At 41.2% G+C, this 72089-nt stretch overlaps 1 protein-coding gene across 1 annotated transcript; it reads left to right on the forward strand.

The window, feature by feature from the left end:
* Window positions 1-31667: 31667 nt before the first annotated feature.
* Window positions 31668-45753, forward strand: LOC114260398 (laccase-15). Its single transcript, XM_028200490.2, has 7 exons — window positions 31668-31870; window positions 33510-33661; window positions 36223-36467; window positions 36704-36829; window positions 37252-37843; window positions 38769-39136; window positions 45290-45753. The coding sequence occupies exons 1-7, from the start codon at window positions 31778-31780 to the stop codon at window positions 45532-45534; spliced, it is 1821 nt and encodes a 606-aa protein (XP_028056291.2). The 5' UTR covers window positions 31668-31777; the 3' UTR covers window positions 45535-45753.
* Window positions 45754-72089: the final 26336 nt, after the last annotated feature.

A 72089-nucleotide genomic window follows, 5' to 3' on the forward strand; every position in this document is an offset into this window, starting at 1 on the left:
GGTCATTTTGCCCATTTCAGGGCCCGGTTCCCGGTTTTCTGAGCCGTCAGGCCGTGTGCCTCGGTTCGGGACCGCTTAACCATCTCCATTTGCTTTGATTTTTGGCATACATCTTATTTTCTCCCTTTCAAGGGACACTGGGGTCTGAGAAACCCACTTCGTGGCCGAATGCCACTTTCGGTGCTTAACAGCCCATTTTCGGGACCCCGAACTGCGCGTTTTGGCCCCCGAACATTCGTTTTGTAACGGTTTTCGTTCATTTTTGGCAGGTACCTCTGTTTTATTACTGGGAAGGCCGTAGAAGGGTGGGAGGCCAGTAATTGTTGCAGCAACCAGTTATATATCCTCCGACGCCCTTCGATGCCCTTTTTCACACTTCCGGGCTAATGTTGAACACCTTGGGGCCACTTTCTTGAACTTTGAACCACATATCTGTGATGTACACACTTGGGAGGATCCTAAAAGTTGGTGGCCGGCCAGTAATGTTGCCTGACCCTTTTGAACCCCTCCTTCCGGGCTAATGTTGAACAACCTGGGCCCACTTTCTTGAACTTTGAACCACATATCTGTGATGTACACACATGGGAGGACCTTAAAAAGTGGTGGCCGGCCACTATTTCAACTTGACCGTTTTGACCCCTAGCCGGCCGGCTAGGTGGGGTGGCCGGCCGGCCACCTGGAGCTCCAAAAAGGGGCCGGCCATGTTCCTCTCAACATCCACTTTACAGCTGTATAGCTGTTTCCCCCAGAAAATATCCCAATCCGGGGGATATTTTGTGGGGGAAAACTTGCCTAATTTTCCCCCACCTTTGCCCCTTCTTTACTCCCTCTTTTTTGTCCTTATAACCAGCAGGTGATATCACATTTAGGGGTTAGAAAAAATTGCTTCAAGCCTTGATACACTTATCTCACTCCATCTCTCTCATTTTCCTTGAAAATTCCTAAGCTACACCTCATTTTCTTCATCACCACCAAGTTCTACCACCACCACTCCATTCCAGCAGCAAGGGGAGGAATTCCAGCAGCTAAGAGGCAACAAATTTGGTCCAAGAAGCAACAAAAGTATTGATCTTCAAGGGTGAGTCCATTTTCCCTCTTTTCTAGTTCATTTTTGCACTATTCCTCTAGCCATCATGCTTACTGTTTTGAGCTCCGACCAAAACTGAAAAGGTCATTTTTTTGAGCTCATTTTCATGTCTCATTAAGGGCTCAACCCTGTTTGAGCCCTCCATCTTGCACTTGCTTCAATACCCTCTTTGTATGTCAATATTTTGCATGCTTTTTCTAACCTACGTGTGATCTATTTTGGAGTTTCTCATGAACTGTAAGTAGGCTTATTTTGAGCCCCTCTTCAACATTGAAGAAGGGCTCATCTTTGTTTGGGACCTCCATGTACCACTTGTCTTTATATCCATCTTTGGTCCCCTATTCTTGTATGACTTGGCAGCCTATCTTGGTTCCATTTTTGGTCATTTTACAGAGCTAGAAAAGTTCTTATTTTGGCCCATTCTTCATGTTTCATTAAGGGCCTTTCATGGTTTGAGGCATATTTTATACACTTCATGTTATATCTCTCTTTTAATCCCCATTTTTGCATGATTTGTTAGCCTATCTTGCTTCTGTTTTTGGACATTTTACAGAACTGTAAATAGTCTTATTTTGGCCCATTCTTCATGTTTCATTAAGGGTCTTTGGCTGTTTGATGAATGTTTTGTATACTTTGTGTTTTAATCTCTTTTGGCCCCTATATTGCATGGCATTTTGAGCATGTTTATATACTATTTTGGGTCCGGCCATAAACTGTAAATGTGCATAGTTTTAGTCCCTCATCAGTGTTGTAGAAGAGTCTTTTTATGTTTGGGCTTTGCATCTACTACTTCCTTCTTTGGCCACCTTTTGGCCCTTTTCTTGCATAGGAGTGCAGCCATACCTGTGTTTGTTTTTGGGGTTTTTATAGTTCTGGAAAACATCATATTTTGGGCCCCTCTTCAACTTTGTTGAAGGGCCCTAACCTGTTTGAGGACAGCAGCTGTGAGTTGCTTCTTAATCCCATGTTTAGGGCCACTTCTTGCATGCTAGTTTTGCACTGTTTTTGCTTGCTATTTGGCCATGTTTTGAACTGGAAAAATGCTTATCTTTGGATCGCCTTGCTTCTGTATTTTCATTGCATGTCCATATTGTGCATGTTTGGTATAGCTATAGGCCATTTCGGGTGCCAAAATTCATATTTCGGGACTATTCCATGCATCGGGTGTGTTTTCGCCTCGTTTCGGGGCTGTTTTCCCCCACATTTCATTGCTGAAAATCCATTAACATGTTTATATGCCATTTCCATGCCATTGCATTGCGTATGCCATCGCCTCGGTTTGCGTGCCCGTGTGCACGCACTTCGAGGCACTTCATTTTTATCTATCGGCCTCTTATGTGAGTGTGGCTGAGGCTCTCTCATGTTAGTATAAGTCCATGTTGCATTCTATATGCCATTTTTGCCATTTGCATTGCATATACCATTGTCTTGATTTGCGTGCCCGTGTGCACGCATTTCGAGGCGCTTCATTTTCACCCATCGGCCTCTTATGTGAGTGTGGCTGAGGCTCTCTCATGTTAGTGTAAGCCCATATCACATTTCCATGTCATTTGCATTGCGTATGTCATTTCCTCGGTTTGCGTGCCCGTGTGCACGCATTTCGAGACATCTCATTTTCATAGCATTATGCATGCCAGGCTGTATCTTAGTTGCATTTCATGCATGCCATGCATATTGCATCATGTTCGGAATAGGAGTTAGCCCAGGCACGGGAAACGAGGTGCATTCCGTACTCCGAGTGACGAAATGTATCTCAATTCCCTAGTCACCGACACTCCGGATTATCCATGATGGAGTTAGGTTTTAGCTTTGTTTTCATGTGCATTCATCTTATATTAAATTGTGCATTTCGACTCCTCGGCCATCATGCCTCGGTATGCGTGATTGGTGACACGAGGATCGAGGCATGCATATATTTGTGAAAATACATTGCTATGCCCCTTTCCTGCTCTCTGTTGCAGCAAATGAAGAATCAGCAAACTTCCGGAGTTTGGCGCGCTTTCCAAGAATAACTGCTAAACAGAGGCTAATTGGGGCATCCCGGTGGATTTCCGCGCAAGACAACCCGGACATGCATCATCCATCAGAAGCAAGGCAGTCCCTGGCTTGCATGCCAGTTTATTTATTTTCTTAGTTAATTTGTTAATTAATTAGGAATTTGTATATTATTCGGACTGTAATATTTGGACTGTAATATTCTTTTATTCGGGACTGTATATTTATTCGGACCCTCTGCGCGAGGGCACAACTGTAATAAGTGTGCGTGTGTGTGTTGTATGCCTTCCAACCCCACGTCTTTCTCCCTTTTATTTACCTGCTTATGATGGTTAGATTAGGGCATATTTCAATTAGCATACAGTATGATAGCATGTTTGCATTCATTCATCTGTTTTGCATACACCGGGCTCGGCGCATCATACTAACTGCATTGTACTTTCAATTCCAAATTGAATACATGTTAGTTGTAGCATTTCATATACCATGTTTAGAATAGCCGAGCCTGCTATAGTTTGCATTTTTGCATGTGTTGCATTAGGCATTTCTGTATATTTAGGATCATGCATGATTTCTAATGTAGTCTCTGTTTTTGGCTTGGAGTACTCGGTAAGTTTTATGCTTTAGCATCCTTGCATGCGTGTGAGTGACTGCCATGAATAGCATGCTTACCATGAGGCTATTTGCTTATGTGATATATCTGCCTGAATGCCTGTGGGTGAAGGTTGGGTTATTTGGATTGGAACAAATCATTGACTGTGAGTTTTAAGCCCACTAGATAGTGGCAAAACCATCTTTTCCAAGCCCACCTGCGGGTGGCAAAATCTGCATTTTAAGCCTACTTGCGAGTAGCAAACCATCTTTCAAATAAACAAGCATGAAATGTTTTGTTCCAATTCGGGTGACCCAGTCTATACTTATATGCTGTGTGCATCACATAGTAACCTAGGCTAATAACCAGAATAAGAACACACAAAGTTTTCAAAAATAGATATCACGGTTAGTAGAGGCCGATCTTTGATCGGGCGAGCGGGGGTGCTCACGAAGTGACCTTCCCCAATTGTACCCAAGTTCCTGAGCCGAGGCAACTTTGGTGATGACGGACACGTGGCCTTTGGCACCGAGTCAGGGTTTCCTAAATTTCCCCAAAATAAAATATTTAGGTGGCGACTCTGTATCTGGCAAAGCAATCCATGTTTGGCACTTCTTTTCAAAAATCTATTTCTCAAAACGATTTGCCGGATTTGGACTCTTTGGTTCAGACTTAGAACCGTGACAAATTTGAGAGTCCTGAGCTGTAGTGACCCCAAAATGAACGGAACGGGAGCTCGTTCCTCCCGGGGCATTCGGGGACGTCTACACCCATTAGCTGAGGTTGAGCAGAGTAAGAAAGTGGAGTCTGAGGACGCCAAAAGTGAAATAGGGGTAGCGCTGGCATGTTTACTTTCAGATCCTCCGATCGAATAGAAGTGCTTGAGGGTTAACTTCTCGATATGCGTGATCGGGAATGGAATGGCTGCAGGCCTACCAGCAAACATTTTGGATGCATCTATCGCACCCTCTCTCATTTGGCAGTATGAAGAGGGATTTTTTTCAAGCAGCACCGGGTCAGGTAGTGAGCCGGAATCTAATTCCTCTGAATCTGTTGAGTCGAAATCAGGTTCCAGCTCGACTGAGTCTGAGTCCAGTATTCTTGGGGTTGATAACCCGGATACCACAGTCCTGTCCAGGTCGTCTTTTTTCTTTCTCTTTTGAGTCTGTTGTAACCGAAGAATCGGACGATTTGGATGTGCTGAATGAGAATGATATGGCTGTGGTTTCTGAGTACTTTTCTGTGCCCTTGATTTATTGCATTAACTCAGACTTTCAAAATTTTGATAAAAACGACGAGGAAGAAATTCCTCCAGTTTTGCAACGCTTAATTGAACAAGAGCAGGAAAGATTTGTTAAACCCTTAATAGATGAAATCACTACTGTGAATATTAGTACTGAGGAGGACCCGAGGCTGGTCCAGATCGGGTCCACGTTGTCTTCGGAGGAACACGAGCACTTAGTCGCTTTATTAAAAGATTTCAAAGACGTTTTCGCGTGGTCCTACGAAGACATGCCTGGAATCGATCCTGAGATCGTACAACACTGGATCCCTCTTGACCCCCAGGCCCGACCCGTTAAACAAAAACTCAGAAGGATCCGCCCGGACTGGGTCCTCAAGATTAAGGAAGAAGTCACCAAGCAAATTGACGCAGGTTTCCTACTGGTATCCGAATACCCGACTTGGTTGGCCAACATTGTTCCAGTGCCGAAGAAGGATAGCAGGATCTGAGTATGCGTGGATTTCAGGGACTTGAACAGAGCCAGTCCGAAGGACGACTTTCCCTTGCCCCATATTGATGAGTTGGTGGACTTCACAGCGGGGCATGCATTGCTTTCGTTCATGGATGGCTTCTCAGGCTATAATCAGATAGTGATGGCACCTGAAGACCGGGAAAAGACTGCATTCACCACCCCGTGGGGGACCTACTGCTACAGAGTGATGCCATTTGGGCTAAAGAATGCTGGAGCTACATATCAGCGGGCTGCGACCACAATATTGCACGACATGATCCACAAAGAGGTTGAGGTGTATGTGGACGACATGATTGTCAAGTCCAAAGAAAGGAAGGGCCACTACATCGCCTTGCAAAAGTTCTTTCAAAGGGTCAGAGAATTCCAGTTGCGGTTGAATCCTCAAAAGTGTACGTTTGGTGTTACAGTAGGGAAAATGCTAGGGTTTTTGATTACACAGAGAGGTATCGAAGTCGGCCCTTCCAAAATCAAGGCCATCTTAGAAATGCCACCACCAAGGACCGAAAAGGAGGTGCGAGGCTTTCTGGGTAAAGTACAATTCATAAGACAGTTTATCTCAAAATTAACCTTGACTTGTGAACCACTTTTTGGTCTCCTGAAAAAAGGAAAGAAATTCCAGTGAGATGGCCAATGCCAAGCTGCTTTTGAACAGATCAAGGAATATTTACAAAACCCACCCATGTTGTCACCGCCAGAGCCGGGGAGACCGTTGATATTGTACCTTTCAGTAACTGAGACCACAATGGGCTGCATGCTCGCGCAGGAATCAGAGGACAAAGTGGAGAGGGCCATCTACTATCTGAGCAAGAAGATGCTAGAGTATGAGACCCGCTACACACCATTGGAGAAGGCTTGCTTAGCCTTGGTATGGGCTACCAGGAAGCTGCGGCACTACCTGTTAGCTCACTCCGTAATGTTGGTTTCACGTCTAGATCCCATCAAATATCTCTTCGAGAAACCGGCACTTACAGGTAGGCTAGCTCGTTAGTTGCTGTTGCTTTCCGAATTCGATCTGAAATATGTGACGCGCAAGTCAGTCAAGGGAAGAGCAGTAGCAGAATTCTTAGCCGATCATCCAGTGGAAGGGGGTGAAGCAGTTGAGTACTTATTCCCAGATAAGGCCATTTTGCATATCGACGACGAGTTTTGGATGATGTATTTCGACGGAGCGTCCAACCAGTACGGGTATGGGATAGGAGTATTGCTGATAGCACCCGACAATTCCCGTATCCCTGTAGCCTTCAAACTCCGGTTCAAAGTCTCGAACAACGAAGTAGAATATGAGGTATGCATTGTCGGTCTAGAAGCAGCTCTGGAACTAGGGGCAAAACGGTTGGACATCATTGAGGACTCGAATCTTGTTGTGTCTCAAGCAAAAGGAGACTAGAAAGTCAAAGAAAAAAAGATGATAATGTATCACCAAACCTTGGTCCTGCTGATTCCTCGGTTTGAGAAGTTAAACTTCACTCATCTACTAAGAGAAAACAACAGGTTCGCAGATTCACTAGCAACTCTATCTTCCATGATAGACATCCCGTTTGGAGTCTGGATGCGTCCAGTCATTATCGACCAGAAATTTGTGCCGGCTTACGAGTCAATTGCTGCTATAGATGAGGTTCAGGATGAGAACCCCTGGTATTATGATATTTGGAATTTCTTGGAGAAGGAAGCATATACCAGGGGTAAATGCCAAGGATAAAAGGGCAATCAGAAGAATGGCCGTTCAGTTCATCATCTGTGGAGGTAAATTGTATAGCAGAGGTCATCTGGGAATGCATAAGTTGTGCGCTGAAATTGAAGAATCAAAACGCCTGATGGAGGCCATCCATGGAGGGAAATGCGGTGCACATATGAACGGGGTAATGCTGGCACGGAAAATCCTCAGACAGAGTTACTACTAGTCCACCATGGAGGAGGATTGTATAGGCTTTGTTCGGCGATGCCACAAATGTCAGATCCATGCAAACCACATGAACATCCCGCCGTCGAAGTTGTACAATATGACTTCGCCATGGCCATTTTCAGTTTGGAAAATCGATGTGATCAGGGCTGTTACCCCGAAGGGGTCTAATGGGCATGAGTTCATCCTTGTCGCGATAGATTATTTCACGAAGTGGGTTGAGGCCCAATCCTATGCGGTGTTGAAGGCATCACATGTTGCAAAATTCATCAGAAACAACATCATCTGTCGTTATGGGGTCCCAAACGAGGTCATTTCAAATAATGGTTCCCACTTCAAGAAGGAAGTGATTGACTTGTTAGAAAAATACAACGTGGCTTTTCATAAGTCATCCACATACCGGCCGCAAACCAATGGAGCGGTTGAGGCCGCCAACAAGAATATCAAACACATATTGCAAAAGATGGTGGAAACCTACCGGGATTGGCCAGACAAGCTGTCGTTTGCTCTGTGGGGGTACCGAACTTCAATTAGAGCTTCTACTGGGGCGACTCTGTATTCATTAGTTTATGGGATGGAGGCCGTTCTACCTATTGAAATTGAGGTTCCGTCTTTGCGAGTGCTAGCTGAGTGCCAGATAGCCGAGGCAGATTGGCAACAGAGCAGATTTGAAGAACTCATGCTTTTTGACGAGCGCAGACTGAAAGCACTGTACCATGTTCAAGGTTATCAACGCAGAATTGCCCAGGCTTTCAACAAGAAAGTTAAGTCCAGGAATCTAAAAGAAGGAGATTTGGTGCTCAAGGACAACCGAGCTCCCATCCACGACCCAAGGGGCAAGTTCAGACCTAATTGGACTGGTCCCTACATTATTAAGTCTATCTGGTTAGGTGGAGCTGTGGTTCTAATGGACCTAGATGGCCTAGAGTTCTCGCAACCGATCAACATGGACAAGTTGAAGAAATATTACCCCTGAGAGGCTCGCTAGGCCGAAAACCCGAAAGGGCGACCTAGGCAAAAGCCAGAGCACAAAAAAATTTGAAATTATAAAACTGAGCTCGCAAGGTTGAAAACCCACAAAGGGCGGCCTTGGCAAAAGTTAGAGCGTAAAAGGAGAGCAAAAATACTCGAGCGAACCTGAGCTTGAACTACGTAAGGCTTGATTCCCATCTTTGGGATACGTAGGCAACTTCATCCTGTAGTTCAGCCATGAACTTTTTCCTGATCAACTTTGTCCATTTGATCATCTCGGCCATTTTTGTCTATTCGGCATTCAAGAGTTCAGTTATGATTTTCGGTGCAGTGCTCTTCAGACTAGGGGTAACTTTCCGTTGCTGCGCAGTGCTGCTGTACTATTCAGACTAGGGGCAACTTTCTAGTTGCTGGGATCCGGGGTTGTGCATCTCAGTGATAGATTTCAGGCGTGTCCAGTTCTGATCTATATCGAAAATGATTTTGAAAAGTTTTAATAAAAGTTGACTTTGTTCAAAATTAATCTTTTTACAACTTAGACCTTTTTTAGACCAAAGCAAAAAAATTTCAGTACCCACAACCTTCAATTTCATTGATTTCAATACAGAGTTCTCCTGCTCTTGCATACAAATTGAAGTTGCTTTTATTACAATCATAAAGAAAACTTGAAAGTACGAATAAAGCAATAAATCCGGGGCATAGCTAAGTCAGGTATTCCTACGCCCCCTTCCAGAGCTGATTGAAGCCTCTGATACCAAAGTGGGCCCTTCCTGTGCCTCTTCATTGAGCCAATCTAAGCACTCATGAGACAAAGTGCAACTGAAAGTGGGAGCGGAGGCCAGGAGTTCTCGCGTCCTCCATGCTGTGGCATACCGGGCAAGCTGTGCACCTTGAACCAGGAATGCTGTAGGATACTCTATCCCCTCTGGCGGGCAAGTCTGATCGTGTCTGAATTGGTGCTGGAACCGGAACGAAAAATAGAAGACACTGTGTGTCATGCCAATCAATTGAATCCCAGGTTGACGGGTCATGTTATAACTCATTGCCGGCAGATTGAGCCAATGGCAGCGCCAAGTGATGCGGTTTGCAAACAAACTGCACATCCAGTTGTACCACCACCCCTCATCAAGGGCATCGACCAGGCGTTGTCGGAAAAAGTAGTCGCGAGCTGAGTATGCGGGGCAAGACTCCACAATCTGTAACTTGTCCATCAACCACACCTAGGGAGGGATTGAAAAATGAGAGAATAAAGAATAGAGAGGTGTACGATGAGAGAAAAGTAAGAAAAGGGCTTTGCGAGAAAAACCGAGCATGAGGGCCGAGTGATGTGAGCAATAAATATGTGAAATTGGGTGGGAAACATTACCTACAATAGTAGTGGGCTCCCCACAAGCCTAGCCGTCTCCCGGCGATGAAAAGCGTCTAAGCCCATCAATGTCTCAGCCAATGTCATAGAAATGCAACTCTTGCCCTACTTCAAACCTTGGGCAACCTCGATCAACCAGACACTAGATCTTTCGGAACCTGAGGCAAGTAAGAAATGAGATAGCAAGCATAGGCAAAGCACGTGTTACCGATAGCCCTGCCAATGATGGTCGCCGCGGTCACCAGCATCAGAAAACCGACAAACCAAGCTTGGGATGTCCAACTCCCCATCATGCAAAGTGAGGCCGCACATTTGTCCTAAGGCTTGGACGTGGCCGAATCGGAATTGAGGCAAGATTTCCTCGTTGCGCTCGGATTCCATCAAAACTTGGAAATCCTCGAAAGTAGGACACATCTCTTGCCCACTAAAGCTAAAGACTTGTGTTACCGGATTCCAAAACCTTGCCGCGGCATAGAAGAAAGGAAGATGCAGCGAAGTACGGCCCAGCGTGAATAGTGCGTTCAAGCCGAAGCCCTGGCAGTTCAACTTTTTCGAGCCGTCTAGAGAAGCAATCCAAGCTGTGAGATTTTGGGTGAAGAACACCTCCATTTTGATGCAAAACTAAGATGAAATAAAAGAGCCACGAAGCTGGAGCTTTTAAAGAGGATAAGACACTGTTCGGGGGACACGTGTCGAAAATTTGGTGGCTGCCAAGCTAGGTGGTCGGCCGGCCACCTTTTCTGGCAGGCCGACCACCCCTCTCCCCTCCAATGCAAAAAGCTGGTCGGCCAGCTCCCTTGGGTGGTCGGCCATAGAGAGGAAGGTGGCTTTGGTCTTGTTCTAGCTTCTAGAAGAAAGTTCCTAGCATTTCCATGCATTGGGGGTGTTGAAGGTGCGCGTTTCCCTCTGTTTCGGATGCGTTCCGTCACCCAGATCGCCCGAAATGCATTTGTTTATCGAGTTGTTGTTAAATCCTTCTTATCGAGTTGTTATTTTGCATATTGAGTTGTTGTTTTGTTTATAGAGTTATTTAGTTTATCGAGTTATTAAGTTTTGTCGAGCCGTTGAGTCTTGTATATTGAGTTGTTACTCTTTGTTTAATCAACATTATTGTGTTTCGCTTATCGAGTTGTAAACTTGCTAAGGTTCTATTCTTTCTTAGTAAGTTTAGTTGCTTTGTTTGTTGCGTCGGTTCACTACCTAACTTGGCAATTTTCAAATGCACAATTCCATTCAATCTCATTTTGTGCAAAATGATGCGATGCGATGCAAGAACATAAAATGCAACACTTTTTGAACAAAAGCTGTTTCATTCCATCATGCTTCCTTTGTTACAACATTTTACAACAAGGGTACAAGTTTTACAGAAAATAAAACTACCTAATAAATGTACAATGTGCTACAACTACTAGTAAAAAAAGGCAAATAAAGCAGGGAACAACTGCATCAATGCTATCAAGCACAGGAGTAAGAGGCCCTCTTCGTTCTCTTCTGCGGAACAACCTCAGCACCATCATCGTCATCTGAGTCAGAGCTGTCATCCTTGGGATCCACTTCGGCCTCATCTCCACTACCGGAACCGGAACCGGAACCACCCTCTCTGTCAGCAGATGTCTTTGACTGGGGATGTGCAGGCTCCTCCTCCTCGCTGGACCCCTCCTCTATGACATGCCCTCTGCGTCCGGCTCGTCTGCGAGACGACTCACCTCTCCCAGCTCCTCGGGAAGGCCCAGATGGCTCGGCCTGTGGTCCGGTATGTAGCGGAGGCATCTGAAAAGAAAGAATGTAATACATCAGCCAAAGTATGTATATCAGATGCAGATGCAAGAAAACTACGTGAAGTGGTGCAGGCAGATACAGTACATGAATGTAGTGTGTGTCAGATGTGCTCTACACATATAATCAATCAATGCAGTAAGATGTTCAAGTTCAACATATCATCAGAAGTATGATAAATGCGAGAAAATTAAAGAGTATCTGGAAACCAAGGATGGACAGCTGCGCCTCTCTCCGCAAGACCATGCCCTCGAGTGAGGCCACCAATCCGAGCATCCCGTCCATGTACTCTCTGGGTGGCTGCAAATACAAGCTCAGATCATCAGTGACTGAATGAATGCCTAAGTATCTGGGTGACAAATGAAAAGCAGTGAAGCATACCGGTGGTGAGTCAGGGTCACTGACGTATCGGTGATCAGGCATAGGAGGCTCTATCGGAATCGGGTAGGAAGTCCCGTAACGCCATCCCGTCAACTTAGTTGGGATATCTGGCCATCCAGCGTGATGATAAGTCGGAGGAATCGGGGGGACCAGCCCAGCCCCATCTCTTGACGTACCGGCTCTGCTAGTAGAAGGAGCACCTGTAGCCCGAGCTCGACTCGAAGATGGTATGTTAGCGGACCTCCTTGTGGGAGTACGAACACCTGTCAACGAGGGCATCAAGTATGTGTGACGGTAGGTCGCGTACTCCCTCTCCTCCAAATGTAGCAATACGTCAGTACCCAGCATGGCACTAGTAACCTCCTGGGGAGTGAGCCTCTCGGTAGTCCGCATATCGACCGGAGGTGCTGAGGGGATATCCTGATGAGAGTAGCCCATCGTCTGGCACATGAAGCGTTCCCCCAGGAACCAGGCCCTACTAACCGGCCCCTCAAACAAGATCCTGTACCGAGAGGTGGCCCATCCTCCGGCAAGCTAAAATCGGAGGTCCCCACCCAAAGGCACCCAAGCCTGCCAAGTGATCTGCAGATAACCAATGCATAAGCTGATTAGAAATCGTAGATGTGCAAAATAAATCAAAGATGAAAACGTGGAGGACGGAGAGTTCTGAATTACCTCTGTCGGCCGTACTGTGTCGAAAAACTGCCGTAGGTAGGGGAAAGTCTCTCGGGCCCACGGCCGGTACTGGCCCTCGAAAACGAGCGAGTAGGGGGTCATGAGGGGTGCCTTCACCTCGAGCTCTGGGGCTAGTATCGGGAAGTACGCAAAAACCCATAACTGTGGAAAACAGGGCAAAAGCCATCGGAATACAGAATGCTGAGTGTAGAATTAGAATACAAAATGCTGAGTGCAGAATGTGAGTACAGAATGTAAAGTGTGCCGTGCGTGCATTGTACAGATAATGAAAAGCAGAAATGTAAATCAAGAGGGCAGAAGGTACCTCCGAGGCTCTCCAGTAGCCGCCAACTATGTTCCCCCGTCTGCGGGAGGTCGCGCTCATGTAGCAATAGAGGGTAGCCAAGCCGGCGCCACCCTAGTCATACTAACTAACCTGCGAGAGGTCTACCAGGGCACTCAGCAGATATAGCCCAACGGTGTTCCCCCTATCGGCGAACAGAGTGGTCCCGAAGAGGAACATCAAAAACCCTCGGGTGTACTGTGCTATCTCCTCGGGAGTCTCGGGCTCCCTCTGTCTGAAATATGAAGAAAACCAGGTATACCGGACTCGGCCCGAGGATCGGTCGACCGGTGGGCGAGCTCCCAATAGATAAATCCAGGCGGCCTCCCACTCGCCCATGTCCTCATCGTAAGGGATCTCCCAGCCTCCCACGTCGAGGCCTGTCAACACAGCAAAGTCGAATGGGGTCATAGTCATATCCCCAGCAACTGAGAAATGAAAAGAATTGGTGGTGTCCCACCACCTCTCCACAAGGGCGTCCATCAACGTCCTGCTGGCGGGTAGCGAGATATCCTAGTACAGAAAGGCCCGAACCTTGCCTGATCAACCCAATCACGGACGGCCTCTGGGAGCTCTGCATACCACTCCCTCGCAGCAATGGAGCCATATCCCCGTGTAACACGGGAGGACACCTGCATTCACAATGAACACGTTTATTTCAGTTTTAGAATGAAATGAATAAGCTGCGTGCAAGTGAAATGCATGAGTTGTGTGCAAATCAAATCAAATACAATGCTGTGAACTGCGTGTTCAGTATGAGCTCTGTGTTCAGAATTGAAATGTGTGCTGCGTGTTCACAAACAAAGTTTGGGCTGAGTGTTCAACTTTTAACAAATTTGGGTTGTGTGTTCAGATTTCAAAAATGGCGTGTGCTGCGTGTTCACCATCAAATATGGGCTGCGTGTTCAGAAATTCAAAGTTTGGGCTACGTGTTCAACTTTCAACAAATGTGTGCTGCGTGTTCACAAACAAAGTTTGGACTGAGTGTTCAACTTTCAACAAATTTGGGCTGTGTGTTCAGATTTCAGAAATAGTGTGTGTTGCGTGTTCACCATCAAATATGAGCTGCGTGTTCAGAAATTCAAAGTTTAGGCTGAATGTTTAACTTTCAACAAATTTGCGTTGTGTGTTCAGATTTCAGAAATATTGTGTGCTGCGTGTTCACCATCAAATATAAGCTGCGTGTTCAGAAATTCAAAGTTTGGGCTGCGTGTTCAACTTTTAACAAATGTGTGATGCGTGTTCACAAACAAAGTTTGGGCTGAGTATTCAACTTTCAACAAATGTGTGCTGCGTGTTCACCATCAAATATGAGCTGCGTGTTCAGAAATTCAAAGTTTGGGCTGCGTGTTCAACTTTCAACAAATGTGTACTGCGTGTTCATAAACAAAGTTTGGGCTGTGTGTTCAGATTTCAGAAATAGTGTGTGCTGCGTGTTCACAATCAAGATATGGGCTACGTGTTTAGAATTGAAATGTGTGCTGCATGTTCACAAACAAATATGAGCTGTGTGTTCACCTTCAAATATGAACTGCGTGTTCAGAAATTCAAGTGATTGAGGTGTGTGTTCAAGATGCAAACAGAGTATTGTGTTATAGACTAAGCATTCAGAACAAGCTGTGTACTAGAATGAGCAGAAATATGGCATGCGAATGTGTTCAGAACGAGCAAATAAGCATGCGTAGCATAAAATGCACGGAAAATGTAGAGTTAAGACAGGAAATGTAAAAAAAAGTGAAGTACATACCTCCCGTGCCTGATAGGAGAGATGGGACTCCGGCTCCCGCAATAGCAAATCCACGGGGGCTAGATCGTCGAAGTCCGTAAAATGGTAGAAAACTGCCCGCGGGAGGATGTGCGTCGAGGGGTCGTACCTCTCGGGAATAAAGGGGCGAATCCTCGGTGGCAGAGACATGATATCTGGATCACCTCCGGCACCTGGAGAACCTCCGTCATGGGAAAAATGACCCGCCATCTCAAGAAATCTACAAAAAGGAGCAAATATGGGCAAAATGAGCCAAAATTGGAAAAAGTCAACAAAAGTCAACTCTCGGGAAAGGAAAAAGTCAACTCCCGAGAAAATCTTCCAAATGTTGAGACAAACTTACCTCAAGTGGTGAAAATGAGGAAAGAAGCTTCGAAATCAAAATTTAATCGGTTCAAAGTGAAGAGAACTGAAAGTTTTCGCGAAACAACTTTGCATGGGGCGTTGGAAAACGCGTATAGAGCACAGATCTGAGAGAGGAAATGCTCTAGGAAGGAGGAGAAGGTGATTTCGGATCTGAAGTTGTGAGGAATCAAGCTTTGGCCGAATGTATTTAAAGAAATGAGGGTGAAAGTACCAAACTGCCCCGGATTTGGGCTAGGTGGTCGGCCGGCCACCTTTTCTGGTAGGCCGACCACCCCCTGCACTCAAACCTGGTTGGTGGCCTCCAGTGAAGCCCAAGCCTGGTCGGTGGTGTTCCCAAGATGGTCTCCAAGGTCTCTGCAAATTTTGGTAGTGATCGGAGTTCCCGGCACCCGAGAAAGTACAAGAAAAGTGCACTTTTTGTCGCGAAATCCCTCCGCGGGAACTTCAACTCCAACTTTCGATGCGTGTTTCATCGTCACTCGTCAAGAACAAAATGTATCTGTAGACGTCCCCGAACGCCCCGGGAGGGTTAAGTCCCGTTCTGTTCATTTTGGGGTCACTACAGCTCGGACTCTTAAATGTCACGGTTCTTAATCTGAACCAAAGAGTCCAAATCCGGCAAATCGTTTTGAGAAACTGATTTTTTGAAAAAGTAGTGCCAAATATGGACTGCTTTGCCAGATACAGAGTCGCCACCTAAATATTTTATTTTGGAAAATTTAGGAAACCCTGACTCGGTGCCAAGAGGCCACGTGTCCGTCATCACCAAAGTTGCCTCGGCTCGGGAACTTGGGTACGATTGGGAAAGGTCACTTCGTGAGCACCCCCGCTCGCCCGGTCATAAACCGGCCTCTACTAACCATGATATCAATTTTTGAAAACATTGTGAGTTCTTATTCCGATTATTAGTCTAGGTTACTATGTGATGCGCACAGCATATAAGTATAGACCGGGTCGCCCGAGTTGGAACAAGACATTTCATGCTTGTTTTTAAAAATGGTTTGCTACCCGCAGGTAGGCTTGAAACATTTGATGATTTATTCCAATTCAGATAACCCAACCTTCACCCACAGGCATTCAGGCAGGTATATCAGATAAGCACATAGCCTCATGGTAAGCATGCTATTCATGGCAGCACTCACACGCATGCAAGGATGCTAAAGCATAAAGCTTACCGAGTACTCCAAGCCAAGATAAGAAACTTATTAGAAATCATGCATGATCCTAAGTATACAGAAATGCCTAATGCAACACATGCAAAATGCAACCATAGCAGGCTCGGCTATTCTAAGATGGTATATGAAATGCTACAGCTATCATGTATTCAACTTTGAAATTGAAAGTACGATGCAGTTAGTATGATGCGCCGAGCCCGGTGCATGCAATACAGATGAATGAATGCAAACATGCTGTCATACTGTATGCTAATTTAAATATGCCTTAATCTAACCATCATAAGTGGATAAATAAAAGGGAGAAAGACGTGGGGTTGGAAGACATACATCACACTCACGCACACTTATTACAGTTGTGCCCTCGCAGAGAGGGTCCGAATAAATATACAGTCCCGAATATTACAGTCCCGAATAAAAGAATATTACAGAATCCTAATTAATTAACAAATTAACTAAGAAAACAAGTAAAACCGGCATGCAAGCCAGGGACTGCCTTGCTTCTGACGGATGATGCATGTCCGGATTGTCTTGCGCGGAAATCCACCGGAATGCCCCAATTAGCCTCTGTTTACACCTGTTCTTGAAATGCGTGCCAAGCCCCAAAAAGTTGCTGATTCTTCGTTTTGCTGCAACAGAGAGCAGGAAAGGGGCATAGCAATGTATTTGCACAGATATATGCATGTCTCGAACCTCGTGCCACCAATCACGCATACCGAGGCATGATGGCCGAGGAGTCGAAATGCACAACTCAATATAGGATGAATGTACATGAAACTACAGCTAAAACCTAACTCCATCATGGATAATCCGGAGTGTCGGTGACTGGGGAATTGAGACACATTCCGTCACTCGGAGTACGAAATGTACCTCGTTTCCCGTGCCCGGGCTAACCCCTATTCCGGACACGATGCAATATGCATGATATGCATGAAATGCAACTAAGATACAATCCTAACATACACAATGCCATGGAAATGAGATGCCTCGAAATGTGTGCACACGGGCACGCAAACCGAGAAAATGACAGAATGTAATCTAAGGTACAACCTAGTATGTATTATGCTATGAAAATGAGATGTCTCGAAATGCGTGCACACAGGCACGCAAACCGAGATGCCTCGAAATGCGTGCACACGGGCACGCAAACCGAGAAAATGCATGAATGCAATGAAAATGAGATGCCTCGAAATGCGTGCACACGGGCACGCAAATCGAGAAAATGCATGAATGCAATGAAAATGAGACGCCTTGAAATGCGTGCACACGGGCACGCAAACCGAGGCGATGACAAAATACTATGCAATGAAAATGAGATGCCTCGAAATGCATGCACACGGGCACGCAAACCGAGGCGGTGGCAGAATGCGATGAAAATGGGGTGCCTCGAAATGCGTGCACACGGGCACGCAAACCGAGGCAATGACAGAATGCTATGTAATGACATGAAAACAATGATATGGGCTTATACCAACATGAGTGAGCCTCAGCCACACTCACATAGGATGCCGTCGGATAAAAAATGGGGTGCCTCGAAATGCGTGCACACGGGCACGCAAACCGAGGCAATGACAGAATGCTATGAAATGTCATGAAAACATGATATGGGCTTATACCAACATGAGTGAGCCTCACCCACACTCACATAGGATGCCGGCGGATAAAAATGAAGTGCCTCGAAATGCGTGCACACGGGCACGCAAACCGAGGCGATGACGGAATGCGATGAAATGTCATGAAAACATGATATGGGCTTATACCAACATGAGTGAGCCTCAGCCACACTCACATAGGATGCCGGCGGATAAAAATGAAGTGCCTCGAAATGCGTACACACGGGCACGCAAACCGAGGCGATGGTAGAATGCTATGAAATGACATGGAAATGATGGCAATCATTCTAATGGAATTTCAGCAGTAAAATATGGGGGAAAACAGTCCCGAAATGAGGCGAAATGACATGAAATGCATGGAATTGTCCCGAAATATGAATTTAGGCACCCGAAATGACCTATAGCTATGCCAAACATGCACAATATGGACATGCAATGCAAAGGAAGAAGCTAGACAGTCCCAAAAAATGCACTTTCACAGTTATAAACATGGCCAAACAGCAAGCATAGGTATGGCAAAAATAGCATGCAAGAATAGGGGCCAAAAGAGGGGTAATGAAGCAAGTGATATAAGAAAAACCCAAACTGAAAATTTTCCTTCTACAACACTGAAGAGGGACCAAAAATATGAATATTTACAGTATATGGCAGCCTCGAAATCAGTATAAAAACATGCTAAAAATGTGATGCAAAATAAGGCTCAAAAGTGGCTATAACATGAGGTATGCAAAATAATCACCAAACAGCCAAAGGCCCTTAATAAAACATGTAGAATGGACCAAAATAAGCACTTTTCCAGAACTGTAAAATGGCCAAAAACAAAAGCATGGTAGGCTAACTAAACATGCAAGAATGGGGAATAAAAGAGGGATATAACATGAAGTGACCTATGGAAGCCCCAAACCATGAAAGGACCTAAATGAAACATGAAGTATGGACCAAAATAAGAACTTTTTCAGAACTGTAAAATGGCCAAAAACAAAAGCATGGTAGGCTTCCATTGCATGCAAGAATGGGGAAGAAAAGAGGAGCATAAAGGTAGGTACAACATGGAAGTCCCAAATGGTGTTGAGCCCTTCTTCAATGTTGAAGAGGGGCTCAAAATAAGCCTAATATCAGTTTACAATATGCTCGAAAATAAATTTCTCATGGGCCAAAAATAGCATGCAAGATTGTGACATATAAGAGGATCAATGAAGCAAGTGTGTCATGGAGGGCTCAAACAGGGTTGAGCCCTTAATGAAAAGTGAAGATGAGCTCAAAAGAGGGCCCTTTTCAGTTAGGGCCGGAGCTTGAAACAAAAAGCAAGTGAGGCTTACAAATGAATCAAGAAAAAGGGTCAAAGTGAAGAAAAGGTTACTCACCCTTGAAGACTCAAACTTTTGTTGCTTCTTGGATGAATTTGCAGCTTCTTTGGCATTTGAGAAACCTTCCTTGTTGCTGGAAATGAGGTGGTGGTGGTAGAGCTTGGTGGTGTAGAAGGAATGATGGTTAGGGACTTAGGGTTTTTCAAAGAATTGAGAAGGATGGAGATGGAGTTGTGTATGGAGGCTTGAAGGAGAATTTTTCTAACCCCAAAATACTACAAGGCTTGCTTGCTATATAGGCCAACAAGGGGGTGTAAAGGTGGGGAAAAAGGAGAGTAATATTCCCCCACGAAATATCCCCCAGATAAAGATCTTTTCTGGGGGATAAAGCCTCACAGCTGTAAAGGGAACAGTGCAAGGAATACGACCGGCCTGGTACTTTTGTTGCAGGTGGCCGGCCGGCCACACCCCCTAGCCGGCCGGCTAGGGGTCAAAAGGTTCAATGAGATTTTCTGGCCGGCCACCAACTGATGGTGTTCTCCTATGTGTGTACAACACAACCATGTGGTTAAAAGTCCAAGAAAGTGGGTCCAAGGGGTTCAACATTGGCTCGGAAAGAGGGGTTCAAAAGGGTCAATTTGAATTACTGGCCGGCCACCTCTTTTTAGGGTCCTCTCATGTGTGTACATCACCAACATGTGGTTCAAAGTTCAAGAAAAAGGGTCCAAGGGGTTCAACATTAGCTCGGAAGGAGGGGGTCAAAAGGGTCAAGTTGAATTACTGGCCGGCCATGAACTTTTAGGGTCCTCTCATGTGTGTACATCACAAATATGTGGTTCAAAGTTCGAGAAAATGGGCCCAAGATGTTCAACATTAGCCCGGAAGTGCGAAAAACGGGCGCCGGAGGGCGTCAGAGGATGTATAACTGGTTGCTGCAACAATTACTGGCCTCCCACCCTTCAGTGACCTCCCTGGTGATAAAACAGAGGTACCTGCCAAAAATGAACGAAAACCGTTGCAAAACGAAAGCTCGGGGACCAAAACGCGCAGTTCGGGGTCCCGAAAATGGGCTGCCAAGCACCGAAAGTGGCGTTCGGCCACGAAGTGGGTTTCTCAGCCTCCAGTGTCCCTCAAAAGGGAGCAAATAAGATGTATGCCAAAAATTAGAGCAAACGGAGATGGTTAGGCGGTCCCGAACCGAGGCACACGGCCAACGATCCCGAAAAACCGGGAACCGGACTCCGAAATGGGCAAAATGGCCTACGGCCACCAAATGTAGCCTACGGCCACTGAGAGATGGTCTACAGGACCTCTCCCTCCCCTCAGGAAAAGAAACAGAGAAAACCGAGCTTGGTTCGCAAACCGAGACAAGGCATAGAAGAGGGTTCGGAAGTCCGGAGGCAGGGCTCACGGCCGCGACTCTGAAACTTCTGAACAAGCACATTATGCAACATCACCAAGCGCTCAATCGGTGACGTCTGAGTCTTAAGGTCGGTCAAAAATGGGGTGTCTACAGTATCCTTTTTGAGCACGTTGTGACCCTTCCGGGAGGTAAACCGGAGGTCGTGATTGAGTCGCACTCGTCAAAACTTGCATTTCTCTGCTCGTTGTTTCGTGTCAAACATGCATTCGAGTTTGCACTTATCCTGCGTTGTTATGCACGTGACTTGCATTCTCATGCATACCACTTGCATTGATGTGCACGTTTCATGGGTATTGTCATACCCTCACGCTTAGCTTGCGTTGACACGCGCGTGTCTCTCGCATTGCGATGCACTTTCCCATCAGCACCCTGTTTGTCTACGTTCAATATAACGTTGAACATGTGTTGCTAACTATGTTGTGCTTGTTAAGTTTCTCTCTTTTGCAGGCACGATATTGTATGTACGGTTCATTTGAAGCTGGTGCAACCAGACGAATCGCGCAGGTATTGTATCTTCTCCGTGTGAGACGTGGCGAGAATTGAATAATTCTCCGCATTCTTAAACTGCATGAAATGTAGTTGTTGCTTTGCATTCTTGCTTAAAACTGTTGCGTGTGCGCTTCATTACAGCTTGCTATTTTGCATGATCATGAGTTATGTCCGGCTTTGTGCATATCATTTTGCATCTTGCCCCTGCCTGCGGGCATACCTGTGGGCATGCCTGCGGGCACATCTTTGTTTATCTCGCCTGTTTGTCTAAGTCTTCGTCCTTGTCAAAAATGGGTCGTCTCTGGGCTTTGACATTCACTCCCGTCAATTACGACTTTCGAGTTCTGTCAAAGAGGGGCAACTGTAGACACCTCATTTTTGACCGACCTTAAGACTCAGACGTCACCAATTGAGCACTCGGTGATGTTGCATATTGTGCTCGTTCTGAGGTTGCGGAGTCTCGGCTGCGAGCCTTGCCTTCGGACTTTGGGGCTCTTTGGTGCTTTGCCTCGGTTTGCGAATCGGGTCTTGTTTTCTCTGTTTTCTCTTCCCGAAGGGAGGGAGAGGTATCGTAGACCATCTCTCAGTGGTCACAGGCTACGCTTCGTGATCGTAGGCCATTTTTCCCGTTTGGAGGCCAATTTTCGATTTTCGGAGCCGTCGGCCGTATGCCTTGATTCGGGACCGATTAATTACTTCCGTTTTCTTCAGTTTTTGTCACACACCTTGTTTCCTCTCTTTAGAGGGACACTGTGGCCCGGGAGACCACCTTTGTGGTCATACGCCACTTTCGGTGCCTAATAGCCTGTTTTCGGGGCCTCGGACTGCGCGTTTTGGCCCCCGAACCCTCGTTTTGCATCCGTCTTGGTCCATTTTTGGTAGGGACCCTATTTTCATTGCTAGGGAGGTGGTAGTATGGTGGGAGGCCACCTTTTCCCCTTGGAAAACTAGTTTTCTCTTTTTCTCTCTTCTAAAGCCGATTTTTCTAACAGAAAGCTGGTTTTTCTCACTTTTGAGCCACAATTTCTGGCTTTTCATACCACTATTGTGTTGTGCTCATCTGCGAGGCCACCAATATGGGTAGGCCGACCAGTAATTCTTCTTGACCCTTTTGAACCTTGCTAAAAAGCTGGTTTTCCTCTCTCCTAGGTCACATTTTCTGGTTTCCACCATACAGCTGTGTTGCACTCATCTGGGAGGCCACCTTTTTGGGGTAGCCGACCAGCATTCCTCCTTGAACCTTTTGACCCCTGGTCGGTCGACCACTTGAACTGGTCGGCCTGCTTTTTTCTTTTTGCTCTCTCTGAATGCATCACAGCTGTGCCAGCTGGGAGGCATTTGGACCATCCTCCATACACGTGTATGGAGGATATTTGAAGCTTCCAAGAGAAGCTTTAGCCTCTCTTCTCTATAAGAGAGGCCCTCCTCTTCCATTTGAAGGGTTCAACAAATTTGTTTAAGGCATATACACTCCACCCTCCATAACTTACTATTCCAAGCTCCAAACCCTAATTTTCTTGCACCATTTGCACTACACCTCATAGCCTACCACCTCCACCATCCATTCCAGCACTTTGGGACTGATTCGCTAAGGTTGAAGGTTCACCAACTTGGTCCAGAAGCTGCTGTTTTGCTGTGCTACAAGGGTAAGCCTCCATTTCCCCTTTTCTTGCCTTATTTTGCATGATAGCTTAGACCTATTTGCAAGCATTTTTGGGCTTTTTTATATACTGAAAAGTGTCTTCTTTTGAGCTCCTCTTGGAGTTTGATTAAGGACACTTTTCTGTTTGAGACCATCTACCTCCTTGTATGCTCTATCCCTCTTTGTAGGCTTATTTTGTATCATATCTTAGCCCTACTTGTGAGCATTTTCGAGATTTGCTATAAACTAGAAAATTCTTGTTGTGATCTTCTAAACATGTTTGTTTAGGGACTCTTTTCTGTTTGGGGTCATCTTCTTCCTTGCATGCTTCATTTCCTCATGCTTTGAGCCATGCATTTGAGCATTTGCATTGGCCTTATTTTGGCCTCTTAGCCACTAAAATCCAGTGGATTTTCAGTGGCTTTGATGCGTCTTTGAGCTCCAGAATCATAGAGGGGTGACCCTCTCACCCCTCATTCTCTTTACTACCTTTGTTGGCCTTCCAAAGGGCCCTTCACTTGCATGTTGTGAAGTCACCTTTTGGGCCCAATTTGGTGAATTTAAAGGTCTACCTTAGCTCTGTCCAGAGTCCCTTTGGCCATATTTTATGTCTATAATGTATGTGTACAACAATTCCATTCAAGGCCTTTCAAAGGGGCCTTTCATTGCATGCTTCCTAGACCAATTCCAGGGCCTATTTGGTGAGTTTTAAGGTTGTCATAACTCATTTCTAGAGGTGGTTTTGACCTTTTATGTGTCCATTATATAGGTGTAGAGTAACCCCTTGCATGGCCTTCCAAAGGAGCTCATCATTTTTACATGCATTGACTGAGTTTCAGTGGTTATTTGGGCATATTTTGGCATGGCATACATCTTTTTTTGGCTGGTTTAATGAGCTTTCATATGCTTCATATAGTTGTAGAACAACTCATGGTTCACTAACTTTCTTTGCATGCTTTGTGGGCCCTTGATTTTAGCACTTTTTGGTCATGTCATAAACTGATATTATGCTTATTTTGGACTTCCCTAGCTTTATTTTTGCGTCTCATGATTGAATGATGTTTTTTTTGCATGCTTGTAGTTCAATACCCATACTTAACTTTGAGATTTGAGGTCCATTGCATGCATGTACTGAGGTGTGTTCATGTTTTGAGGCCATTTTACATCACATTTCAGAGCCTATATGAATGCCATATTGCCATGTTTTCATCTCTTTAAGTGTGCTTGAGAGTTGGGCTTGAATGCCTTGTTTACCGACCATTAAATGAGCTTCATTTTCATGCTTGTTGAGCCATCATTTTAGGCCAATTTTTCACTGTTTCAGACCTGCCTAGGGTCTGTTTGGGGTTGGTTTTGCATTTGGTGCATTGCTTTGGGTACCTCTAGTGTAACGCATTTCACTAGTTTCGGTACCCGGGCCCCCTAACTTGCATTGTGTGCCATGTTTGCATGATTTGGAACCATTGAGCATCATATTTCAGAGCTGCAAATTGCATGTTTGTATGCCATCTTTCATCCCTTGCCATGCTTTGGTAGAGTGGTATTTCATGCCTTAGGTCCGGTCCTTGGCATTCGTGCATGTGTGCATGCATTTCGATTATCTCATTTTCATCACATGGCCACTGATGTGAGTGTGGCTGAGGTCCACTCACATTGGTATAAGTCCATCTTGCATCAAGCATGCCATGTAGTTCTTGTTGTTGCATGTTTAGCCTTTGCATTGCGTATGTTAGGTTGTTAGGAGCATTGTGCATGCCATGATATGTCATTCCTTGCATTGTGTATGCTAGGTTGATAGTCGCATTGAGTATGCCTTAGTTCACGAGCATTGCGCATGCCATGTAGTGTTAGCATTGTATATGCTAGGTACATGTTTGCATTTTATCCCTTGCATGCTTGCATCACTTGGTTGCATTACACTTAGGATTGCATGCTAGTCGTATTTGCACGTGCCATGCATTGCTTGTTGCATTGTGCTTGGAGTAGGGTTTAGTCCAAGCACGGAAAACGAGGGACGTTTTGTACTCCAAGTGACGAAACGTGCCTCGATTCTCGATCGCCAACATTCCGGATTTCCCATGATGGAGTTTAGGCCTTAAGTGTGTATTTGTGCATTCATGTCACATTAAAACATGCAATTCGACTCCTCGGCCATCATGCATTGAGATGCGTGGTTGATGGCCCGAGGACCGAGGGCCACACTCCCTAGAGCTTGTGCAAGGACGGGGAGGAGTGGTCGCGCACACATATGTTGAAAATACATTGCTTTCTCTCCTTCTTGCCTTTGTTGCAGAAAAATCAGAGTTCAGGGGCAGAAAGTGGTCGGCCGACCAGGTTTCCTGGTAGGCCGACCACCTTTTTTGGTTTCCACCATAAGGGGTGGTCGGCAAGGGTTTTCCAAGCCAATACCTGGTCGGTGGCTTTCCCAAGGTGGAGTTTCAGCCTTCTGGAGCTTTGTGTAAGTTTCTGAAATTAGCTGCAAACAAAGGCGAGACGAGGCATCGCGATGGAATTTATCGACAAAGCGCATCGAGCATGCATGCATCCATTATCATCCAAAACAGAGCCGAGGCAGCCACATTCATTTAATTTATTTGTTTACTTAGCTAATTTGTTAATTAGTTAGTGGTTGTGTAATAATTAATTGTAATTCGTTATTCATTCGGACTTTATTATTTTCGGACTGTATTATTTATTCGGACCCTCCGAGAGAGGGCACAATTGTAATAAGTGTGCGTGTGTGTGATGTATGTCTTCCAACCCCACGTCTTTCTCCCTTTTATTTACCAGCTTATGATGGTTAGATTAGGGCATGTTTCAATTAGCATACTTATGCTCGCATGTTTGCATTCATTCATCTATATTGCATGCGCCGGGCTCGGCGCATCATACTAACTGCATTTGTATTTCAATTCCATATTGAATACGTGTTAGCTGTAGTATCATTATATGCCATGTTTAGAATAGCCGAGTCTATTATAGTTGCATTTTTGCATGTGTTGCATTAGGCATTTCTGTATAGTTAGGATCATGCATTGATTTCTAACTAGTTTCTGTTTTGGCTTGGAGTACTCGGTAAGTTTTATGCTTTAGCATCCTTGCATGTGTGTGAGTGACTGCCATGATAGCATGCTTACCATGAGGCTATGTGCTTATGTGATATACCTGCCTGAATGCCTGTGGGTGAAGGTTGGATTATCTGAATTGAAATAATGCATTGACTGTGAGTTTTAAGCCCACTAGATAGTGACAAAATCATATTTTCTAAGCCTACCCGAGGGTGGCAAAATCTGTATTTTTAGCCTACTTGCGAGTAGCAAACCGCTTTAAAAAACAAACATAAAATGTTTTGTTCCAATTCAGACGATCCAGTTTATACTTGTATGCTGTGCGCATCACATAGTAAATCTAGGCTAATAACCGGAATAAGAACGCATAATGTTTTCAAAACTAGATATCATGGTTAGTAGAGGCCGATCTTTGATCGGGTGAACGGGGTGCTCACGAAGTGACCTTCCCCAATCGTACCCAAGTTCCCGAGCCGAGGCAACTTTGGTGATGACGGACACGTGGCCTTAGGCAACGAGTCAGGATTTCCTAAATTTTTCAAAATAAAATATTTAGGTGGCGACTCTGTATCTGGCAAAGCAGTCCATGTTTGACACTTCTTTCAAAAAAATCTATTTTCAAAAATAATTTGCCGAATTTCGACTCTTTGATGATTCATCGGTCTTGCATTGCACTCTGCGAGATTAGATATAGGACCGTGACTTTGAGTCCTGAACTGTAGCGAGCCCAATGAACAAAATGGGAGATTTCCTCCCGAGACGTTCGGGGACGTCTACAATATATATATATATATATATTATATTAAAAATAGTGTTTTTTTCACACATTATAAGCACTTATCTTCTTTTTCTAAAAGTGCCACATCAATATGTATTTCATTGATTACATATAAAGTTCTACACAAAGCAAAACCTAATTTAAATTATATTAACTTTACCTATTTTATATGAACTCTATTTGACACATATTTCTTTTCCATATATTTTTCATGATAAATTGAGATAATCTACAAACCCAATACCAATTTTGCGTTTCATGTTTTTCTTCTTAATTTTTTCAAGGGTGTTAGAATTTTTTTTTAATGCTAAATTATCTTTTTTTTTACTTCTTATTTTCCTATTCGTTATTCTATACCCAATATCAATTCTATATTATTCTATATTATGAATTTGTCATTTAAATTTTTTAGTGATTCTATATATTAAATTATACTATTCATTTCCTATATTATTTTATATAATCACAACTCACGAGGAAGAACTTGCAGAACAATGATACTTTCGAAGAATCTCTAGAGTTTGGATTTATTGCTTGAGTTACTTTTTCAATTGTTAAACAATAAGTTCTTTTATGTTTTGATATCATATTACAGATGATTTATCACTTCACACACTGAGATGTATCTATCTTTTGAATGTTTTCATTATTTTTTCTTTTTGAGTTTAGATGTTATTATGTGATTCATTCTTAGTCATTGTTGATATATATTTTTTTTTTATATAGTAGATATTGTAATTTAATTAAGATGTTTATGTTATAATCTTATAATTTAATATATATATATATCATATAAAATCATTATATGATAATTGAATTACAACATATTTATATTTAATTTTTTTAATAAATTTTACATAATTTCTATTTTTACATATTTTTATTTTCCAAATGAATATAAAAGAAAATTAAATAGTTAAATTACTTCTAATTTTATGTTACTAATTGTTCTTCTAATTTAACAATTATTTTTAATATCAAAATGAGTATTTATTTTACTATTTTATAATTTAATATATATCATACAAAATTATTATATGATAATTATACTTTTATAATGCGATGGAACTAAAATTATTAAAATACACAAATAATTTGACTAAAATTAATATATATGTATTCAAGTAACAATTTTATAGAATGATAGCGCCAATATTATCAAAATAATTAATTAAAATCATACTTTAATTTTAAAATTTTTCTTTTATAGCACACATTGTACCATCAAAATTAAAAAAAAAAAAATAGCACGTGCATTGCATGGGTCAACTGCTAGTTGTCTCATAAAGATAGAGAAAAAATAATGAGTTGTATCATTGCATGATTGTAATATTTATAGGATAAGGAGCACGTGAATGACTTGGAGAATGTGTAATGTATAACGGCTAGGATTTTGGGGTAGGAGAAAAAATTTGTTAGAGAAAGAACGCACGAAAGAGTCTTCTTTATCTTTTCTTTTTAAATCATGAATCATGAATTTTTTTTTTAAATTTTTTTTAAACTTAAAAATTCACAAGTTTAGTATGAGAAACAACCAAATCAGTTTATGTAATTTATTTATACGGAAACAACCAAATCAATTTTCTAAATTAATTATAACAAAACAAAATCAATCAAACAAAATAATTTAAACATATTTGAATTGATTTTTGTTTAATTTATTTTAAGGAATGAAAGATTTTATGTAGAGATTTTAGAAGATAAACAAATAAATTGGAAGTTCAACAAACCGTATTTCTATATTTGATTTTAGGAAATGAATATCTTTTAGGCAATGATCACGGGCTTCAAGATTTTTTTATTTTTTAATTCAAAAATTATGTGAGACATATGAATAATTTTTTATATTTTAAATTGAAAATGATGATATAGTCCGTCCTGAGTGGATGGGTCAGGCTAGCCCAGGTTCTTCAGGTTCCGGTTTCGGGTGGTGATTCCGTCAAATGACCTGCAAGCAAGTCCAAAGGGGAACGGGGCAGTCCCCCAGTGAACCCTCCGGCGAGAGAATTAGTAGAGGAAAATAGGAAAATGTAGGGAAGAAGATGGAGAGATAAAAAGCTTAACCTTTTTCTTGTGCTTCTCTTGTTGCTTATATCCTTTGGTAATCATTTCACTGTCCCTTGTGACGTGCCCCCTTTCCGCCGAAAGCCTGTGCCGTAGCTTACCTTGTTCAGGGTGAGGGGGCTCTATTCCGACGGGGAGGTGTTGTCGTAATAAATGCTGTGATGGGCTGCATTAATGGTGATGTGTTGTGGCAATAACTCTGCAGATCTTTGTCTGCTGATGTGGCCTGTGTCTCATCTGTCATGTGTCCGAATGCCCTTGGCCCTCCACGTCCAGGTGGCCTTCAGCTGTCCTGGGCTTTGCCAACCAAGTTATGCTATGGGTCCAAAGCGATGGGTTCGGGGTGGTTTGCCGTGGGCTGTATGCCTCGTGGGCCTGTCCATGTCAGAAAAAAATAAGAAATTCAGGTTAGGGATGTTGAGGCCTTAGTGTCTTTCTTACTAAAAATCATATTTTACTTATATAATATATAGATATAGACATAGATATGGGATCATCAACGGTTGTCAATGTGGCATATGAGTCGATAAATTAAATTTGATATAAAAATTAATAAGTATAACATTATTGTTCCATAATAAGGTTTGGGATTTTTTTTTTTTTTTGTGAGGTAAATTATAGTACTTTTGGATCTGTTTGGTAACGTTTACGTTTTCAGTTTATATTTACAAAAAATTTATAAACTGATTTTTGTTTATTTTTTGTTTATTTTTAGAAAAACATAGACTACAAACGCGTTTGGTAATTGACAAAATGTTTAAAAAATTTTAAAAATATAAAAAAGAGTGAGAAATGGCAAGTGGTGGCAAGTAGCGGCGGAAGACGGTGGTGGAAAGTGGTGACGGTGGGCGGTGGGTAGTGGGTAGCTGGTGGTGGTGGTGGTGGTGAAAAGTGGTAACGGTGGGCGGTGGGTAGCTGGTGGTGGTAGTGGTGGTGGGTGGGTGGGTGACGGTGACGAGTGGTGGATGGTAGTGAGTAGGTAGTGGTGGTGGTGGTGGCAGGTGGGTGGTGGATGGCAGGTGGTGGTGGGTGATGGCGGGTAAGTGGCGAGTGGTGGGTGGTAGCGAGTGGGTGGTGGTGGCGGCTGGCGAGTGGTGGCGGGTGTGTGGTGGGTGGTGATTGTGGGTAGGTGGGTGACGGTGGCGGGTGGTGGGTAGTGATGGTGGGTGGGTGACGGTGGCGGGTGGTGGTGGCAGGTGGATGGCGAATGACGGGTGGTGGTGTATGGTGGCGGGTGGTGGTGGTGGTGGTAGTGGTGGTAGGTGGGTGGGTGACGGTGACAGGTGGTAGGTGGTACGAATGGGTGGTAGTGGTGGTGGGTGGCAGGTGGGTGGTGGGTGGTGGCGGCGGGTGGGTGGGTGGCAGGTGGTGGTGGGTGGCTGGTGGTGGCAGGTGGGTAGTGAGTGGTGGTGGCAAGTCGGTGGCGAGTGGTGGTGGCGGGCGGTGGATGGTAGTGGCGGGTGGTGGTGGGTGGATGACAGGTGGGTGGTGGTGGTGGCGGGTGGGTGGTAGTGGCAGGTGGTGAGTGGTGGTGGTAGGTGGTGGTGGGGGGCGGGTGGTAGTGGCGGAAGACGGTGGTAGAAAATGGTGGCGGGTGTTGGGTGGTAAAAAAAAAAAGACTGAAAACTCAAAACGGAAATATATTTTTTGTATTTTCATTTTTTGGCCAAATTTATAAACTGAAACCATTGATTTATAAATTAAAAATTTTACCAAACAAGTTTTTGTTTGAGTTTTTTAAATTTTTGTAAATATAAAAAGAAAACTGAAAACGTAAGTGTTACCAAACGGCACCTTAACTTTTACAGTTTGTTTCAAATTTTATTTTGGTTCATCTTATTTTAAATTAAATAATTTAATTCTTGCACTTTAAGTTTAGTTTTAATTTAGTTTTTCCATTCAAGTTGAATGTTTAAATTATTTTAAAACACTTGTCAATCTCTTAAAATGTACTTGTATACAAAATTAATAGAAATTTGGATAGAATAACTAAATTAAAATTAGACTTAAAAGTGTATCGATCAAATTGTTTAAATTGAAACAATATAGAGACCAAAATGAAATTTGAGTCAAACTATAGAGGTAAAAACTATAATTTACTCTATTTTCTTTTTTTCTTTTTTTAAGAAATTGTCAAAATTTTGTTTTCAAACGTTTAAAATCATTTTTGGACAAAAATAAAAATGGTGAGTGTTTTCAAATTTAAATATTTATGTTTCTAAAAACACAAAATGGAAAAACAAAGAAAATGCAAATACAATGAAAGCTTCTACTTCATTTTTCTTCTCTCTCTTATTCTTATGAAGTCTTAGATCCAAATACATCATAAGATAATTCACTAAAATAATTTTTGGTTGGAATGACTATTCTTTGATTTACCAATGGAATGTTCATTATTTAAATCGATTAATGATGATCTAATTTTCAATGTAATTATTTTCTTTTTTTATTGAATCAAATGCATTCTATTCCTGTTTATAGTTTTAAGTAACGGTGTGAAATATACCGATATCAATAATACAATTATACATTAGTCAATGTCTGATAATATCAATTGATATATCAATAAATAAATAAAATCAATGTGTTTGGTTTGAATTTTTTAAATTAAATTTTTTGAAAATTGAGTTTTTAGTTTTCGTGTTTTTTTTTTTGTTTTTAGTGAATATTTTTAAAGTTTTAAACATTTTTTTTTTACTTTTTTAGATGCACCTTACTTAGATGTATCTAAAAAGTAAAAAATTTGTGAAAAAATATTTTAAAAAATTAATAAATATATAAAAATAAAAAAAAATGTACTGAATTCTTGTATTTTTGGTATTTAATGAATTTTTAAATGGTTTTTTTCACAATTTTTTTACTTTTTAGGTATATTTATGTTAGGTATATCTAAAAAGTACAAAAAAAAATTGCTTAAAATATTAAAAAAATTCTATAAAAACAAAAAAATACAAAAAATAAGAAAGTAAAATTTTCTGAAAAGTGTTTTTGGAAAACTCTAAAATCCCAATACATAAAATAAGCAATACGATGCTGCATAATTCAAAAGCAATTGAACAACTACCTTAAATCTTGAAGTTGACTGACCGTTGCATGCTCTACTCTTAAAAAATAAAAGCAAAAAAATGAAAATGACAGTTTTTGTAGCCTTCCATAGCAGTATATGCTCTACCTCTTCTTCAAAATGACAGTATATCTTCCAGAGACCCTAAAAACAAGCACACGCACACATACACAGAGTTGAAGAAAATGAGTTGGGTGATATTAGCAAGGATTTTGATTCTCAGTGGGATGCTTCTATGCATTGTTCAAGGCCATGCACCTCCTTACTACACTTTTATAGTTGAGTTTTTTTCCCCTGCCTATACATACATACATACATGTAGTTCATCTTAAGCCAATTGTGCATTGTTGCCTCATACATATATATATACACACACTACATATATAGTTATATGCATGTGTTATGAACATTCCTCCTATATATAGTTTTTAAATAATGGTATCTATCAATAATAGTAATACAGTGTTGATCAAAGATAAAATATAAAAATTAGTGATACATTCATACATATATCACTCAATATCAAACAATATCAATCGATATATCGGTGAATAATAGTATAAAAAAACTAGATATTTAAAATCATGGTTGACTTATACTTTAAATAAAATTATTGTCATATCTTTATTATATGAGATCTTTTATAAATTTTTTATGTAGATTGTTTTTTTTCAATTGATAAAATAAAAATTTTATTGATGTAAAAAGGAATACAAGAAGTACAATACAATTACATTAAACAACCACTAATAAAAGAGTAAATCCCAACTAAGTTGGAACAAATACTCAAGCCAAACACAACCAAACCAAAACCACACAATGACCAACACAACCAAGGTCTTGTTAACAAGTGTTATCCACAGAATGACCAGCACAACCAAGATTTTTTATATTATTTTTTATTGGCAAAAGAAATGAGAAAATTTATTGATGAAAAAAGTATACAAGCATATGGAAATTACATCAATAAAGAGGAGGAAGTGCAAAGAGTATCATAATATAACCAACCGATCCCAACTAAATTGACACCGAGAATCATATGCAATCATATATTAGCACAAACCACAGAAGTTGGTTAGGAACCAACAAGGGAGAGAAAAAAAAAGAACAAAAAAACCAAAAAACAAAACAAAAACAAAAACAGAATAGAACAGGCCACTGCACAACCACCTAGCCAGCAACAGTGCTCCCCACCCAGCCCAAACAACACACACACACACACAAAAAAAAAAACAGCATTCTACTTGCCTTGAATGTCCAAAACAGCACCTGATCTGTTGCAACTGACGCACAAAATCATTAACAGAGAAAAGCTCCCAATAGATTGGGCTTTTAACCAAAGAGCCACCCTAATCTTTATAAGTTCACACAATTGTCCATAGTTTGGCTGCACCTCATTAAACAGACAGTCATTTCTATAATTCCACAAGGACCATAAGGTGGCCATGGGAATTGCCCTCCATATTTGCTCTACTTTTATTGGGATATTCATTAAAAAAAAATTATATATTCTTATAAAAATGAATCGTTGAAAGTACTCATTAATAAAATTCTTGATTTGTTTTTTACTTCTTTTTTTTTATTTTTTATTTTTATTTTTATTGAGCCCAATCAAAGTGACTGTGTGAAGTCATATTCCTAGGACCTTAATTCCCCACCAAATCTAGACCTTCTTGCGTCTGCACCATGGGAAGCTGGTTTGGTATGCATACCCAAAATTAATGGGATTTGTTCTATCAACTACTTTGTTCTGTTCTCTAAAGAAAGCCCTTTTTCTTTTGCTTTTTTTTTTCGTAAGTGTTATGTATTCAAAAAAATATTTAGAAATTATCTTAAATATTGGTATGGTGTGGCTTACACCTAATATTATTTAGTAAAATGATGTACAAATAAAAAAATTACGAGTTTGGGTTTCAGTTGAAGGAAATCAGTATTACCAGACTGTGTCTTACCAAGAACATCATGACCGTGAATGGAAGTTTTCCAGGGCCAGTGTTGCGCGTCCACAGGGGTGATACAGTGTATGTGAATGTTTACAATCAAGGTGATTATGGAGTCACCTTGCACTGGTTAGTAAAATGCTTCCCCCCTCTGCCTATTTGGTTTTGTTTTGTTTGTTTGTTTGTTTGTTGTTTTATATATTTATATATATATATATATGTGTGATTTTATCTGTTTCTTAGGTGCTGAAATAATTTTGAAAAAGGAAAAAAAAATTGTGATGTGTTCTTTTTTTTGAACAAATTTCTGTTTTTTAAAAATATAATTTATAAAATAGATTTTGAATATAAAACTAAACAGAAAACATCCCTAGTTAATGGAATTTTAATCATAAAGAACTAATAATGTACACTCGTATCATCAAGATTTCTAAAATTTTGTACTTGCCAATCGAGGGTATTGTTTTGCAAAGAGGACTCATATGTACACTGAATGAATTTTGTTGAATTTTTTTTTATTTTTTTTTCACATCTTAAATAACATATGAATATGTAAGATTCACTATAATAAAAAGATAAAGAAAATATTATTCTCACTCCATTTATTTATAAATATACTCCAAAAAAATTTATTATTTAGTGTGCATGGAATCATATAATTTTGGACACTAAAGACAATTTAGACCAAATTAACATATATATATATATATATATACATATAAAAAGTGGAGTATAAATAACAATCATCAAAAATAATAGTGGCTTATACATTATTTTTTTAAATATGTTGATTTTACATGTATCGTGTGCATCTATAGAAGGTGAAAAAATGGGTGAAATTTTAGAGCCGTGATTCCGACTCCCAGTACGGAGGCACCCCCAGCACCCCCACCTCCACGTGGGGGGCTGGCAATGGAGGAAAAGAAGAAAAAAAAAAAAACAAAAGTTTTTGACCAATGGGAGGAGACTCCACAGCACCCTCACTGGGGGTCCAACTCATTTTTGGAAATTTTAATGACATATATGTTTTAGTTGCACATATTTTTTTCAAGAAAAATTTATTTTACTCAGGGCTGGTCCTGAGTTTCCAGGGGCCTAAGGCGAAATAATTTTTTGGAGCCTTTTTAGATATTTATAAAAATAAAATAAAAATCACTCTGTTTGGTTTAGAGTTTTCAAAATTAGTTGCCTAAGTTTGCAATTTGTATTTTTTTATATTTTTTGTATTTGGGAACTTCTTTTTTTTTAAAAAAAAACACAAATATTATAGTTTTTTAGCGTATCTAAATTAGATATATCTACAAAATAAATAAATAAAAATTGTGTAAAATATTTTTAAAAAAAAATACTAAAAAATGCATAATTGGGTCATAAAAAGAGAAAAAAAAAATAGGCCACACAAAATTAGGCTAATGACTAATACATATATATATATTTTATTTTTTATTTTTTTAATTGGACTAACAACTAACACTTAGAAATATTTTCTAATTGGGCCTTTTATCAATTGGGCTAAATAGAATTTTTGAGGCCCCCTTTAAAATTGCCTCAATTAATTAAACATAATTGAGTCATTTTAAGTTTTTAATATAGTGCAAGACTAATAAATTATGGCCATTTTTTTTGGCCTAATTTTCAAGACCTTAGGCACAGGCCTCACCAGTCTTAGCTGAGGGCTGGCCCTAATTTTACTCCTTTGTAGTTTGAAGTTGGAGTACTTTACCCCTATGTTTCATATCAAAGTGCAATCGTTAATATTGTTAATTATAGATGCAAAATGACTGTAATACCCTCAAATCCTATGTCATTTTTGTTATTGTCTTTCTTTCTTCTCTCTTATACACATAATTTATAATGTCTAATAATTCAATTAAATAACAATTCATTATAAATTCTTAATTATTTATTGTAATTCTTAATTTTATATTCTAATCTTAATTTCATTATATTTTAGATAAAAATTAATTTTAAATATTTAGTTATTTATTGTAATTCTTAACTTTGTAATACAATTTTAATTTAATTTCATTTTAGATCACAATTTAGCCTAAATTATTAATTATTTATTGTAATTCCTAACATGTTAATCTAATTTTAATTAATTATATTTTAGGAAATTTTTTTATCATTATTTATTTTACAATTTTATTTAATTATATTTTAAATCAATCCTTAATTACATTTTATATTTTACTATCAATTCTTAATTATATTTTAATTAGCATATTAATCTAATTGTAGGTTCAGAGAAAATGAGTGTAAAATTGTCTTTTTGTTATATTAATTTCACTTTATTTTTTCAGAAAATCAACTCACTCTAAAAAATAGGATGTGATATACATTTTGTTAATTTGGATAGAAAAACTAATGATGACACTTTAATGAAGGAAAAATAAATTTAACCTCTTTTTTTTTTCATCCATCTTTGATGTGGCTACAATTTACCAAGGTGAATGCATTGCCTGAACTTTTCTGCAATTTATTATTTTTATTTTTGTATTATTAGTATGTTTGATGTGCATATGATGAAAATAGGGGATTATTATATAATGAAAGTTGTAGATTATATGCATTGTGTGAACTTTTCTGCAATTTATTATTTTTATTTTTATAATATTAGTATGATGTTCATATGATGAAAATAGGAAATTATTATATAATGAAAGATGTAGATTATATTTACCTTACAGGCATGGAGTTAGAAATCTTAGAAATCCATGGTCAGATGGTCCAGAATACATTACACAATGTGCAATTCCACCTGGTTCAAACATGACATACGAGGTCATATTTTCTTTAGAAGAAGGAACTCTTTGGTGGCATGCCCATAGTGACTGGACTCGAGCCACCGTCCATGGTGCCATCGTTGTTTCCTCTCCATTTGGGATTGCTCAACCATTTCCTAAGCCAGATGAGGAAGAGATCATAATACTTGGTATGCAAAATTACATTTGATAAACCAATTGAGTACGCAAATCTTGCTTTATTGATTACAATAATTTTGAATAGCAGTATTAGAAAATATATACAATCATATATAGACTGATATAAGACAATATAACAAATTTCGATATCAAAAGTCTAATTTCCAATACGTATTGAATGATATTAAAAATGTTGGTTAGTTATCCATTTGAATGCTCAACTATCATTTGCTTCTTTCATTGACAGCATCATGGTTCAAGCAAGATGTGAATCAGATGGTTGACTACAGCTTGCAAAACGGACAAGATTTTAACCTGTCAAATGCTTTCTCCATTAATGGTCAACTTGGGGATTTTTATCCATGCTCCAATGGTACATTTTTAATAATATACCCGTAACAATACAAACATAATTTATTTATTTTATTTTGTGGATAAATAAGACTCAGGAAAAATACGAGTCTTACAATTTTATTGTAATTAACTCATCTCTCTTCTAATAATATAATTGACTTATCTCTTTTTCTGTGTCAAGTTTAAGAATTAACTTACTGTTTTACCTTTTTATTAGTCAAAAGATAACAAAATTAACCAAGTTAATTAAGTAGTCTATCAAAAACAATTGTCAGGGTAAACAAGTAATTTTGTCTCATCCAATACTTCTTCTTTTTAAAAAAAAAAAAATTGTTAAAAATAACTAGTACATGGGTAAATTCAAATTATATTAAATAAAACAGTATTGCAAGTAGAAATTTGTGTTTCTAATATTCCTAATAAATGCTTCACATGTTGCAGGAACAACATACCGACTACTAGTTGATTATGGCAAGACCTATCTTCTTCGTATAATTAACGCAGCAACAAACCAACAATTTTTTTTCGCAATTGCTCAACACAATCTCACAGTTGTCGCCTCGGATGGAGCTTATATCAAACCAATACCAACTAGTTACATCATGATAAGCCCAGGACAAACAATGGATGTTTTAATCACAACAAACCAATCTCCTAGCTACTATTATATGGCTTCTAGAGCATATTTTAGTTCCGATAGCAATAAATTTGATCACACCACTGCCACAGCAATTCTACAGTATAAAGGCAATTACACAGCACCATCCTATCCTTCATTTCCAACAATCTTTCCGGGCTTTCACGACAATGATGCTGCCAATAATTTCACTTTGCAATTTAGGAGCCTAGCAAGCTCGGACTACCCTATAAACGTCCCTATAAATGTCAGTCAGAGGATGTATGTAACGGTTTCTGTGAACCGATTTCATCCTCCACAAGGTTCATCGTCGCACGAGGAATACTGGCTTGGGTCTAGCTTGAACAACTTAACTTTTGTGTATCCTCATACAGATATACTACTAGCTTATTTCTGGTATGTATATATATTCATACCAAGTAAAATGCTGTGATCATATAGTTTAAGGACATTATTTTTATAAATCTTACAAACACTGAAACTATGCTTTCAATAAATAAATAAATAAAACTAAAAAAAAAAATTGAAGAGTATAAAAGATAAAAAAAAGTGTACATTAAAGATGCTTAAAATAGGATTCCTAAATTCACAGACAATGTGATAGAGAATTGAGTCTTAGATGATTGATTTTTAAAACAATCAATAAATGACATGGGTTGTCCACATTAGTGCTGAAAATTTTGGAGTCTCGTTTTATGGATCTTGAATTTTTCTCATAATAAATTCCTTTGACCCCAGTTATTTATTTTTATTTTTATTTTTTTGGGTTCTAGCAAACTAGACGAAATCAATTTTGTTTACTTTGATTCTAAAAAAAATAAATAAATTGAAGTTTTTTTTTTTTTTTTTGAAAAATGTCAACTAAATTTGTTTTAGTTTTCAGTGAACCTTTTCAAAATATATATTTTACTTTAAAAAAAAAAAAAACATTTTTAGGGTCATCTAATCTTATACAAATCTAAAAAATAAATATTTAAGAATTGAAAAAAATTACATTACATCCTGTTTGGCAATGTCGTAAATAACCACTTTTTAGTTATTCACCAAAAATAATAATAATTACCCCGTTTGGCAATAATTAATGTAGCTAACAAAAGGGAATGAAGCATTTTCGTGCTATCAAAAAACTTTACCACTTGTCAAATGCATTTGTCTTATGTAAAAAAAAAAAAAGTAAAAAATAAAAACTATTAAAAAAAATATATTTCAAACCTTGCCTAAATACTGAGAAAAAAAGCCAAAAATTCAAGCTGAGAAATGTTGTTATGTTTGCACTCAAATTGACATTTTTTTTTTATTCTCTCTAACTTCCTTTTAACAGGAACTTGAGTGGGATCTACAACACGAATTTCCCAAACGAACCGCCAGTTTTCTTCAATTTCACAGGGGATGGGACAGTTTTAAGCGCAGATGAATATGCAATACCGGGGAAAGCGACAGAGGTGAAGGTGTTGAATTACAATGAAACTGTAGAGATAGTATTTCAAGACACTAATGTTTTGGATACTTCAATGAATCATCCCATCCACCTCCATGGTTACAGCTTCTATGTGGTGGGAACTGGTTATGGGAATTTCAACAATGAGACTGATCCAGATTCTTATAACTTGGTTGATCCACCTTTGGTTAATACCTTTGGAGTCCCCAAAGATGGTTGGCTTGCTATCAGATTTGTAGCAGATAACCCTGGTAAGTTTGCTTTATTTATAACATTGTGTGTCACTGGCATAAGCATGGCTTGGAACCTAGTTTGTAGATGCAGAATACGTGCAACAAAAATTACTATGAGGCTCTATTTGATTTGATGAAAAATATGAAATGGGTTAACTACACTTAGCATTTTTTGTACTTTCACTATAATCTCATTTTGGTCCTCGCTTTCAATCTTCACTTTTAACTGTGGCAGTAACCTTTTTATATTTTAATTTAAATTGCAATGTCATTCTATCTGTCTAGCATTAATGATGTTGACGAAAATGAAAAATGAATGAACCAAAGTAAAATTTTCGTGAAAGTGTAAGGACTACAATGAGATTTCATTGAAAGTGTTCGTTGCCATTGACAATGAGATGGAAAAAAATGTCATGGTTAGCTTACATGATAAGTTTTGTCAACCTTATTAATGGTAGATAGATAGAAAGGTGTCATTGCATCATGATTTAAAGTGTAATAGATTGACAGAAACAAAATTGAGATTATAGTGAAAGTACAAGGGTGCTAAGTTGCCACACCCCAAATTTATAGAGTCCGACCCATAAATAATAAACATAAATAATAAAGGAAAAGACAATAATAAATATAATCAAAAGGGATTCTCTCGTATTATATTAATATCATTCAATACATGAGATTCTCCAATTACATATGTTTTCTTTCCAACATCTAGATGGAGTTAACATATTGTATGTAATTCAAAAGTAACAACATCATATATGTAAATAAATTTCCCTTAGACTTTTTTTTTTTTTTTTTTGGGCAAAGAAAATTTTATTAAAAAAGGAAGAGATTACAAGAAGATCCAATAAGAATTGCATCATAGCTAAAAAATATATCCCAACTAGATTGACACCTGTTTTGGAGCCCAATCATGTGCATACCAAGTTTGAAAAAAATCAAAAAGTTGGTGAGAGCCCAACTGATACAAACACAAATTCAATACACAAGAAAAAAGAAGAGATCAATTCGACTGACCAATCCTTGCAAAAATGACACTCGGCCTACAAAAAAGGACCAAGGCCTACAAGTCAAAAGAAATCTCTCTCTCCTCTCATGCACATATCTTATGTCATGCCTCAAAGTTAGGATACACCATCAACACTTGAAAAGATTTCAGCCATGTAGGGCGAACATATAGTCTACTAGGATAATCTTTCATAAAATAAGATTTCTCTATTGTACATGATCATGATGCTATATATTTATAGTATAATCAATATCATTTCTCATTTCAAAAGGGTTTATATCCATTCCAATAACCAAAATCAAATATTCTCTTTAAATTAACATTTCTCAATTTCATTACTATTGATTCGGTGTATCCTCTTAAGTGTATGTATCGACCAATAGTCATCACTAAGTACCACCTAATCTAGTGAGCTATCTGAAACAACACTCTTCTTGTGACCATCACTAAGCGTCATCTAAATATCACCAAATTTACCGATTTATAATTGGAATGACCTTGGCACCTATACTGTGCGGGTTGTTGGTCTTTCACAATAATTTGTTGAACAAATTATCTCATCCTCAACTATACATGACCCAGATTTACCACTCTATTCAATTAAAGCCAAAATGTTTTAACGTAATCAATACAACATATGCAAAAATTCAATTCTTATAAAATATGCTCCATACACCTTTGTTTCAATGACAGATTTTTACTTGTATAAATTCAACAATTTAACAATACAACGAATATGGGTTTTTGTCAACCTATTGTATCAATGTCTATAACAATACCATTTTTCACCAATGGCCAATACAATTATCTCTAACAATTATATAATTCTATAAGTTATACTCATTTATCTTCAATTTTAATATAACATCATTAATTCAAACTAGCACCATTAATTTTAATATAACACTATCAATTTATCATTTTGTACAATATCAGAAATTAGGATTTTTCACAAATTCAGGTTTTCTCATTTTTAAATACCATTATGCAATTTTATACAATGAAAATAAGTTTAGTAAGAAAATTATAGAGAAGTACTCAATTCATCTCAAACCCTAATCCTCTATCATGCAATTTCTCAAACTTCCATTAAATAACAACATTTGTGTATAAAAATATCCATAAACCCATGTTAAGCCAATGAAAGGGAACCCTACCTCTTGGAGAGAAGATGAGAAGAAATAAAATGAAAAAGTTAAAGAAACGAAGATTGGCTTGGACCAAATCGATGATAAGGAAGAGGTCCAAGAGGTTCATTCAGAGGTTCATTCAGTGTAATGTAATTCATTCAGTGTAATGTAATATGCTGTTAGTTAGTTTGTAACTGAATTAGTTACTGTGTAACAGCTTTAGTTAGTCCCTTAGTTACCTGATGTGTAGTTAGTTAGAGGTGAGGTTAGGTTAATTAGTTTGTTAGTTTGTTATCTGGACAGGTATATAACTATGACTTGTATTTTCTTATTTGTTTAATAAGAAGAGATTACAGTTTTACTTTACCTTTCATCATGGTATCAGAGCAGAAGACTGGGGTTGTGAAGATGCTGGCTGGGAAGAGCACTGAGCCTGGACAGATGTAGCCTGTGACTGTGTAGATATAGGCTGAGCTGGGACAGATGGAGACTGTGGCTGTGTAGATATAGGCTGAATACTAGACTTTGAAGCCAGAGCAGATTGAGAATTATGTTGAGGAGAGGGTGACCAAAAGAAATCCTGTAAAAGAGGAAGAGAAGAAACAGAAGAAACAGAAGTAGAAGAGGAAAAAGGAAACTCATGTTCATGAAAAGTAACATGCCTAGATAAATGAATGTGACCAGTCTGAGGATCTAAACATCTATAGCCCTTAACACTAGGATGATAACCTAGAAAAACACAAGGAGTTGATTTAGGGGCCAACTTATGAGAAGCATAAGGTTTAAGCTAAGGGAAGCAAAGACAGCCAAATACTTTTAGTAGAGAGTAATCAGGAGAAGTATGATACAACAACTCAAAAGGAGAGCAATTATTAAGAGAAACATTAGGTAAACGATTGATCAAATAGGTGGCAGCAGCGATGGCATCAAACCAATAAAGAAGAGGCATAGAGGACTGATGAAGAAGAGAAATAGCAGTTTCAGTGAGATGTAAGTGCTTCCTCTCAGCCACTCCATTTTGAGAGGGAGTATGTGGACAGGAAAACTGATGATGAATGCCATGAGTGTGAAGATAATGTTGAAGATGATGATTCTTGTATTCACCACCTCCATCACTACGAAGAATTTTGAGAGGAAAACCAAACTGTTTTTCCACAAAAGCTTTGAATTCCATAAATTTGGCACACACTTCACTTTTATAAACAAGAGGATAAAGCCAAGTGAATCTGGTAAAATCATCAATGAACAACACATAGTATTTGTAAGGAGAAGCAGATTTATTAAAGGGACCCCATACATCACTGTGAATCAAAGCCAGTGGATTAGTTACAGTGGAATTAGACAATGTAAAAGGTAGTCCATGACATTTGGCTATAGAGCAATGTACACAAGAAAAGGTACTTTTATTGGAAGCTACAAACAAAGGTAATTTGTGTTTAAGCAAATGAAACTTAAGAGTAGAAGGATGGCCTAATCTCTGATGCCAAATGTCAGTAGAAGCAACAGAAGTAACTGAACTACTGGAGGCATGTGAGGAATCAGTAGTGGTTGGAGTGCTGTAGGCATGTGAGGAATCAGTGGTTGGAGTGCTGTAGGCATGTGAGGAATCAGTGGTTGAAGTGTGGAATTGATACAGTCCATTGGCATAAAAACCTTTATGGAGTATGGCCTTGGAAAGCTTGTCCTGAATAGTAAAAGAAGAATGATCAAATGTGATAGAGCAGTTGTTATCTTTAGCCAAGTGATGCACAGAGACAAGATTAGAGTTAATAGAAGGTACATGCAAAACTTTGTTTAGTTTGAAAGAATGGTGAGGAGTAGGTAGTATACCTTGACCTGTATGAGTGATAGGAAGGGAAGAGCCATTACCAATAGTGACTTGATTACCAGCAGTGTAAGGTTGAATGGAGTTAAGTTGATGAAGATCATTGGTGATATGATCAGAAGCAGCTGAGTCCAAAAACCAGGGAGAACAAGAATCATTGTCCTCAGTTAAAGAGGTAACATATGCCTTTGATTGCTGAGACTGATATGGATGAGAGTGAGACTGATATGGCTTTGATTGCTGGGATGGAGACACTTGTGAAGACTGAAAGTGAGTATCTAGTCTATGCCAACAGTCAAGAGCTATGTGATTAGCTTTACCACAGATTTGGCACACAATGCCAAATTGTCCTCTTCCTTGAGATCTGCCACGAGATGATCTTCCTGAATAGAATCGAGTGCCTCTCTGAGCACCTCTAGAATCACTACGAGAAGAACCTCCTCTGTTGTGATGATAAGAGGTAAATCCTCTAGAAATATTAGAAGCTGCATGAGAGTCTGTCACAGTTGCAAAAGCAACAGTGAGATCAGAACTATGTTTTAATTTGCCTTCAATGTGAACAGCTTCGGAACAAAGTAGAGCAGAGAGATCCTCCAAGCTTCGTGTTGGTCTTCCCCCTCTCAGCTTGCGGGGGCCTGATAAGGAAGAGGTCCAAGAGGTTCATTCAGAGGTTCATTCAGTGTAATGTAATTCATTCAGTGTAATGTAATATGCTGTTAGTTAGTTTGTAACTGAATTAGTTACTGTGTAACAGCTTTAGTTAGTCCCTTAGTTACCTGATGTGTAGTTAGTTAGAGGTGAGGTTAGGTTAATTAGTTTGTTAGTTTGTTATCTGGACAGGTATATAACTATGACTTGTATTTTCTTATTTGTTTAATAAGAAGAGATTACAGTTTTACTTTACCTTTCATCAATCGAAGCCTTCATCGTGCTCTACAATTTTAAAACTCAAACTTTTGAACAGTTCCCACTCTAAAGTAGCTAATCTAAGTTTTTGTGTGGTAAATGTGTTGGGTGAAATATAAAGAGAGAAGGAGAGAAGAGAGAAAGAGATAAAGAGAAATGAGAGAGAGAGAGATTGAAGAAGGCTGAATAAATGAGCTCCAGCCGAGAAGACGATCGATCGCCTTTAAAGAGCAATCAATTGCTCCTCAAGGGATCAATCCCCTTTCGATCATTGCGTTTTGCTGAAGATTTTAAAAATAAATTTGTGAAGCGATCTATTGCCCACTCTAATGTGATCGATCCTTAAGCCCATAAATTTTATGGTTTGTTCTGCACCAATCCACATGTGCAAGACTTTCGGTCGAACGTGCAATTTCACTTGTTGTAGTGCTAATTCTCAAGAAGGTTTTCCACACCTAAAACTCAAATATTAAAAACGACACAAGCTAAATAGGAATTTGTATTGGCTTAATCATACAACCAGAATACAATTCATCAAATCAAAAGTTCACTAGTGTATCGGGGCATGCATATAAGTTTGCTTAAGCCAAGTTTAAGACTTAGGACGCTACATAAGTATAATTAACAGATATAAAATTAAAGTGTTAATGGTGGTGGTGGTAAAGGTAGTAATAGTGGTGGCATTAATAAGAGTTTAGTCTATAAAACGTTTGGGATTAATACATTGTTGGTCTCTTTAGTTTGAGTGAAGTTTTACTTTAATTATTATAGTTTCAATTTGAATATTTTGAACCATACAGTTTCAGTTTTCTTATAATGAAGTCTCCCTATCACTTATTATTAGAATTTTAAATAGAAAAAAACCATATGCAAAATTAGAGCGACCAAAATGGAATTTCAAAAGAAATTCTAGGTTTGCATGTAGCCTTTTATTGTTCAAAGTATTAACTATATATAAAAAAAGGATAATATTGTAATAAAATTGAAAGTACGAAGTTCAAATTAAAACTATAAAGACTAAAGTAACACTTTGCTTAAACTACGGAAAATAAAGGTGCAATTTGCTTAAACATTTTCCATCTTTAAAATATGGAGAACATCATCTGTCTAAATAAATTTATTTTTCGTTGACCACATAAAAAAAAATTTCCGTTCAACTTTTGTTTTTCACGGTAGCTTCATCCCATGTTTCCATTGAACAACTTGGACCTATTGTGTGAAATTTCATTGACATGTGTGTGTTAGAACATATGTATTTATAATGTACAGTACATAACTTGGATCATTTTTTTGGGTAGGTGTATGGTTCTTGCACTGTCATATGGAGCGACACACTACTTGGGGCATGGTTACTGCTCTGATTGTGAAGAATGGTGACACCCCTGAAACAAGCATGCTCGATCCACCGGCTTACATGCCTACCTGTACAGTTCCACCATCTCCCTCTGGCCAGCTTCATGAATCGGATGTTTCAAATCATGGAATAACAGATGAAATAAGAGGACAAGCAACAGTAAATATAGTGCAGACCCAACCTTCCTAATTATTACTACCTTATTGATGGAGGAGTTGCTTGTGTTCTTGAGTCTTGATTATTTTGTGTCATGGATTTGTTGTAATGATGTGGAAAAAGTAGCTGAAGAGTTTCCAGAACAAGTGAATTGATGAAAGTCAAAGATAAGGTCAAATTGATGACCAAGGGTAAATTTGTAATTTCAATGGATGAACTCAGATTTGTTTCAATTGCAAAGATTAGCAACAACTTGAGGGTCTTTTAGTTTTGCAAAAATTAATTGGAGTTTGTCAATATCAACAAGCAGCTTGCAAATATTTTTACCAAAGCAATGTCATTAAAAAAAATTAGAATAGTTCAAAATTTCTTATGTTTTTCAAATTAAATGGGACCCTTTTTTTTTCAAGCAAAAATAAACTTTATTGATGAAGAAAGCAAGATACATGCGAAAACTTACATACAACAAAGAAGAAAAGTGCAAATAGCATCATAACTAGCCTTACCAATCCCAACTAGATTGGCACCGATCAAAAAAAAACTAGGTTGGCACCGATAAGGTAATACAGTCTAGTGCTGTAATATTAATTTCTAATATTGTGCAATAAGTCTAGTGCTGCAATATTGTGCAACTATATGAATCAAATTGTATGTGCCTGTGGGTTGTGTTAATTGTCAACATTCAAAGATGGTAGTCTTGATGGGGTGCTAAACATTAAGACTCAGTTTGTTTTATAAATTTGGGAAAAACTTTTTTTAAAAAAAAGTGTGTGAAATATATGTAAAACATAACTACAGAATATAACTTAGATTCCTATATAAAATTATTACTTAAAAGAAACGTTTTCATAAATGAAAAAATTGCAAATTCAGAGGCCCAAATGATGAACATGGTGAGTCATTATGCTCCCGGGACATTTCTGTTAGAAATTTAAGAGAGAAAAAGAGAGTTGGAAAGTGAGAATTCTCTATTGATATCATTGCAATTGTGAAACAACTATGGGTGCCTTATATTCCACCTATATTTTACGGACTTTTTTTTATATAAATCTCTTCTTAAATTCATAAGCCATACACAGTCTAGCATATGTTTTCCTTAGTAAAATAAAGTAGAAAGCTCACATTTTTCTTGTTGTGTAGTGGATTTTGTTCTCATTCTCCACTGTGAACGTAAGCATCTAGTTGAACTATGTATTGTATTCATGTGAGCTTGTTTTTTATATTGATAATCTCGGCCTTTTACCTACTATTTCATTTTAGTTCATATACTTTTAATTGACTTAATTTTGACCATTAATTTCAAAGTTTGCGTCAATTTGGTTTTATTGATAACTTCGTTAGTATTTTTGACAAAAAATTATCACTGAATTAGTTATGATTAATTAACCAACTTGAGTAAATTTATAATTTTATCCTTAAAAATATGACAGTTATCACTTATGTGCATATTTTCCATTAAAAATGCTAATAGTTATAATTAATTAGATTAAATTGAAACAAAATTATAAATTCATGATCAAAATTGAGCGAATTAAAATTACATAAAATAAAATGATACAAGAACTAAAATACAGGACTACCAATGTAATTTGTCATTTATTTTACTGTTTATTATGTGATTAATATTAAAAGTACCTTTGATACCACATTGAAAATACAAGAATTTAGTTGGGTCTAGAAACTCATAATGATTTCTAGATACTAGCAGAACATGGTGAGCACTAACATTGAATAAAATACAAATTAAATATGCGTATAGACACAAGACTTGTGAAGGTATGTATGTATGACGTAAATCTCGTACAAAGCTCATAAGGTGACACAAGATATCTTAGTGAAAATTCTGTTTTTTTTTATACAAATCTTCTCCAACATAGATTCATCCAGACTATCAAACATTAAGGCCTGGTTTGACGTATATAAAAGAAAATCTAAAAATTAAAAAATTATTAAAAAAATTAAAAAGTTCATACCATTCACCAATACTTTTGGCTGAAACTTTGTCGGTTTGAAAAAAAATAAAAATTACAAGTCAATCAAGATGTGCAGCCCTTTGCAGCACAATTTCCCATGAAGAGTGAAAACGTGACACGTTTGTGAGTCACATTTGCTTCAACAAAAAATTAAAAAGAGAGAGAAAGTGTTGCTGACTGTGTAGTCTAAAAAAACAAAAAGTATATTTATTTAAGACACTCTAAACAATCCATAAATATCATACATATACTTTAACAAAAACATTCATCAAGACACTTTGAATCTAACCAAATAACTCTTCCAACTTTTAGACTCTAATACATAAACTCAACATTTTAATATATCTAACTTAAAATTAAATTAACTCCAATAATTGAAGACACAATTTTGCATAACGAACAAAGCAGTCCACCAAATGAAGGGGCATTTGCCAAAGCCAAAATAGACCATCAAAAGTTTCATCTCTGCTTCTAAATTTTTCATATCTATCTTCTTCTGTTTTTTTCTCATTTTGAGTTTTAAAAGTGTTGACACTATCAATGTTACGCACAAATTGACCCACAGAAAAGATACCTTTGTTCAAAATGTCCTGTTTTATATATGGGATTTTTATTGATAAGTCCAATTTAGAAGTGTTTTAACCCAAGAAGTCCATGAAGGAATTTTTTAACCCATTTAGTCCCATGTATGTATAGTTTTATTCCATAAAGTCCATTTTCTTGATTTACACTATTTTCTTGGACACTTATGCCCTTATATTTAATTTTGATACCCTTATAAATATTTTTTGAACGATTAGCAATTTAATGATGTGAACATTCATATTTTAAAATTCACATTGGTAGAAATGTAAAATTGGCCCGTGGGCGGCCCGAAACCCGGCTGCGAGCCGGGGCGGGCCCGGCCCGTTGACAATGTGAATATTCACATTGACATATTAACATTCACATTAATAGAAGTGTAAAATTGACCCTCGTCCCGTGGCGGCGTGAAACCCGCCCGCGACCCATGGCCGGCCCGGGGCGGTCCCGGTTCGGCCCGTCGACAATGTGAATATTCACATTGACATGTTAACATTCACATTGATAAGAGCATAAAATTGGGCCGCGGCCCATGGGCGGCCAAAAGCCCGCCCGCGGCCCGGGGCGGGCCCGGCCCGGCCCGTTGACAATGTGAATATTCACATTGACATGTTAACATTCACATTGATAGGAGTATAAAATTAGCCCGCGCCTCGTGGTTGCCCAAAACTCGCCCACGGCCCGTGGGCGGGCCCGACCCGGCCTGTTGACAATGTGAATGTTCACATTGACATGTTAACATTCACATTGATAAGAGTATAAAATTGGCCCCCGTCTCGTGATGGCGCGAAACTCGCTCGCGGCCCATGGGCGGCCCGGGGCAGGCCCGGTCCGGCCCATTGACAATGTGAATATTCACATTGACATGTTAACATTCACATTGATAAGAGTATAAAATTGGGCCGCGGCCCATGGGCGGCCAAAAGCCCGCCCGCGGCCCGGGGCGGGCCCGGCCCGGCCCGGCCCGTTAACAATGTGAATATTTACATTGACATGTTAACATTCACATTGATAGGAGTGTAAAATTAGCCCGCACCTCATGGCTGCCCGAAACCCGCCCACGGGCCGTGGGCGGGCCCGGCTCTGCCAGTTGACAATGTGAATGTTCACATTGACATGTTAACATTCACATTGATAAGAGTATAAAACTGGACAGCAGTCCAGGGCGAGCCGACCCGGCCCGGCCCGTTGACAATGTGAATATTCACATTGACATGTTAACATTCACATTAATAGGAGTGTAAAATTGGCCCCCGTCCCGTGGTGGCGCGAAACCCGCCCACGGCCAATGGGCGGCTCGGGGCGGGCCCGGTCCGGCCCGTTGACAATGTGAATATTCACATTGACATGTTAACATTCACATTGATAAGAGTATAAAATTGGCCCGCGGCCCATGGACGGCTAAAAGCCCGCCTGCTGCTCGGATCGGGCCCGGCCTGTTGTCAATGTGAATATTCACATTGACATGTTAACATTCACATTGATAAGAGTGTAAAATTGGCCCGCAGCCCGTGGGCGGCCCGAAGCCCGACCGCAGCCCGAGGCGGGCTTGGCCCGACTCGTGACAATGTGAATATTCATATTGACATGTTAACATGCACATTGATAGGAGTGTAAAATTAGCCCGCGCCCCGTGGCTGCCTGAAACCCGCCAACGGCCCGTGGGTGGCCCGGTGCGGGCCCGGCCCCGTCTGTTGACAATGTGAATATTCACACTGACATGTTAACATTCACGTTGATAAGTGTGTACAATTGGCCCGCGACCCGTGTGTAGCCCGAAGCCTGACCTCAGGCCGAGGCGGGCCGGGCTCGTTGGCAATGTGAATATTCACATTGACATGTTAACATTCACATTGATAGGAGTGTAAAATTGGCCCGTAGCCCGTGGGCGGCTCAAATCCTGATCGCAGCCCGAGGCGGGCTTGGCCCGACCCGTGACAATGTGAATATTCACATTGACATGTTAACATTAACATTGATAGGAGTGTAAAATTTGTCCACTGCTCGAAGCTCGCCCGCGGCCCGGGGTAAGCCTGGACCCAAACTCGGACCGCCCACGGGCTTCAGGCCGCCCGTGGGACGCGAGTCAATTTTACGCTCTTATCAATGTGAATGTTAACATGTCATTGTGAATATTCACATTGTCAACAGGCCGGGCCGGGCCCGCCTCGGGCCGCGCCACGAGCCGTGGGCGTATTTCGGGCAGCCACGGGGCACGGGCTAATGTTACACTCTTATCAATGTGAATGTTAATATGTCAATGTGAATATTCACGTTGTCAACGGGCCGGGCCCGCCCCGGCCCGGGGCCGGGCATCGGGCTGCTCACGGGTCACGGGCCAATTTTACACTCTTATCAATGTTAATGTTAATATGTCAATGTGAATATTCACATTGTCAACGAGCCGGGCCGGGTCCGCCTTGGACAACGGGCGGGTTTCGGGCAGCCCACGGGCCACAGACCAATTTTACACTCCTATCAATGTGAATGTTAATATGTCAATGTGAATATTCACATTGTTAACGGGCCGGACTGGGCTTGCCCCGCGCCGCCCACGGGCTTCGTGCCGTCCATGGGACGCGAGTCAATTTTACACTCTTATCAATGTGAATGTTAACATGTCAATGTGAATATTCACATTGTCAACAGGCCGGGCCGGGCCCACCCCGGGCCGCCCACGGGCCGTGGGCTAGTTTCGAGTAGCCACGGGGCGCGGACTAATTTTATACTCTTATCAATGTGAATGTTAACATGTAAATGTGAATATTCACATTATTAACGGGTCGGGACGGGCCCGCCCAGGGCAGCCCACGAGTCGCGGGCGGGTTTCGGGCCGGCCACAGGCCGCGGGCTAATTCTACGCTCCTATCAATGTGAATGTTAACTTATCAATGTGAATATTCACATTGTCAACGGGTCGGGAAGGGCCGGGCCCGCCCCGACTCGGGCCCGGGCTTCGGGCTGCCCACGGGTCATGGGCCAATTTTACACTCTTATCAATGTTATTGTTAATGTTAATATGTCAATGTGAATATTCACATTGTGAACGGGCCGGTCCGGGCCCGCCCCGGGCGGCGGACTGGTTTCGGGCCGCCCACGGGCCGCAGGCCAATTTTACACTCTTATCAATGTGAATGTTAACTTGTCAATGTGAATATTTATATTATCAACAGGCCGAGCCGGGCCTATTTTTTTGGCCTGTGGGCTGGCCTGGCCCGGCCCGACTCGAATTTTTCCGGGCACCCACGAGGATCGACATGGGCCGGGCCCCTACACATTGACGATATGAACATTTACGTTGACGGTGTGAACATTCACATTAAGGGTATTTTGGTAATTATGTCACCCATAGGACTTATTGAAATATAAGAAAATAATGTGAACTAAATGGAACATAAGTAGATGAAAAGGGTATTTTGGTCTTCTTATCTCAAATTGGACCTAATGGAATAATCAAAAAGAATATGGGTTGGATGGAATAAAGCTCTTAGAAAATGGATTTATCAAAAAAGCTCCCTTTATATATTATACCTTTCCTTATTAAAAATCATTTTTCACAATGATGAAATTAAGAAAAAATTATGGAGGACTATGGTCTTCTATTTTTGTGAAAAATATTATTTGTTATAAAAAAAATTTATAAAAAAAATATATATATATATATATATATATATCATTTTATGCAAAAATGAAACCCCTAGTATAAAAATATATATCTCATTCTTCTTTCATCTTGCATTCTCTTTTTATTTTGTACAAAAAAAAACTTTTTTTTCCTATTGAAAATTATTTATGAGAGGGTAATTTATAAGTAAATTGGGCCGAGCTGAGTAATGAGCCGTTCGATGGGCCACGGTAGAAAAGGGCTTGACAAGTGGACTGTAGTAAGTAGCACGGTCCAAGTGGAATGACAGTTACCACGTTCGGAGTGGAGTTAGCTCGGTCATAGTGTTTGAAGCCAAGGTATGTGTAGACACCTCATTTTTGACCGCCTCCAAGACTTGGACGCGACTTATGGTTTTGGAAGTTGGGCAGTGCAAAGGTTTAATTTCTTCGGCAAGGAGAGAGAGTCGAATCTCAACTTCATACCTTTTTTTTTGGACCAAAACGATCTTGATCAAAAGATTTTAGTCTTAAAACCCTCTATTTCAAAACGTTTTTGAAATAAAGTTTTTATGATGTTCCGATGCTCGTATTTTGTCAAATGTTGCGCTTTTCGGTAAACCGAGTAAGGACAAAATGGAAATGAACGAAAGAGAGATGAAATCTTTGAAAAATCTTTCAAAACACCTTACTAAGGGGTTTGGAGTTGAAGAAAAGAGGAGAAGAGGGAAGAAATCCAGTTGGGGGAGAAAATGGGCATGAACCGTTAAGAAAAAGGGAAGCAGCCCTCGCCGAATCGGGCCTATTCATTTGCATACTTGGAATCAAGCTATGAGGCCACCACCGTTGGAAAGAAGACTTCCGGAGCTTCATTTTTCACTTAAGAATCTCCTAAAGCCAATTTCGGACGGGGGAGATATGGTTGATTGAAGTAGGGCATCACTCCGGTTGGACCGAATCTGCGCAGCTTCACCAAAACAGGCATAACTTTTACCACAGGAGGAATTTTAATGCAAGGTTTGCGCCATTGGAAAGCTAACTTCCGGTGATTCAATTTGGACACTTGAACGGCCACCATTGGACTTCCCTATCACTGACTGGCCACCTTTCTTTCCGGCAGACCCATTTTTTGTCCTGAAAAGTAGCAGGCCGACCAGAAAAGGTGGCAGGCCGGCCACCTACCTGGTTGGATGACCATTTTGGCCCTTTTGAGCTGGCCGGCCATGATCCCCTCCCCAAGTGTGTTCCAGGTATGCAATTTGTTTTCCTCCAGACCCTATACCCGAGGGTCTTTCCTTTTGGGGGGAAAACCATTTTCCCCCCCTTTCCTTCACTTCTTTCCCTATAAAACTAGCACCCTCAGCTGCATTTTAAGGGGTTAGAAAAAATCCATTGGAGCTACTCCAAGCCTCAAAATACCCTTGCTCCTACACCATTTCTACACCAACTCATAGCCTATCAACCCACACTCCACTTCCAGCAACTTGAGGCTATTTTTCAGAGTTTAGGAGCACCTTTCCTTGGTCCAAAAGCTGCTGAAGTTTGGTTCTACAAGGGTGAGTCATTTTCTTCCCTTTTCTAGTCTTTTCTTGCTTCATCTATAAGCCTTAGTTTCTTGCATTTTTGGGCTCCGACCCTAACTGTAAATAGTCATATTTTGAGCTCTTTTTCATGTTTGATTAAGGGTTTTTCTCTGTTTGAGGCCAGCAGCTATCACTTGCCTCTTTAACTCTCTTTTAGGCCTTTTTTTTTTCATAGTATTTTATGCCTATTTTTGTGTTGTTTTGGACCTTTTCATAAAATGTAAAATAACTTTTTTTGAGCCCCTCTTCAACATTTTTGAAGGGCTCTCCTCTGTTTGAGGCCTCCTTCTATCACTTGCTTCTTTATCTCTCTTTTAGGCCAATTTTTGCATAGTATTTTAGGCCTATTTTTGAGTTGTTTTGGATCTTACCATAAACTGTAAAATATCTTGTTTTGAGCCCCTCTTCAACATTGTTGAAGGGTTCTCCTCTGTTTGAGAACAGAAGCTGCCACTTGTCTCTTTACCCCTCTTTTAGGCCTTTTCTTGCATGATAGTTTGGCCTTATTTGTGATTATTTTCGTGGCTTGATGTAAACTGTAAAGTGCCCTGTTTTGAGCCCCTCTTCAACTTTGTTGGAGGGATCTTTGCCATTTGGGGCCAGCTGCTGTCCCTTTGTGTTTAATCTCTCTTTTGGGGCCATTTTTGCATAATAGATTAGTCCTATTTGCATTCATTTTTGGGACTTGTTATAAACTGGAAATATGCATGTTTTGGGACTGTCTTGCATCTGTCTTCATTCTTCATGATCAAATAATGCATGCTTTGTATAGTTGTAAGTCATTCCATGTGCCTAGTTTCGAATTTCGGGGTTCATTCCATGCATCGGGTGCCATGTTTCCATGTTTCGGGGCTGTTTTGTATCACATTTCAGTGCTGAAATTTGCATGATTGCATACCATATTCCACACCTTTCCATGCCTTGCTAGAGTGGCATTTGTTGCCTTCGGTTCGGTCCTCGATTTGCGTGCATACGTGCACGTATTTCGAGAGTCTCATTTTTCATCTAATGGCTACTGATGTGAGTGCGGCTGAGGTCCACTCATGTTGGTGTAAGTCCATTGCGCATTGTGCATACCATTTCATTTCATAGCATTGCGTATGCTAGGTTGTATGTTAGAGCATTGCGTATGCCTTGTTACATCGTGCATTGTGTATGCCATCTCATAACATTGTGCATGCTAGGTTGTATATTAGTTGCATTCATGCATGTCATGCATGTTGCATTGTGCTTGGGATAGGAGTTAGCCCGAGCACAGGAAACGAGGGACGTTTCGTACTTCGAGTGACGGAACGTGTCTCAATTCCCTGTCGCCAACATTTCGGATTACCCATGATGGAGTTTAGGCCTTGTTGTGTCCATATGTGCATTCATTTCATATTGAGTCGTGTAAATCGACTCCTCGGCCATCATGCATCGAGATGCATGATTGGTGGCACAAGGATCGAGGACTACACTCCTTGAAGAGTAGTCATGCATACATATGTGAAAATACTTTGCCATGCCCCTTTGTTGCTCTCTGTTACAGCAAATCAGAAATCGGCAGCCTTCCAGAGCTTGGCACGCATTCCAAGAACAATTGCAAACAGAGGCAAGTCGGGGCATCACAAGGGATTTTCCGACAAAGGCAACCCGAGCATGCATCATTCATCATCCGGTGCAGATTTGAGGCAGTCCCTGGCTTGCATGCTAATTTATTGCTTTCCTAATTTAATTTGTTAATTAATTAGGATTCTGTATTTATTCAGGACTGTATTATTTATTCATTTGGGACTGTATTATTTATTCGGACCCTCTGCGCGAGGGCACAACTGTAATAAGTGTGCGTGTGTGTGATGTATGTCTTCCAACCCCACGTCTTTCTTCCTTTTATTTACCCGCTTATGATGGTTAGATTAGGGCATGTTTCAATTAGCATACAGTATGATAGCATGTTTGTATTCATTCATCTGTTTTGTATGCACCGGGCTCGGCGCATCATACTAACTGCATTGTATTTTCAATTCCAAGTTGAATACATGTTAGCTGTAGCATTTCATATGCCATGTCTAGAATAGCCGAGCCTGCTATAGTTGCACTTTTGCATGTGTTGCATTAGGCATTTTTGTATAATTAGGATCATGCATGGATTTCTAATTAACTTCTGTTTTGGCTTGGAGTACTCGGTAAGTTTTATGCTTTAGCATCCTTCCATGCGTGTGAGTGACTGCCATGATAGCATGCTTACCATGAGGCTAATTGCTTATGTGATATATCTGCTTGAATGCCTATGGGTGAAGGTTGAGTTATTTGGATTGGAACAATTCGTTGACTGTGAGTTTTTAAGCCCACTAGATAGTGGCAAAATCATGTCTTTCTAAGCCCACCCGTGGGTGGCAAATCCACGTCTTAGCCTACTTGCGGGTAGCACCATCAAACCATTTTCAAATAAATAAACATGAAATGTTTTGTTCCAATTCAGGCGATCCAGTCTATACTTGTATGCTGTGCGCATCACATAGTAAATCTAGGCTAATAACCGGAATAAGAACGCATAATGTTTTCAAAAATAGATATCATGGTTAGTAGAGGCCGATCTTTGATCGGGCGAGCGGGGGTGCTCACGAAGTGACCTTCCCCAATTGTACCCAAGTTCCCGAGCCGAGGCAACTTCGGTGATGACGGACACGTGGCCTTAGGAAAATGAGTCAGGGTTTCCTAAATTTCTCCAAAATAAAACATTTAGGTGGCGACTCTGTATCTGGCAAAGCAGTCCATGTTTGGCACTTCTTTCAAAATCTGTTTTCTCAAAACGATTTGCCGGATTTGGACTCTTTGGTTCAGATTAAGAACCGTGACAATTTGAGAGCCCTGAACTGTAGTGAGCCCAATATGAACGAACAGAACAGGGGGGGACTCGCCCTCCCGGGGCGTTCGGGGACGTCTACAGTTTCTGGCGACTCTGTTGGGGAGTTAGAGAACTTTACTCGAACTCATGATATCTGTTTTTGACTACACTTATGTGTTTCTTTGCATTGCATGTGCATTGGTGCGCCTAGGACACCGTGTTTGCCATCTGCTATTCCTGAACGGTTTGCTGAAGGCTTGTCTTGTCAAGGCATGACCATAAGGCTAACCGGTTATGGGCTCTGCTAGTATGGGAACACAAACCCCGGTTTTACCGGGGCACCCTTTTCGACCAATCGACCTAGTGCATATTCGGAATCCATAGTGACCATTCCAAACTTGGACAGGTTGCTTACCCGTTTATAGGTTGTTTGAAACCGCTACATGCGTAGTGAAACCCTAGCTCCTAACAAAATAGGACAGGAAAACCCTCCCCCAACATAGGGGTGTTTTGGCTCTCAATTATCTGCTATGTGCTTTTAGAGTGCGTCTCTACAGGGAATGCATGTATCAGTTTGCAAGTTTGAGTATCAGGCCTGTGGGCATCAGGATCAGTATTTGGGGAATCAGTTTTACCTGAGGGTATCAGTTTACAGGCAGAATTTTGGGGCAGAATTCAGTAGGAGACACAGTCATCCTAGTATGCTCATATCTGTTTTGGTGAAATCGGGCTGAGATGCTGTCTGTTTTCTCTTTTGCTAGGGGTAGTCTAGGAACCATAGCTTCAGAAGGCTCCGATATCCCCCGGGTACATTGGACTAGTGCTGATAGACTTTGTTAGGTCAAAAATTCAATTTAACGGCAACCAGTGTTCTTTCGCTGAGGCAACGCAAAGAAAGGCCAGTCAGGGCTCACCGGTTCATCTGATCCAACAGTCACCAGTCACATCACCTTTGTTCGAACTCAGCAGACCGTGATGGCAAAGGGTTCGGAAGAATTTGTAGCTGTGATAGCAGCGTTAAATCAGGGAACTGCCATGCAGGCCGAGACCAGTATTGAAACACAGCGCCCATCTGGGGCATCTGCCTCACATCCAGCTTTGGGACCCCAGCCGAACTTTGACCCACTTCCGCCAGCTGAAGATTTGCAGGGTCCAGATCCTCGAGAAGGGTTAGCTCAAGCCCGAGTTTTCAGACCCCTAGTGCAGCCCAATGAGAGGCTTTATCCCCTTGATGTTAATGACCTCGATCTGACCGCAGTGAAAATTGCGAACCTTGAAAAGCAGTTCAAAAAGGCACAGGGCCTTAACTCCATTCCCAACATTGAGGACGGGCACACGGGGTCTGCCGTACGGCTCCCAGACATATTCAAGATGCCGCATATTGACCGTTTCGACGGGTCTAGAGATCCAATGGTACATATCCGACTTTTCTTGGATGTCCTGAAGCCGATGGGTCTGACTAAGCCATAAAAACTCTCTCTGTATGGAAGAACCCTGTCGGGTGTAGCAGTCACTTGGTACGCTAAGTTGGAGGACAAAGTGAAGCAAAATTAGGAAGAATTGGCTGAGGCCTTTGTCGATCAGTATTCCTACAATACCCAAGTTGAAATGACAATCCAAGAACTTGAAGCAACCTGCCAGAACCCAACAGAGCCTTTTGTGGAATTTGTTACAAGGTGGAGAGCAAAGGCAATACAGATGACAGATCGTCGCCCTTCTGAGAGGGATCAAGTGCAGATGATGGTGCGAAACCTCGAGCATGATATGTTGCAAAAGTTGATAGTCGTTCCGCTATCCACTTTCAAAAGTTTGCATGAACTGGGGGTTCAGATCGAGAATGCATTCAACAGTGGGATCATTCCCAGAACAAGTGAAGCGACAAGGAGGGTGATTTTAGGGAGTGCCAATACTGGTAGTAGCGCTATTCCCAAACCCGCAGAAATCAATACAGTCGCCACAGCCAACCCTTTTGCCAATCCAAGCCTACAAACCACCGGCCCAGGCCGAGCTCAGGGCAGAACTTTCACCCCTCTCTATATGAGCCTGACTAGCGCATTAAAAGTCTTGATAGAAAGAGGGTATCTCAAACCCCTCGATCCTCAACCTCTGCCTGACCCACTCCCAGCCAGACATAACCCCTCCAAGTACTGTGTGTACCATCAGCAGCGCAGTCATGGCACCGACCGTTGCTACCGCCTTCGTCACGAGGTCCAAAATCTCATCGACAACCGGACAATAGCACCACCTTTAGACCCCAATGACCAAGTACCTCATCCATATCTCAATCTAATCCATACACTGGTCGTCCCTTACGACCCTAGCATATACATCACCCCAGTCTATCTACCCAAGCCCGAGGTGTTTATCCCAGAAAGCATGGACTTATGCATGATGGGTGCATCTGAACCCCAATCATCTCAAACCTGTGAGCCCACCACTTCTGAGTTGATGACAATGATCGAAGATCTTCAGAGAACTGTGGCAGACTTAGCCTTTGGAATTTTGGCTCCATCATCAACCACATCACAGGCTAGAAGTTTCAATCCAAAAGGCTCCTTAATCTTGGAGCAAGCTGCAACTGAAAAGGGCCAACCTGAAGCCATCTCAGATCTGGGTGTTGGCGTGTCGACAACAACTGGGCTTCGCTCGGATATAGCGACCCGATCCTTTGATAAAGTGGAGGCCAGTGGTAAGAACAAGGTAGGGGTAGACATTGATCCCCATGAACACCTCATGTGGGCTGTTGAGGTTTTGAAAGCCGAAGGACTGAACAAACAGCAAGTGATTGCAGTTGTTGCAAAGGTTATGGATGACACTTTCGCTACTCAAGTTGGGGGCAGTCCGAATCAAAGAGAAAATCGGGAGAAGGGCCGTCATACTAGAGATGATACTGTTAGCTCTAATCCTCCACTCGGAAGAGATCAGCAAGCCAGGCCAGCACCTGCCAATCTCTTTTCTGGTGCGCCCAGCAAAAATTCACAAACCTTGAAGTACCAACCTCGAGGTCGGAGGGTCTTCCATGCCCTCTATATGCCTTTGTCCAAAGCTCTCCAAATCCTTGTTGGACAAGGCCATCTCAAACCCCTTGAGCCTCAGCCTCTCCCGAACCCTCTTCCGGCTACACATGATGCTACCCAGTACTGCGCGTCCCATCAGCAAACTGGCCATACTACCGACAACTGCTTTCGTCTTCGCCGCGAAGTACAGGATCTGTTTAACAACGAGGTTGTCCTCCCGCCAAGCTCTGCAAAGTCTATCGGCACTGGATCGGTGAACTTGGGGGATAATGTGTGATGTGATCGGGGGATGAACCAGCTGCGGACGGCACTCAGTTTACTCCAGATGTGGCATGTGGCACGCACTGTTTTGAGCATTTGTGAATACTAGTTTCTGGTAACTTCTGACTTGGGTGTTGAGTTAGTTCTGTGGTTTTGTTTCGAGTCTGTCTCTTTGTTTTGAGTCGGTCTTTTTGATTAAGGGTCTGTCTTGTTGTATCAAGTCAGTCCTGTTTTGTTAGAGTCGGGTGATTCCGGGGGTGTTACTTCGGATATCACTATTTTGTTTTGTGTTTGTCCTTTTGTTTTCTTTTGAGTCTGTTTCTGCCGGGGAGCTAGTCGTGCCAACAGATTTGAATGAAACAGTAGTGATTTTCACACTCTTGTGTTTGCTTCTACCCTGCGCCAGTTATGCCAGAAAGTTTGAATGAAACAGCAATACCTTTTGCCTGCTCTTCTGTGCCTTGAAATCGTTGTATTGACCTAAGCTTTTCAAAACTTTTTCTAACACTGCGGTGAAAACAAAGGGGAAAAAATTCCTCGGGTTTTGCAAAAATTTGATCAATTGAGAGAAAGAGAGGCATGCTAAGCCCTTAACGAATGAGATCATGCTTGTTAATATGAGTACTGAGAAGGATCCTAGCTTGATCCAGATTGACTCAACATTGTCTTCAGCGCGAGCGACTAGTCGCTTTCTTAAAAGATTTCAAAAAATGTTTTGTGCGGTCCTACGAAGACTTGTGTGGAATCACTCTTGAGATTGTGCAGCTTAGGATTGCTCTCAGCCTTGAGACTCGACCCTCCTTCATTTTCTGACCTTGAACCTTAACTCAGAATGTTCAACGGTCAACCGCAATGTGAGGCCTGTTTGGCCAGATTCGAAGCAGCCCTCGACCTAGGGGCAGAAAAATGTCAGATGTGCTCGGAGAGCCGAAGATGGATCATCCTGCAAATCAATGAAGACTGGCAAGAATGCCAAATCCCAGAAGAGAAGAAAGAAGAAAGTATTGCTGAAGAACAACTGAGTTCCTATCCACAACACTAGGGGCAAATTTAGCCCCCATGGGATGGATTCCTGCATCGTGAGCGAACAGCAGTCACTCTCCTGGATTTAGACGGATTCGAGATCTCAGAACCATTTGACATGGACCAAGCTACACTTTTACCCTTGAGAGGCTCGCTGGGCCAAAAATTCGGAAGGACGACCCAGGCAAAAGTTAGAGCAAGAAAAAGAATGCAAAAAAAAAAATGAAGAAAATGCAAAAAATGAAAAGAAAAAAAAATAAGAAAAAGATGGAAAAAAGAAAAAAAGAAATGAAAAAGAATTGAAGAATATAGCTCGCAAGGTTGAAAACCCGCAAAGGGTGGCCTTGGCAAAAGTTAGAGCGCAAAATGAGAGGTTAATACCCGAGTGTACCTTAACCCCGAACTACGTGAAGCTTGATCTTCATTCTGAAGTCCAGTCGTAAAACACTGTGTCCATGTAATGGTTTTAATCATCTTTGCATTCTTTGAATCCGAAAATTTGGTTGTGTTCATCACTCTGAGGACTGACTACAATGCGCCGCGGTGCTATCCAAACAAGGGGCAATTTTCCGTTGCCATTCAATACGCTGCGGTGCCGTTCAAACAAGGGGCAACTTTCCGTTGCCAAGAAGCTCTCTTCAAGCACGGGGCAATTTTCCTTTGGATCTGAAGTTGTACATCTCAAGAGCGGGTTCCGTGCTCGTTGAGCAGTGGCCGTTTGCAAAAATAGTTTTTGAGAATTTTTAATAAGGTTAACTAATTTTCTCTCAAAAATTATTCCATTTTTCCAAAACTGGACCATTTCTTGGACCCAAAAAAAGGAAAATTTTCAGTGCTCATAACCTGACTTGCATGATTTTAAATCAGAAAATTGAACAAGCATGTTAATCGAACTCTCATTTTGGTCAAAATTGTCTTAGTATAAAGCCAAAAACAAAAAAATGGTCGAAATGATGAACTAGGGGCACAGTTGAGTCAGGTGTTCCGTCTTTTCCCCATTGCCATAATACTTGCCAAGAAGGGCACTCTACCTGCCAGAAAAGGGCACAACTGAAGTTAACAGCAAAAGGGTTGAAAGCTCTCTCACCCTTCGAGCAACGAGGTATCAAGCCAAGTGCGAAGCACGAACTAGAATGGATCAAGATATTCCACTCCCTCATCTGGACAGATCTGATCACGTCCAAACTCCCCAGCAGAGCATCGTCAACCGATGTCAGTTGCAGATTTGCTACACACCCAGTTGTAGCACAGCCCCTCTGTGGGAGAAACTCACTAGCCGCGTGCAGAAGAAGAAGAATCTAGCAAAATGCTAGGGGAAAGAGCCCACAACTTTCTGTTTATCCATCAACCACCCAGGGGAGGGATTTAAAATGAGAGATTGAAGAATAGAGAGGTGTGCGCTGAAAGAAAAAGTGAGGAAAGGGTTTTTTTCAGAAAAACAGAGCTTGAGGGCCGAGTGATGTAAGAATCACAAATGAGAAAGGGTGGGAAACAATACCCGGAGAAACTGGCTCCTCGTGCACCGAGAGGTCTCTCACCTTTGTAACACAGCTGAGTGTTGTGTTTGTGCGTTTTGTTTGTCTCGTTTCTTGTTTTAAGTTGTTTGAGTGTCAACAAATGTGTTTAGGTCATTCTACCTCGTTTTTCCTTTGCTGAGTTGTGTTTAGGTCGTTCTACCTTTGTTTTCCATTGTTGAGTCGTTTTGGCTATGGTTAGTTGTAGGCTCAATACCCGGTTGAGAACCCTTTTTCTCATTTCAATTTCAAAAATCGTTTTGCGCTCAGAGTGTCGTGTCGTTCTCCACATTTGTGCAAAAAAGGATCAGTTCTTTCATAAAGTCGTAGGGTTCAACCCAGGTCATGTCAGAATAGTAAAACAAGGACCTATCTGAAGCTATATAAGTTTCGGACTGCAAAGCAAAAGAAAAGAGGGAAAATTTTGAGCATCTGAGTGTGTTTCACCTTCAGAAAATTTTGAGATTGCATTCCATATGTACCTCTTCAGGCCTTTTCAGTGCTCCGAAGAATGAGTGTGCCTCTACTCCAAGCTTAAGCATGCTTCAAGTCAGAATGGCAATTAAAGCAGCAGCAGATGTTATCTCTCGCCAATATGAACAGGGTGTGTCCTTTTTGAGCTGAGTGTGTTACAAAGTCCTCTAAGAGGTAAATCAGAGGCACCAGAGTACATATTTGATGCTCTTCTACGGCATAGAATGTGAACTTTCATATACACTGTTGTTGCATGCGTGTCGCGCATCGTTATGATTCATGCATAGAATATGCTTGCTTGCAATTCCACATAGAATATGCTTTGCTTGTTTCATGCATAGAATATGCTTGCTTTCAATATTGCATAGAATGTGCTTCCATACTTGCATAGAAAATGCTTGTATCTTTTGCATGGAAAATGCCCCCATACTTGCTTAGAAGATGCATTTTATTGCACTTTCTTGTACATTTTATCTCACTCGCACTGTCTTGTGCACTTACACTTTGTATCTCACTTGCACTGTCTTGTGCATCTTGTGGTTGTATCTCACTCGCACTATCTTGTGCATTTCAAATCACTCGCGCTCTTTAGCGTATCGCACTGTCTTGTGCATTTCAAATCACTCGCGTTGTTTAGCGTATCGCGCTGTTTAGCGTATCGCACTATTTTGTGCATTTCTAATCACTCGCGCTATTTAGCGTATCACACTGTTTTGTGCATTTCTAATCATTCGCGCTATTTTGCGCACCTCCATCGCACTGTCTTGTGCATTGCATTCATCGCGCTATTTTGCGCACCTCAATCACACTGTTTTGTACAGTTTATCATTCGCACTATCCTGTGCATTTCAAATCAATCGTGCTGTTTGCGTATCACACTGTTTTGTGCATTGTATCATTCGCACTATCTTGCGCGTCCCACCTGCACTTGTTAGTGCATTACATTTCACTCGCGCTATTTTGCGCATCGCACTATTTTGTGCACATTACTTGCGTTGTGCATGCATTTTATCGTGCTATCTTGCGCACCTCACCTGCACTTGTTAGTGTATTGCATCACGCTATCTTGCACCGTGACCATTACTTGCATTGTGCATGCATTTTATCGCGCTATCTTGCGCACCTCACCTTTAGCATCGCACTGTTTTGTGCATTCACTCTACTCGCACTGTTTTGTGCACCTTTAGCTCGCACTGTCTTGTGCACTCACCTGGTCCAAGAGACCTTAAATCCTCCGGTCTAAGGAGACCTTAAATCCTGCAGCATCACTCGCACTGTTTTGCACATCGCACTTGCATTTATTCGCACTGTCTTGTACACTCCCGGGTCTAGGAGACCTTAAATCCTCTAAAGGTGCAATTCCTTTGGTGTTTGTCATGCCTGAACGACTTCCAGTGGTTTGGTATAGCCACCTGCCTGTGTTAGCAGTGAGTTCCTAGGAGATCAACTGAGACGGTGGAAACTAGAGTTCGAATGGCTCTTGCCTAGAACGCAAAGGTTCGGGATTTCCGAGACTAAAGTCTGGTTTAAATACCCAGGGGTATATCCTCGGCTTGAAATCTGTATGGCAGCCCCATAGATTGAGATAGCATATGTATGCGCCTCAATTCTGGATACCAAATCAACGTAGTCTGTCACCCTGTTGGAGAATAGGGAAAGCTGCGACCATAGTCAGGGAGAAAAGTAGTACCTGTGGCTCAATCAAGAAGAAGCGAGAGATCCCCAGCCGCATGAGGCACGATATTGTATGTACGGTTCATTTGAGGCTGGTGCGACCAGACGAATCGCGCAGGTATTGTATCTTCTCCGTGTGAGACGTGGCGAGAATTGAATAATTCTCCGCATTCTTAACTGTATGAAATGTAATTGTTGCTTTGTACTCTTGCTTAAAACTGTTGCATCTATTGTGAATATGTGCTTCATTACAGCTTGCTGCATTTGCATGATCATTAAGTTTCCTTCAGCTTCTTGCATTGTCGGTTGCATTTTGCCCCTGCCTGCAGGCATGCCTGCGGGCACATCTCTGTTTGTCTTGCCTGTTTGTCTAAGTCTTCGGCCTTGTCAAAAATGGGTCATCTCTGGGCTTTGACATTCACTCTCGTCACTTCTTGACTTCCGAGTTCTGTCAAAGAGGGGCAACTGTAGACACCCCATTTTTGACCGCCATCAAGACTTGGACGCGACTGATGGTTTTGGAAGTTGGGCAGTGCAAAGGTTTAATTTCTTCGGCAAGGAGAGAGAGTCGAATCTCAACTTCATACCCTTTTTTTTGGACCAAAACGATCTTGATCAAAAGATTTTAGTCTCAAAACCCTCTCTTTCAAAACGTTTTCGAAATAAAGTTTTTACGATGTTCCAAGGCTCGCATTTTGTCAAATGTTGCGCTTTTCGGTAAACCGAGCAAGGACAAAATGGAAATGAACGAAAGAGAGATGAAATCTTTGAAAAATCTTTCAAAACACCTTACTTAGGGGTTTGGAGTTGAAGAAAAGAGGAGAAGAGGGAAGAAATCCAGTTGGGGAGAAAATGGGCATGAACCGTTAAGAAAAAGGGAAGCAGCCCTCGCCGAATCGGGCCTATTCATTTTCATACTTAGAATCAAGCTATGAGGCCACCACCGTTGGAAAGAAGACTTCCGGAGCTTCATTTTTCACTTAAGAATCTCCTAAAGCCAATTCCGGACGGGGGAGATATGGTTGATTGAAGTAGGGCATCACTCCGGTTGGACTGAATCTGCGCGGCTTCACCAAAACAGGCATAACTTTTTCCACAGGAAGAATTTTAATGCAAGGTTTCTGCCATTGGAAAGCTAACTTTCGGGGCTTCAATTTGGACACTTGAAAGGCCACCATTGGATTTCTCTATCACTAACCGGCCACCTTTCTTTCCGGTAGACCCATTTTTTGTTCTGAAAAGTAGCAGGCCGACCAGAAAAGGTGGCAGGCCGGCCACCTACCTAGTTGGATGACCATTTTGGCCCTTTTGAGCTGGCCGGCCATGATCCCCTCCCCAAGTGTGTTCCAGGTGTGCAATTTGTTTTCCTGCAGACCCTATACCCGAGGGTCTTTCCTTTTGGGGGGAAATTTGAATTGGTTTCCCCCCCCCCCAATTTTTCCGCCCTTTCCTCCACTCCTTTCCCTATAAAACCAGCACCCTCAACTGTATTTTAAGGGGTTAGAAAAAATCCATTGGAGCTCTGGCATTGAAGCCTCCCTCTCTCTCTACTCTAAGCCTCAAAATACCCTTACTCCTACACCATTTCTACACCAACTCATAGCCTATCAACCCACACTCCACTTCCAGCAACTTGAGGCTGTTTTTCAGAGTTTAGGAGAACCTTTTCTTGGTCCAAAAGCTGCTGAAGTTTGGTTCTACAAGGGTGAGTCATTTTCTTCCCTTTTCTAGTCTTTTCTTGCTTCATCTATAAGCCTTAGTTTCTTGCATTTTTTGGGCTCCGACCCTAATTGTAAATAGTCATATTTCGAGCTCCTTTTCATGTTTGATTAAGGGTCTTTCTCTGTTTGAGGCCAGCAGCTATCACTTGCCTCTTTAACTCTCTTTTAGGCCTTATTTTTGCATAGTATTTTAGGCCTATTTTTGAGTTGTTTTCGACTTTTCCATAAACTATAAAATAACTTTTTTTGAGCCCCTCTTCAACATTGTTGAAGGGCTCTCCTCTGTTTGAGGCCTTCTGCTATCACTTGCTTCTTTATCTCTCTTTTAGTCCAATTTTTGCATAGTATTTTAGGCCTATTTGTGAGCTGTTTTGGATCTTGCCATAAACTATAAAATATCTTGTTTTGAGCCCCTCTTCAACATTGTTGAAGGGTTATCCTCTGTTTGAGAACATAAGCTGCCACTTGTCTCGTTACCCCTCTTTTAGGCCTTTTCTTGCATGATAGTTTGGCCTTATTTGTGATTATTTTTGTGGCTTGATGTAAACTATAAAGTGCCCTTTTTTGAGCCTCTCTTCAACTTTGTTGAAGGGCTCTTTGCCATTTGGGGCCAGCTGCTGTCCCTTTGTGTTTAATCTCTCTTTTGGGGCCATTTTTGCATGATAGATTAGCCCTATTTGCATTCATTTTTGGGACTTGTTATAAACTGGAAATATGCATTTTTTGGGACTGTCTTGCATCTGTCTTCATGCTTCATGATCAAATAATGCATGCTTTGTATAGCTGTAAGTCATTCCATGTGCCTAGTGGTTCATTCCATGCATCGGGTGCCATGTTTCCATATTTCGGGGCTGTTTTGTATCACATTTCAGTGCTGAAATTTGCATGATTGCATACCATATTCCACGCCTTGCCATGCCTTGTTAGAGTGGCATTTGTTGCCTTAGGTTCGGTCCTCGATTTGTGTGCATACGTGCACGTATTTCGAGAGTCTCATTTTTCATCTAATGGCTACTGATGTGAGTGCGGCTGAGGTCCACTCATGTTGGTGTAAGTCCATTGCGCATTGTGCATACCATTTCATTTCATAGCATTGCGTATGCTAGGTTGTATGTTAGAGCATTGTGTATGTCTTGTTACATCGTGCATTGTGTATGCCATCTCATAGCATTGTGCATGCTAGGTTGTATATTAGTTGCATTCATGCATGTCATGCATATTGCATTGTGCTTGGGATAGGAGTTAGCCCGAGCATGGGAAACGAGGGACGTTTCGTACTTCGAGTGACGGAACGTGTCTCAATTCCCTGTCGCTGACATTCCGGATTACCCATGATGGAGTTTAAGCCTTGTTGTGTCCATATGTGCATTCATTTCATATTCAGTCGTGCAAATCGACACATCGGCCATCATGCATCGAGATGCGTGATTGGTGGCATGAGGATCGTGGACTACACTCCTTGAAGAGTAGTCATGCATACATATATGAAAATACTTTGCCGTGCCCCTTTGTTGCTCTCTGTTGCAGCAAATCAGAAATTGGCAGCCTTCCAAAGCTTGGCACGCATTCCAAGAACAATTGCAAACAGAGGCAAGCCGGGGCATCACAAGGGATTTTCCAACAAAGGCAACCCGAGCATGCATCATTCATCATTCGGAGCATATTTGAGGCAGTCCCTGGCTTGCATGCCAATTTATTGCTTTCCTAATTTAATTTGTTAATTAATTAGGATTCTGTATTTATTCGGGACTGTATTATTTATTTATTTGGGACTGTATTATTTATTCGGACCCTCTGTGCGAGGGCACAACTGTAATAAGTGTGCGTGTGTGTGATGTATGTCTTCCAACCCCACGTCTTTCTCCCTTTTATTTTCCCGTTTATGATGGTTAGATTAGGGCATGTTTCAATTAGCATACAGTATGATAGCATGTTTGCATTCATTCATCTGTTTTGCATGCACCGGGCTCGGCGCATCGTACTAACTGCATTGTATTTTCAATTCCAAGTTGAATACATGTTAGCTGTAGCATTTCATATGCTATGTCTAAAATAGCCGAGCCTGCTATAGTTGCACTTTTGCATGTGTTGCATTAGGCATTTCTATATAATTAGGATCATGCATGGATTTCTAATTAACTTCTGTTTTGGCTTGGAGTACTCGGTAAGTTTTATGCTTTAGCATCCTTGCATGCGTGTGAGTGACTGCCATGATAGCATGCTTACCATGAGGCTAATTGCTTATGTGATATATCTGCCTGAATGCCTGTGGGTGAAGGTTGGGTTATTTGGATTGGAACAATTCGTTGACTGTGAGTTTTTAAGCCCACTAGATAGTGGCAAAATCATGTCTTTCTAAGCCCACCCGAGGGTGGCAAATCCACGTCTTAGCCTACTTGCGGGTAGCACCATCAAACCATTTTCAAATAAATAAACATGAAATGTTTTGTTCCAATTCAGGCGATCCAGTCTATACTTGTATGCTGTGCGCATCACATAGTAAATCTAGGCTAATAATCGGAATAAGAACGCATAATGTTTTCAAAAATAGATATCTTGGTTAGTAGAGGCCAATATTTGATCGGGCAAGCGGGGGTGCTCACGAAGTGACCTTCCCTAATCGTACCCAAGTTCCCGAGCCGAGGCAACTTTGGTGATGACGGACACGTGGCCTTAGGCAAACGAGTTAGGGTTTCCTAAATTTCCCCAAAATAAAACATTTAGGTGGCGACTCTGTATCTGGCAAAGCAGTCCATGTTTGGCACTTCTTTCAAAATCTGTTTTCTCAAAATGATTTGCCGGATTTGGACTCTTTGGTTCAGATTAAGAACCGTGACAATTTGAGAGTCCTGAACTGTAGTGAGCCCAATATGAACGAACAGAACCGGGGGGGGGGACTCGCCCTCCCAGGGCGTTCGGGGACGTCTACAGTATGATGGCTTCACACGGTGGACCTCGCTTTGGTTAGCACAGTCGTTGCAGGCCGTAGATTAGCCCGGTTTCAACAGGCTATCGAGGTACAACTGAACAAGAGCCAAGCTAGCTTGGTGTTGTGCATTGGAGCACTAAGCTTGGTTAGCTCGGCCTTAAGTTAACAGCCCGGTTGGAGTATGCATAACCAGGGTACAGGCACTGAAGGAAAGATCTGAGCTGGGTTAGCTCGGTCGTACTGCCATCCAACCGGGGTAAAACCATCTCACTTGATTTAAGTAGTGAGGGGGCTGTTGAAGGATAAGTATTATCTTTCAGGAGTGTGATTCCTAGGAGGACTTTATATGGAGGAATAAAAGTCCTACTAGGATTATGCCACGCCGAACCTATAAAAGCTCATAACATCACCTATGGAGAGATAACACAACTTTGATTCTCGAATACACAAAGCTTTTGTCTATTTGTCTATTTTGCTGACTTAGGCATTGGAGAGGTATCCATCACACACCCGTCGGCTAGCTCACGTTTGTGTTTTCAGGGAGTAAAGCGATGACGTTTGGAGGAGTGCAGACTTGATCAACAGGATTATACGAGAAGAATTATTTCGTGCTCGTACAATTGGCACCGTCGGTGGGAATCACAGAAAGAACAAACCTCTTGATCAAAGTTTTCCTCACTAGATTAGACGCAATGACGCACAATGAAGATTTGTCGCAGTCAGCCATTGACGGACAAACCCCAGAGGGAGGTGGGAGGCCCGAAGGTTTGCCTTCCATCCCTCCCATGGCAGATTTAGAGCCCCAGCGACAGAACCCCTGGAGGGATGCAAGGGGAGGCGGGGTAATAGCCCCGTCGCTCATCAAGTCCTGATAGGCAGAGGCGGAAGATCGACCCTCAAGTTTTGGAGGATCGGGTAAAGGAGCAGGACGAGTTAATTAGGAAGATGGCAGCGGACATGGAATTAATGAAGCACCAGATAAAAGGAAAGGGAGTGGCGACAGGAGAGGGGCACAAAAGCAATACGCCTCCTCGCCACTCGGAAGATCGTGGTAGGCATACCACACCGTCACAAGCAGTGTATAAGAGCCTCAGGACAGGCGACACTCAATCAAGGACTGTCAAGACTCGTTACTCCAGGTCTGAAAGAACGAGGACTGATAGGTCATATACAGAGGGAAGCATCTATCGGCCCTCGCGCACGCACCACACATCATCCAGGCAGACGGAGCTGCCTAGGTCGTCCGATTTGCGAACTGTGCTCGAAGAAAGGGCACGATGGAAGGAGGATGCCAGGGCATGCGACCCGCGTAGAGTTTCAGCCCTTCAGCGGTTGGCTCCTCAGACGCATGGGAATGTCGAGGTAGGAATGCCAATACCGCACCTTGCCTACGAACCAACAGATAAAGCATTGGCAAGGCTACATAGCTCGCCGTTCGTTCCGGCGATTGAGAATGCACCAGTACCTTCAGGCTTCATCCAGCCTAAATTTACGACTTACGAAGGCAAGACAGACCCCTACATGCACTTAAGCCACTTCCGCAGGTCATAGCAGTGTACCGGCGAAACGAGGCTTTAATGTGCATCCTTTTCCCGTCCAGCCTTGGCGACCTAGGTTTAACCTGGTTCGAAAGGCTACCAAAAGGCAGTATAGCCTCCTGGGCGCAATTGGCAGAGGCGTTCGTGGCAAGGTTCAGAACAAACACCAAGACGCTAGTACAGATCGATCAGCTACTCTCCATTGACATGGGCGACAAGGAGACGTTCAGATCCTACAACAGTCGTTATTAGAAGACCTTCAACCAGATAGGAGATTGCCCCACAAATCTCGTCATCGCACAGTACAAAAGAGGTCTTCTAGTCGAAAACGGGTGAAGGGACTCAATCACCATGACACCACCCCTCACGATGGAGGCCTTGATGGAGAGAGTACACCAACATATTCGGGTAGAAGAGGATGGTGCCCGCACTAAAACCAAATTTGATGCATCAGCAGTACCAGATAAAAAGACTATGACAAAAGTCAACACGGTAGAACGTCCAAACAGGAATGGGCGAGGCAGGCGGGACAACGGAGAGGACCAAGATAAAAGGTGGTTGAGTGTTCGCACTGTCATTACCACAGTGTTCAAAAAACCGATCTATCGGATTCTCAGTGAAATACGTGATGAACCTTTCGTCCGATGGCCAGCTAAACTGAGGGAAATGCAAAAGGACTATGACGAAATATCTCGGTGCACCTTCCATAAGGAAAAAGGGCACCGCACTGAAAATTGCACGCCGTTGAGACAGCACCTGGAGGAGTTAGTGGCAGCTGGGCACCTGGACCAGTACATAGAAGGAGGGACACAGCCAACCCCCCAAAACTACGATTACCCAGACGGAACGCCGATCAACGCCCCACCTCAAGGCGTGATAAACGTAATACATGGGGTATTCGAACCTGAGCGAGTATGTGAGCTCAGGGGAATAATCAAGAAGGCTGAGCACTTAAGGGAGGTATTAAGTGTGCAGCCTACCATTAAAAAGGGGAGCACAGAGGCCACGAATGTCATGTCTTTTTCAGACAGAGACTTGGCAAGGATATATTGCCCTCACAATGATGCACTGGTCGTCACTCTCCGCGTCAAGGATTATGACGTCAAGCGAATTTTGATTGACCAAGGGAGCTTATGTGAGATAATGTATTACGAAACCTTCAAACAACTGAAAGTGGAGGACAAAGACTTGGCACCTGCAGTATCTCCCCTGATCGGATTCAACTCAATGCCAGAGTGGCTAGTTGGTAAGATTATCCTCCCAGTCAGAGCAGGAAGCATAACGAAACAAGTGGAATTCTGGGTATTAAAAGTCCCTTCCACTTACAACATAATCATGGGAAGGACATGGCTGCATGCCATGCGATCAGTAGCATCAACCTACCATCAAGTAATGCGGTTCCCCAACGCAGCTAGGGTAATAGAAGAGGCCTTTGGAGACCAGATCGTGTCCAAACAATGCTTCGTCACCGTGAATGGCAGCTACACTGCCAAAGGGTTTGTTCAGATGGTGGAAGAACCTGAGAGCAACGAATTATTTACGGATGTTGGCAAAGCCGCCGAGCAGAAGGCGGTGGAAGACTTGGTACATGTAAGAATAGATGTAAAGAATCTGAAAAAGTTCTTTTTGCTTGGCTCATCTATGTCCAGCACTGAGAGAATAGAGGTCATGGAATTCTTGACCTCTAACATCGAAGTGTTTTCCTGGACACCGTATGACATGTCTGGCATTGACCCAAACTTCATCTGTCACCAACTAAACGTCCACCCAACTGCCAGACCAATTATACAGTGCACTCGCAGATCAGCACTCCACCACGCCGAGATAGTGGCGGAAGAAATGGGAAACCTTCTAGAAGCGGGAGCTATC

This window comes from Camellia sinensis, chromosome 1, assembly GCF_055761805.1.
Source record: "Camellia sinensis isolate YWXY chromosome 1, ASM5576180v1, whole genome shotgun sequence".
Lineage (NCBI taxonomy): Eukaryota > Viridiplantae > Streptophyta > Magnoliopsida > Ericales > Theaceae > Camellia > Camellia sinensis.

Bases quoted from the DNA above. Each gene is read 5' to 3' on its own strand.
- LOC114260398 (XM_028200490.2), top strand. From the start codon at position 31,778: ATGAGTTGGGTGATATTAGCAAGGATTTTGATTCTCAGTGGGATGCTT. The intron at 31,871-33,509 runs GTTGAGTTTTTT...TTTGGGTTTCAG, and splicing joins CTCCTTACTACACTTTTATA to TTGAAGGAAATCAGTATTAC. The intron at 36,830-37,251 runs GTACATTTTTAA...CACATGTTGCAG, and splicing joins TTTTTATCCATGCTCCAATG to GAACAACATACCGACTACTA.